General features: G+C 45.3%; 4 long non-coding RNA genes across 10 annotated transcripts; 2 read left to right on the forward strand and 2 right to left on the reverse strand.

Moving 5' to 3' along the window:
• Window positions 1-4,782: 4,782 nt before the first annotated feature.
• Window positions 4,783-5,519, forward strand: LOC311441867. The gene is made up of 2 exons (XR_014696304.1): window positions 4,783-4,944; window positions 5,076-5,519. It is a non-coding gene; the product is annotated as an uncharacterized lncRNA (long non-coding RNA).
• A 5,623-nt stretch (window positions 5,520-11,142) lies between these two features.
• Window positions 11,143-11,789, reverse strand: LOC311442216. The gene is made up of 2 exons (XR_014696523.1): window positions 11,659-11,789; window positions 11,143-11,527 (listed from the first exon to the last, which is right to left on the reverse strand). It is a non-coding gene; the product is annotated as an uncharacterized lncRNA (long non-coding RNA).
• A 3,239-nt stretch (window positions 11,790-15,028) lies between these two features.
• LOC311441855 lies at window positions 15,029-18,292 on the reverse strand. Of its 2 annotated transcripts, none has more exons than XR_014696283.1 (4): window positions 18,156-18,292; window positions 17,879-18,077; window positions 17,652-17,788; window positions 15,029-15,207 (listed from the first exon to the last, which is right to left on the reverse strand). It is a non-coding gene; the product is annotated as an uncharacterized lncRNA (long non-coding RNA). The 2 variants fall into 2 exon arrangements; XR_014696284.1 differs by having other exon boundaries at window positions 15,029-15,221.
• Window positions 18,293-26,539: 8,247 nt separating this feature from the next.
• LOC311441862 lies at window positions 26,540-53,755 on the forward strand. 6 transcript variants are annotated; one of them, XR_014696294.1, is made up of 4 exons: window positions 26,540-26,816; window positions 39,659-39,795; window positions 42,738-42,811; window positions 52,737-53,755. It is a non-coding gene; the product is annotated as an uncharacterized lncRNA (long non-coding RNA). The 6 variants fall into 6 exon arrangements; XR_014696295.1 differs by lacking the exon at window positions 52,737-53,755 and adding an exon at window positions 43,429-44,196 and having other exon boundaries at window positions 26,542-26,816; XR_014696296.1 differs by lacking the exon at window positions 52,737-53,755 and adding an exon at window positions 43,432-44,196 and having other exon boundaries at window positions 26,542-26,816.
• Window positions 53,756-72,089: the final 18,334 nt, after the last annotated feature.

Below are 72,089 nucleotides of genomic sequence, written 5' to 3' on the forward strand. Positions count from 1 at the left end.
AAACCCTTAAACCTACCTGATCTTCTCCAAATCCCAAAATCCACTCCCACCCACCATAAAACCCATTAGGAACTCAACAAAACGCAACGGAAACCCCAAAACACGTCAAAAACACCCCAAAAAAGAACTGGATCAGAAGAAAAAAAAAACAAAACTATGCATTTCCCTCCCAAATCACCCTAAACTCACCTGATCTTCTTCAAAACCCACAATCCACTCCCATTTAGCTTAACGACCAACGAGAACCCAACAAAACCCAACGGAGACCCCAAAAACGTCAAAAACACCCCAAAAAAGAACTGGTTCAACCCCAACAACGAAAGAAAACCCCAAAAGACATAGATCCACACCAAAAATCCCCCTAAACCAACCTGAAGTTCTCCAAAACCCACAATTTACACTTTTCCACATTGATGACCATGGAAAACCCAACGAAACCCAACGGAGACCACAAAACACGTCAAAAAAAAAAAAAAAAAAAAAGAAAGGGATCACCCCCAAAATTGGAAGAAAATCCTTCAAAATCATAGATCCACCCCAAAACCACCCTAAACCTACCTGATGATCTCCAAAACCCACAATTTACAATTTTCCAACATGATGACCATGGAAAACCCAACGAAACCCAACGGAGACCCCAAAAGAAGTCAAAAACACCCAAAACAAGAACGGGATAAACCCTAAAAACGAAAGAAAACCCCAAAAGCCATAGATCCACACCAAAAGTCCCCCTAAACCTACCTGATGTTCTCCAAAACCCACAATTTACACTTTTTCACCAGGATGACCAACATGAACCAAACGAAAACCCAAAACGAGACACCAAAACACATCAAGAACACCCCAAAAATAAAGGGATCACCCATAAACTGGAAGAAAATCCCCAAAAAGCACGGATCCAATCCCAAAACCACCCTAAACCTACCTGATGTTCTCCAAAACCCACAATTTACCATTTTCCGCCACGATGACCAACGAGTACACAACAAAACCCAACGGAGACCCCCAAACACCTCAAAAATTTCCCAAAAAAGAACGGGACCACCCCAAGAAACAGAAGAAAACACCAAAAAACATGACTCTGCCCCAAAAGTCCCCCTAAACCTACCTGATGTTCTCCAAAAGCCACAATTTACACTTTTTCACCATGATGACCAACAAGAACCCAACTAAAACCCAACGGAGACCCCAAAACAACACCTTATAAACACCCCAAAAAAGAACAGGATCACCCAAAAAAAAACAGAAGAAAAGACCAAATACCATGAATCCACCCCAAAATTCCCCTAAACCTACCTGAAGTTCTCCAAAACCCACAATTTACAATTTTCCACCACCATGACCACGGAAAACCCAAGGAATACCAACGGAGACCCCAAAACACGTCAAAAACACCCCAAAAAAGAACGGGATCACCCCCAAAACCGAAAGAAAACCCTAAAAGCCGTTGATCCACCCCAAAAGTCCCCCTAAACCTACCTGATGTTCTCCAAAACCAACAATTTACCCTTTTCCACCATGATGACCATTAAAACGCAATGAAACCCAATGGAGACCCCAAAACACGTCAAAAACACCCCAAAAATGAATTGGATCACCCCCCCCCCAAAAAAAAAAAAAAAAAAAAAAACAGAAGAAAACCCCATATATCATGAATCCACCCCAAAAGTCCCCCTAAACCTACCTGATGTTCTCCAAAACCCACAATTTACACTTTTCCACCATGATGACAACGGAAAACCCAACGAAACCCAACGAAGACCCCAAAACACGTCAGAAACACCCCAAAAATGAATTCGATCACCCCAAAACTGGAACAAAATCCCCCAAAACCATAGATCCACCCCAAAAACACCCTAAATCTACCTGATGTTCTCCAAAACCCACAATTTACACTTTTCCACCATGATGACCACGGAAAACCCAACGAAACCCAACGGAGACCACAAAACACGTCAAAAACACGCCGAAAACACACTGGATCACTAGAAAAAACAGAAGAAAACCCTAAAAACCATGAATCTGCCCAAAAAGTCCTCATAAACCTACCTGATGTTCTCCAAAACCCACAATTTACACTTTTCCACCATGATGACCACGGAAAACCCAACGAAACCCAACGGAGAACCCAAAACACGTCAAAAACACCCCAAACAAGAACAGGATCACCCCCAAAACCAAAGAAAACCCCAAAAAGCACGGATCCAATCCCAAAACCACTCTAAACGTACCTGATGTTCTCCAAATCCAAATGTCCACTCCCAACCACCATAAAACCCATTAGGAACTCAACGAAACCCAACGGAGACCCCAAAACACGTCAAAAACACCCCAAAAAAGAACTGAATCAGAAGAAAAAACACCAAAAACTATGAATTTCCCCGCAAAACCACCCTAAACTCACCTGATCTTCTTCAAAACCCACAATCCACTCCCATTTCCCTTAAGGACCAACGAGAATCCAACTAAAACCCAACGGAGACCCCAAAACAAGTCAAAAACACCCCAAACAAGAACAGGATAACCCCTAAAAATGAAAGAAAACCCCAAAAAAACATAGATCCACCCCAAAACCACACTAAACCTACCTGATGTTCTCCAAATCCCAAAGTCCACTCCCAACAAACTTAAAACACATTAGGAAATCAACAAAACGCAACGGAAACCCCAAAACACGTCAAAAACACCACAAAAAAAAAAAAAAAAGCGGGATCACCCCCAAAACCGAAAGAAAACCCTAAAAGCCGTTGATCCACCCCAAAGGTCCCCCTAAACCTACCTGATGTTCTCCAATACCCACAATATACCCGTTTTCACCATGATGAACAACAAGAACCCAACAAAAACCAACGGAGACCCCAAAACACGTCAAAAACACCCCAAAAAAGAACTGGATCAGAAGAAAAAACACCAAAAACGATGAATTTCCCCGCAAAACCACCCTAAACTCACCTGATCTTCTTCAAAACCCACAATCCACTCCCATTTCCCTTAAGGACCAACGAGAATCCAACTAAAACCCAACGGAGACCCCAAAACAAGTCAAAAACACCCCAAACAAGAACGGAATCACCCCCAAAACTGGAAGAAAATCCCCAAAAAACATAGATCCACCCCAAAACGACACTAAACCTACCTGATGTTCTCCAAAACCCACAATTTACACTTTTCCACCATGATGACCACGGAAAACCCAACGAAACCCAACGGTTTAAAGAAAATTAAGCAAAAGAATTTTCATAGTGTCTAGGCAAGCATTATGCAGCTCCTTACTTCAGCAGGGAGCTTTCGCAACTCCCGCTCCTCAAACAGAACTCCTTGTTTTTATAATACAAAAGACAATGAACAAACATTTATGGTGTATTACCCTAAGTTTTTGGGTTAGGGTTTTTTGCGTCTTAATGTTTTGGGATTAGGGTTTGGAGCGCCCTAAGTTTTTGGGCTAGGGCTTTGAGCATTCCTAACGTTTTGGGTTGGGTTTGGGTTTTGAGCATCCTAAGATTTTGGGTTGGGGGTTTTAGGCATAGGTCTTCAGGGGTTTAGTGTGGTAAATAGTTTGGGTTAGGTCTGTAGGAGTTTCGAGGTTTTTTGGATGTTAGGGCTTGAGGCTTTTTTTGTAAGGGCGGTGAGGGTTCCAGTGAGTGCTGGTAAATGCAGTTCTCGAGCACTCGGCCTGTGATTGGCCATGCTGGCTGTGCGGGGAATGCTGGTAGGTGTAGTTTTCCAGCACAGGGAGGCCATGTTTTGTGCCCAGAGCATGCCGGGAGATGTAGTTCTCGGGACTCTGGACTTCCGGGAGGCCATGTTGCGTACCCACAGTATGCCGGGAAATGTAGTTTTTGGATTCGGGACTTCCGGGAGGCCATGTTGAATGCCCAGAGCATACCGGGAGATGTAGTTCTCGGGAACTAGGGTTAGGGTTAGGGGCTAGGGCTGGGGCTAGAGTTAGGGTTTCGGGTGAGGGTTGGGGTTGGGGGTTATTGTTAGGGTTAGTGGTTTAGGGTTAGGCTTAGAGGGTTATGGTTAGGGATAGGTTAGGGGTAGGTTTAGAGGGTTAGGGTAAGGGTTAGAGGTTAGGGGTTGGGACTGTGGTTAGGCTTAGGGTAAGGGTTAGGGTGAGAGTATTAGGGTTAGGGTTCGGGTTCAGATTAGGGTAAGGGTAAGGGTTAGGGCAAAGGTAAGTGTTAGGGTAAGGCTAAGGGTAAGGCTTAGGGTGAGGATAAGGTTTAGGGAAAGGGTTAGGTTTAGGGTAAGGGTAGGGTAAGGATTAGGGTAAGGGTAAGGATTAGGGTTAGGTTTAGGGTAAGAATAAGGGTAAGCTAATGGTTAGGATAAGGGTAAGGGTTAGGGTAAAGGTTTTCATTTGTTAAAGCTGAAACGCAGTATGCAATCTGGGACGTCACAGCCAGAGCTGCCTATGGCAAGGTGAGAGAGGAAAAGATGGAGCAGATGTTCTACTCCTAGTTTTTTCTTTATACGTAAATAAAAGTTTGAGCTAATTCCAGTTGGAAGAGTTCCAATTACTTGCTTGGTCATAATGTCTTTTAATATTGAAAGCTGCAGCAAAAGCATGGGGATTTTTGCTTCTAGAAACACCCTAGTTCTCTTGTCTGCACTATGCATGCTTTTGAGCTAAAACTGATTAAAAAATAAAAAGAAAAATCACACACACACACAAAAAAAAAAACACACACCACAGCTGCTGCTGCTCTCTTCCTACTTCCTTGTGCTTTGCCCCTACCCTTCCCAGGTGATTGGGTTTGGGTGCTAGTCGGGGCCAAATGGTATGTGAGTCCCAGGCATCCCCTCAGAGAGCTCATTCTGCTTGGGCTGCTCTTTGGGGTGTTTGTTTTTCCTTCGGTCAGTTGCAGGCTTCTTCAGGTGGATGAGAGTTTATGGACTGATGCGTTTCCAAGTAGCGAGGGGTACGCACATCTTTTTGAGGTAACAGCTAGTAGGATCTGTTAGAATAAACTAATGTAGTATTGATGCCTTTATTGCATGCAGTTCTTTATCAGGTGAGTAACTGTTGCGAGTAACTGAAGTCAATGTTACTTGGTGTGTTTGCTATGCAGTGCCTGTGCGGACTATTGCACGAGACACAGCTTTCTGACATCTGGCCCAGCAACTACTAAATAAGGGGAGGGGAGAAGCTGAAGAACGACCAAAGGACAAAGCCTGGGAGGAAGACTACGAGCCTTCAGTACGAGCGGCCCCCAGAGGGACCACCGGAGACTGATAACGCCTGCACCAGTGGGAGGGTTTGGATTCTGGGAACTAATTAGAATAACCCTGCCTTTTGTAGAAGTAGTAATGAATATGTATTAGCGTAGCAGCATAAAAACCAGCCGCCTGATGTAACTTGTGTGCGTCTTGGTGGAGCAGAGACTCCTGGCGCACCCAGCGCTGCTTGCTTACCTCTATTCCTTTAATAAATCATAAACATTAATTGTAAGCCTATTTGGGACTCGGTCATTTATTACAAGTGGGACCTCCCGATGGGTGGAAGCTGTCGGGATAGCTCGGGATGCTGAGGCGTGGTGCTGCAAGGAGGTTGGTGGTCGGTGGCGCCCTGGGGCAGGCCGAATTGGGAGGGGGCGAGGCGGCGGGTGGTCGGTGGCTTCTGTGGAAAAGGCGCTTGTATGGGGGGCTGCGCATTCAGAGGAACCTTGACAGGCTGCAGATAGGGGCAGGCAGGAACCTTTTGAAGTTCAGGAGAGGGAAATGCCAAGCCCTACCCCTAGGGAGAAACACCTCTGTTTACCAGCACTGGCTAGCTCGATACTGAATAAGCATTTCTTCATGGAAGGGGTGCTTTGCTATTAGAACAGGCTGCCCGGGGAAGTGGTAAGAGACCGGATCCTTGAAAGTATTGAAGAGCCATGTGGACATAGCCCGGGAGTCCGGCCTCCGGCAGGGCGGGAGCTGGCTCTTCCGAGCCCCTGTGCTCCGGTCTTGTGCGACGCGTTTGCAAGCAGCACCGGGTGCCGGGTCCGACATCGGACGGTTCGGGGACGGCGATTCCGGGGCCGTCGGCTAGCGGGGGCCGGCTATGTCGTGTCCCGGGGATCCGACTTCAGGGGGCGTGGGGGCCGGCCGTGCAGTGAAGCGGGGGGCTGGCGTCCGCCGGCTTTCCAGAGAGCGGGCTTTCGGTGCCGTGCGGTTCGGTGGCCGGCCGTCCCGAAACGCTGGGCACCGGTCTTGTGCTAGACTCAGCGGGCTCCGGGGCCGAACTCGGCTTCTCGGGGCCGGCGGTCGCGGTGTCCAGGTGTCCCGCCTCGGGCGGCGCGGGGCCGGCTGTCCCTAGCAGCTGGGCTCCCAAGAGCTTCTGGGCTCCCAAGCGTCGCCCAAGACCGGATCCCAGAGAATCGGGACGGCCGGCCACACCGCTGCGACTAGCACAAGCGTCTCCCGACAACGGAGCCCAGGGGCTTGCGAGGGTCAGATTCCGCGCCCCGGGATAGAGAAACGGGGAGCGCGGGTCGGCCGGCCGCAGCTTCGCACGGGACCGAACCCCCTGTCTCCGGCACGGCCAGACCCCGAGCCGGCAGACAGCAGCCTCCCGCTTCACGGCACAGTCGGCCCCCAACCCGCCCGAGTTCTGATCGCCGGGACACGGGACAGCCGGCCGCGCCGCCCGAGGCCGGACACCTGGAGCCCGGGACCGCCGTCCCTGACAAAGCCAAAGTCGGACCCGGACCCCGCTGCGGCTAGCACACGCGTCGCCCAGGACCGCAGCCTAGGACCTCGGGACGGTCGCATCCCGCGCCTCCGGCAGGAGCTACCCGGGAGGGCAGGACGGCCTGCCGCAGCTCCGCAAGAGACCGAACCTGCTGGATTCCGGGACGGCCAGAGCCCGAGCCGGTGGGCAGCAGCCTCCCGCTTCACGGCTCGGCAGGCACCCACGTCGCCCGACTTCGGACCCACGGGACAGCCGGCACCCGCGCCGCCGGAGGCCGGACACACGGGCCTCGGCATCGCCGTCCCCGAACCGCACGAAGTCACACACGGTCTCCGGTGCGTCCAGCACACGCATCGCAAAGACCGGAGCCCAGATTATACGATCAGCCAGCCCCGCGCCGCCCGAGGAAGGACCGGGAACCCGGTGCGCTTGGCACATGCGTCGCCCAAGAACGGCGCCCAGGGCCGCGGGATGGTCGTGCGTCACGCAGCCCGAGTTCGGACCCCCGGAACACAGGACAGCCGGCACCCGTGCCTGGCTCTTAGGGACTTGGAAAGAGTCCTGATGCTGTGCCAGCACTATGCAGCAATAGGCACAACACTGGAGTGATTTCAGTGTTGTTCCAGCTACGAGTGCAGAGTACAGCACTGTGCGGGCTGCTGCAGGGAAACGGTGACTCCAGCTCAGACAGACGCAACACAACTTCCACCCCTTATTCCATAACATTTGTGTCACAATCAGGTACAGTTTAGTATATAGATGGTCTCATCACCATAGTTTTCTGTCCATTGAAGCATTTTTATGTCTGTACTTCTCTTTATTCTATAGGTCTTTTCCCAAAATGCTCATAAAAACTGTTGATGGTTTCACCATCATCTGTCAAAGTGGTCACTCAGGGCAGGCGAAGTTGGTTTTCTTGACACCAGCACCAGCTTAGCTCACATCACTGTTGCACTTGCCTGGTTCCTTGCAAAGTTGACCTTTCATTGGTTCTGCAGTGTCCTCCTACAACACATAACTTGGATGACAGATTAATTTTCTCCCAGTGTTAAATCTCCTTGAGGCATACACTTGATATCCCCATCTTTCTGCATCACCCACTAGGTATACCCTGGACCTTGGGCAAAGACAATCCCACGAGTGGGTTTGCCTTTTCCCATGGCAGGGGCAACCCACACCGCCTTCCCCATCCACTTCCCCACATGCACTACAATGACTTTAGCTTCTCCCACAGTGTGTAGGGGTTTTGTTTCAGCAGGACCAGCACGGCTTTCAGACCCCCTGTTGTTAACTAACCAAGTGGCCTCTGGTAGGTTTATATCCTAATGTTTCCATGTCGCAGCACCCAATGCTCGCAGCATAGTTTTTAACAGCCCATTGTACCTCTCAATCTTCCCAGAGGCTTGTGGGATCCCAGCTGCTTGGCTTCGTTGCCTTCTAGCTGTTGGGTATTGGCCCCACTATCCCAGTGTCAAAGCAGCCAACTGAGGATGTGCTCACCTGGACGGCGACTAAAGGCTTTTCGTATTTCTCGCAGCTCACTCAAGGATAGAGACCGAGTAGTTTCTGATTCATCTATGATTTCAGTCTCTTCTTCGTGATGTTGCCGTGATAACGCTGCTTTAGAGCCGCTTGCCTTTTCCTCTTCTCCCTCATCCATAGGAGGCGCTCCTTCCCTTATTAAACGACCTGATCTCCGTTTCCACTGTTTTGTCTTTACTACGGGGGCGACTGATACCAAAGATGGTCGGTCCTCTGGGGTGATCACAGTGTGTGCTGTCTCATCATCAAATTCAAGAACCTCCCTATCCCCTTGAGGGTGCTGGGCAATGTTAATTGACATCTGATAGGCGTAAGCCAGACCCCAGCAGAGTGCAGCCAGCTGGCGGAGTTCTCTAGTATTGCCAGGGTCAGGGCATACATCTTTCTACCAGCTTTCTTGGATTTTGTACTTGTTCAGGGGTGAAATTTAGAACCATTGGAGGAGAAAACCGTGATAGGTACCTGCCCAAATCCCCCCACACACCTTGCCACCCACAACTTTGTCTGGGGACAGGTCCTTGGATAATATTCTTAATAAACTGCTTTGCCTTGAGGAAGAAGACAAACACTACACCTAGTAAGAGGAGGATAATATCTCACCAGGGGTATCCAAGATACTGAAAGGCTGCTGTAATTAGCCCACAGGGAGAAAAGTAGAAGACACCACACCCGATATTATTCACTGATTGACTGCTGGGGGCAAAAAAGAAGGCACTGTAATTCTTAATATTGTCAATAAGATAATCTCCAGGAGACCAGGAGGATAACAATGCCGGGCTTGAATACCAAACCAAACTGAAGGCCAGTATGTTACAGCACAACATGTTAAAAAAACAAGCACAGACTTCAACATTTTCTCCGATCGGATGTAAAGGAAAAAAGAAAACAGAGAGTGGGCTACATACAACATATCCACAGAGAAAAGTATTACCAGAAAACCGAGCATTATGACAACCAATATGTTAGTTGTAAATACTTCAATCAATACTACTGTTATCTCAACCCTCGAGCCCCACGTTGGGCGCCAAAAAGGACAGTGGTGGTTTTACTCAGGTGGGCAGCCGAGCTCCACCACAACCGCTCCCTCACTCCCCCTCTCCTCAAAGAGGGAGGGGGAGAAAATACAACACAATCCCGGGGCACGGGATTCTGTCCTCCGGTGGCGCGGGTGCCAGTTGTCCTGTGTTCCGGGGGTCCGAACTCGGGCTGCGTGACGCACGACCATCCCGCGGCCCTGGGTGCCGTTCTTGGGCGACGCATGTGCCAAGCGCACCGGGTTCCCGGTCCTTCCTCGGGCGGCGCGGGGCTGGCTGATCCTATAATCTGGGCTCCGGTCTTTGCGATGCGTGTGCTGGACGCACCGGAGACCGTGTGTGACTTCGTGCGGTTCGGGGACGGCGATCCCGAGGCCCGTGTGTCCGGCCTCCGGCGGCGCGGGTGCCGGCTGTCCCGTGGGTCCGAAGTCGGGCGACGTGGGTGCCTGCCGAGCCGTGAAGCGGGAGGCTGCTGCCCACCGGCTCGGGCTCTGGCCGTCCCGGAATCCAGCAGGTTCGGTCTCTTGCGGAGCTGCGGCAGGCCGTCCTGCCCTCCCGGGTAGCTCCTGCCGGAGGCGCGGGATGCGACCGTCCCGAGGTCCTAGGCTGCGGTCCTGGGCGACGCGTGTGCTAGCCGCAGCGGGGTCCGGGTCCGACTTTGGCTTTGTCAGGGACGGCGGTCCCGGGCTCCAGGTGTCCGGCCTCGGGCGGCGCGGCCGGCTGTCCCGTGTCCCGGCGATCAGAACTCGGGCGGGTTGGGGGCCGACTGTGCCGTGAAGCGGGAGGCTGCTGTCTGCCGGCTCGGGGTCTGGCCGTGCCGGAGACAGGGGGTTCGGTCCCGTGCGAAGCTGCGGCCGGCCGACCCGCGCTCCCCGTTTCTCTATCCCGGGGCGCGGAATCTGACCCTCGCAAGCCCCTGGGCTCCGTTGTCGGGAGACGCTTGTGCTAGTCGCAGCGGTGTGGCCGGCCGTCCCGATTCTCTGGGATCCGGTCTTGGGCGACGCTTGGGAGCCCAGAAGCTCTTGGGAGCCCAGCTGCTAGGGACAGCCGGCCCCGCGCCGCCCGAGGCGGGACACCTGGACACCGCGACCGCCGGCCCCGAGAAGCCGAGTTCGGCCCCGGAGCCCGCTGAGTCTAGCACAAGACCGGTGCCCAGCGTTTCGGGACGGCCGGCCACCGAACCGCACGGCACCGAAAGCCCGCTCTCTGGAAAGCCGGCGGACGCCAGCCCCCCGCTTCACTGCACGGCCGGCCCCCACGCCCCCTGAAGTCGGATCCCCGGGACACGACATAGCCGGCCCCCGCTAGCCGACGGCCCCGGAATCGCCGTCCCCGAACCGTCCGATGTCGGACCCGGCACCCGGTGCTGCTTGCAAACGCGTCGCACAAGACCGGAGCACAGGGGCTCGGAAGAGCCAGCTCCCGCCCTGCCGGAGGCCGGACTCCCGGGCTATGTCCACATGGCTCTTCAATACTTTCAAGGATCCGGTCTCTTACCACTTCCCCGGGCAGCCTGTTCTAATAGCAAAGCACCCCTTCCATGAAGAAATGCTTATTCAGTATCGAGCTAGCCAGTGCTGGTAAACAGAGGTGTTTCTCCCTAGGGGTAGGGCTTGGCATTTCCCTCTCCTGAACTTCAAAAGGTTCCTGCCTGCCCCTATCTGCAGCCTGTCAAGGTTCCTCTGAATGCGCAGCCCCCCATACAAGCGCCTTTTCCACAGAAGCCACCGACCACCCGCCGCCTCGCCCCCTCCCAATTCGGCCTGCCCCAGGGCGCCACCGACCACCAACCTCCTTGCAGCACCACGCCTCAGCATCCCGAGCTATCCCGACAGCTTCCACCCATCGGGAGGTCCCACTTGTAATAAATGACCGAGTCCCAAATAGGCTTACAATTAATGTTTATGATTTATTAAAGGAATAGAGGTAAGCAAGCAGCGCTGGGTGCGCCAGGAGTCTCTGCTCCACCAAGACGCACACAAGTTACATCAGGCGGCTGGTTTTTATGCTGCTACGCTAATACATATTCATTACTACTTCTACAAAAGGCAGGGTTATTCTAATTAGTTCCCAGAATCCAAACCCTCCCACTGGTGCAGGCGTTATCAGTCTCCGGTGGTCCCTCTGGGGGCCGCTCGTACTGAAGGCTCGTAGTCTTCCTCCCAGGCTTTGTCCTTTGGTCGTTCTTCAGCTTCTCCCCTCCCCTTATTTAGTAGTTGCTGGGCCAGATGTCAGAAAGCTGTGTCTCGTGCAATAGTCCGCACAGGCACTGCATAGCAAACACACCAAGTAACATTGACTTCAGTTACTCGCAACAGTTACTCACCTGATAAAGAACTGCATGCAATAAAGGCATCAATACTACATTAGTTTATTCTAACAGATCCTACTAGCTGTTACCTCAAAAAGATGTGCGTACCCCTCGCTACTTGGAAACGCATCAGTCCATAAACTCTCATCCACCTGAAGAAGCCTGCAACTGACCGAAGGAAAAACAAACACCCCAAAGAGCAGCCCAAGCAGAATGAGCTCTCTGAGGGGATGCCTGGGACTCACATACCATTTGGCCCCGACTAGCACCCAAATCCAATCACCTGGGAAGGGTAGGGGCAAAGCACAAGGAAGTAGGAAGAGAGCAGCAGCAGCTGTGGTGTGTGTTTTTTTTTTTGTGTGTGTGTGTGATTTTTCTTTTTATTTTTTAATCAGTTTTAGCTCAAAAGCATGCATAGTGCAGACAAGAGAACTAGGGTGTTTCTAGAAGCAAAAATCCCCATGCTTTTGCTGCAGCTTTCAATATTAAAAGACATTATGACCAAGCAAGTAATTGGAACTCTTCCAACTGGAATTAGCTCAAACTTTTATTTACGTATAAAGAAAAAACTAGGAGTAGAACATCTGCTCCATCTTTTCCTCTCTCACCTTGCCATAGGCAGCTCTGGCTGTGACGTCCCAGATTGCATACTGCGTTTCAGCTTTAACAAATGAAAACCTTTACCCTAACCCTTACCCTTATCCTAACCATTAGCTTACCCTTATTCTTACCCTAAACCTAACCCTAATCCTTACCCTTACCCTAATCCTTACCCTACCCTTACCCTAAACCTAACCCTTTCCCTAAACCTTATCCTCACCCTAAGCCTTACCCTTAGCCTTACCCTAACACTTACCTTTGCCCTAACCCTTACCCTTACCCTAATCTGAACCCGAACCCTAACCCTAATACTCTCACCCTAACCCTTACCCTAAGCCTAACCACAGTCCCAACCCCTAACCTCTAACCCTTACCCTAACCCTCTAAACCTACCCCTAACCTATCCCTAACCATAACCCTCTAAGCCTAACCCTAAACCACTAACCCTAACAATAACCCCCAACCCCAACCCTCACCCGAAACCCTAACTCTAGCCCCAGCCCTAGCCCCTAACCCTAACCCTAGTTCCCGAGAACTACATCTCCCGGTATGCTCTGGGCATTCAACATGGCCTCCCGGAAGTCCCGAATCCGAAAACTACATTTCCCGGCATACTGTGGGTACGCAACATGGCCTCCCGGAAGTCCGGAGTCCCGAGAACTACATCTCCCGGCATGCTCTGGGCACACAACATGGCCTCCCAGTGCTGGAAAACTACACCTACCAGCATTCCCCGCACAGCCAGCATGGCCAATCACAGGCCGAGTGCTCGAGAACTGCATTTACCAGCACTCACTGGAACCCTCACCGCCCTTACAAAAAAAGCCTCAAGCCCTAACATCCAAAAAAACCTCGAAACCCCTACAGACCTAACCCAAACTATTTACCACACTAAACCCCTGAAGACCTATGCCTAAAACCCCCAACCCAAAATCTTAGGATGCTCAAAACCCAAACCCAACCCAAAACGTTAGGAATGCTCAAAGCCCTAGCCCAAAAACTTAGGGCGCTCCAAACCCTAACCCCAAAACATTAAGACGCAAAAAACCCTAACCCAAAAACTTAGGGTAATACACCATAAATGTTTGTTCATTGTCTTATCTGTAGCAAATAGCATAGGCTGAGTCGAGGATCTCAGTACAGTAGCATTATTATTCGAGATTACAATGGCGGGTGTCCCACAAGCAGGAGGGTGCCTACTAATTCCATACACAGTTTATACACTTTTTTTTTCTGCCGAGGACCGGGACCCTCCCCTGTTTCCCCTTTAACTGTGCTATTCAAGGTTCATAATCTAGCTGGTGCTTCACAGAAAATACACAGCTGCTGGCCTGTTACAAGTCACATTTCTTTTGAGGTTTTTACTCTTTGAGGTGGTAATGTTTCTTACGCCGTGATTTCCACCTAATTGCTGTAAGGATTCTGGTTGTCTGCGTTTTACAAGGTTGTCTGTTATAATAAATAAAAGTCCCAAATAGGATTACAATCAAAGTTTACAATTCACTGAATGAATAGAGGTAAGCAAACAGTGCTGGGTACGCCGGGAGTCTCTGCTCCACCAAGACGCGCACCAGTTATACACCAGTTACCTCCCTTAAGGGATATAGAGAAGCCCTCTCAGATACGTCCGTCCTACTTCTCCTGCATGCGGCCGGAGGTCGGTCTAATTCTGGTGCTGTTGGTGGTGGAAGCTGGGGCAACGGTGGTACTGGTGGCGATACCACAGCCACCGGAGGGGGAGCCGCCGGGAGTGGATTGTTAGGATATGGAGGTGGTAGCTTATCCAACGGCTCACGTTTATCTTCTTTTTCTTTTTCATGTTCTTCTTGTTCTTCAAATTTCTTACCTGCTTTTAGTGTAAATATTGAGGCTGGAAAAGGACCTGAAGTCCTCCTGATCCATAATCCTGCATAATCACTTTCTTCCTGGCTAAAAGCTTCCTTTGAATTAACATGGATATTTAAGGCCTGGCAAATCCAGTCTTTGAAGGATCCAAAAACAGGCCAAAAGACATGTAGTCTTAAAGGCTCCTTTGGCCATTCTGTCACATAATACTGGACCATTTTTAATTTACTTTTTCCTTTTCTGGGGTCCCTATCATTCCAATTTCGAATCGTTATTCCTAATGGACTTTCTGGTGGTATGACTGGTAATTTGCTCCCTTTCTTCCGGTCTCTGGTCTTCGATTTTGTCTGACCCATCTAGGAATTTTACTCTGGCAATTCCCACAGCCCTTGGTTACCTTAGTAAGAGTGTCTTGCAGGGGGTTGAGGACCTATCACACACCCACAAATCCTATAGGAATCCCTTCGGTCCTTCACCGGCCAAGTCCCTCACGGGAGATTGGAACCGCGGTTAGAAGACCTCCACAATCGCTTCGGAACTAAGTTCCATCTCAGTCACACTCTTACACACACAGGCAACCGAACCCCACCCAACCGAACGGTATACGCTTTAAATGCTTACGACTCCGTCATCTTCGTTCGGATCTTCACACACACAATTATGGGCAAAATATAGTGCTGCAGTTGGCAAGGGAGCTGAAAAAAAGAATCAGAAACTTTGCTTACCTTTATTCAGGTTCAAGATGCCATTAGTTCCGACCTGACTCAAACAGCAGCCACCAAATGGTGGGGGTGCCTCTCCTAGATCAAACCAGAAATCAGGAACCAAAGCCCTCCCGGACGAGCGCCCGCTTGTAATAAATGACTGGGTCCCAAATAGGATTGCAATTGAAATTTACAATTTATTAATTGAATAGAGGTAAGCAAGCAGCGCTGGGTGCGCCAGGAGTCTCTGCTCCACCAAGACGCACACAAGTTACATCAGGCGGCTGGTTTTTATGCTGCTACGCTAATACATATTCATTACTACTTCTACAAAAGGCAGGGTTATTCTAATTAGTTCCCAGAATCCAAACCCTCCCACTGGTGCAGGCGTTATCAGTCTCCGGTGGTCCCTCTGGGGGCCGCTCGTACTGAAGGCTCGTAGTCTTCCTCCCAGGCTTTTCTCTTGTCCATCTCCTTTGTCCATCTTGGCTGGATGGCAGACACTTGCATAGTGTCCCATGCAACAGTTGTAATAGTTAGCAGTTATTCTGAAACCCCTTTGTTCTCTTATCCCCTATTGACCCGAATTGCTGGACCATTCCTTTGCAAGATACAAGAACTATATATATTAACCACTCTGGTTTTCTCAGACTTTTCATCATATCATGCGGCCCTAGCATTGTTCCATATTGACACGAATCAGATGAACTCATTTCACACTGTTAAGCTGTCTTATCACTGCAAGCATATCTCAATACCACCTTCCTTCCCTCTACAGGATGTAACTGCGCAAAAACAACATTTTTATTCCCACAACCTTGATCCCCTTACCCTGAAATCCTTATTCCCCTTAAACCTAACAACTCTAACCACAACCCTAACCCTTATTATCAACCCCCTAACGCTAATGACACTGACCTTAATCCAAACCCCAAACTGCCCCTAACCCCAGACAACCAACAACGAAACACATACACACAAAGATGGAAACTACAAAAAAGGCAAAACCCACGATACAGGCCCCAAATCACAAATACACAACCAAAATGCTACAGAAAAGCCCCAGATGCAGGCCCCAAATGCTACTGCTAGGCCTCAAAAGCTCAAGATGCATCCCAAAGCAAAAATGCAGGCCCCAAACGTTACAGAAAAGCCCCCAAACCCAGGCTGCACAAGTCTACAAGCAGGCCCCAAACTGCCAACAGAAGCAGGCACCAACCACACCCAGATGCAGACCCCAACTGCCCACAAGCAGCTCCTACCCCACCACCCCCTCCCAAGAACTGGACTCCACCCAGACACTGGCCCAAGACCCGGACCCGACCCCCGCCAACCCCCCTACCCTCCCCCCGACACAGGTGTACAAGCAGCTCACAACCCGCCCCTTCAGAGACCGGCCCCACTCCCCCCACCCCCCCCAAGACACGGGATGCGGAGGTGTACAACCAACTCCCAACTCCCTCCCCCTCAAAGGGAGGCCCCAAAGACCCCCAAATGGAGGCTCCTAGAGTGAACAAACAGCTCCCAACTTCCCCAGGCACAGGCCCCCCCCCCCCCCCCCCCCCCCCAAACACAGGCCACAAAGGTGTATAAACAGCCCAGACCCCCCTCCAAGACCATGGCCCCTATAGTGTACAAGCAGCTCCCAACCACCCACAGATGCAGGCCCCAACCCTTCTCAAAAGGGAGGCACCTAGAATGCATGAGCAACTCCCAACCAGCCTAAACATAGGTCCAAAAGTGCACAAGCAGCTCCCAACCCCCCTCAAATACAGACCCCAAACCAGTTCCCAACACCCCTGAGACACAGGCCCCAACCGCCCCCCCAGACACAGCGACCCAAATTCTACAAGCAGCTCCCAACCCCTGCCAGGCAGGCCCCCTACCCTATACAAGCAGCTCCCAACCCTCCCCCCCCCCCCCGAGGGAGGCCCCCAAGGCCCCCACAAACACAGGCCCCTACAGTGTACAGGCAGCTCCCAGCCACCCCCAGATGCTGGCCCCAAAGTTGTACAAACATCTCCCAGCCACCCTGCAGAAACAGATTCCTACATTGTACAAGCAGTTCCCAGCCCGCTAGACACAGGCCCTGACCCCCCACACATGCAGGCCCCAAAGGTGTACAAGCAGCTCCCACCCCTCCCCCAGACGCAGGTCCCAAGCCCCCCCCCCCAAACACAGGCCCCTACAACCAGCACCCAAACCCCTACCCCCGATGCCAGGCCCAAAGGTGTAGAAGCAGCTCCAAACCTCCTCCCTCAACCCAGGCTCCAACAGTGTACAAGCACCTCCCAACCAACCCTCCCCTTCCCCCCCCCCCCCCCGCCCCCCGACATAGGCTCCAAAGGAATACAAAGAGCTCCCACCCCTCCCCCAGATGCTGGTCTCAACCCCCCCCCGCCCCCAGAAGCAGGCCCCAAAGGTGTAGTCAGCTCCCAACCCCCTCAATGCTGGCCCCAAGGGTCTACAAGCAGCTCCCCCCTTGCCCCCAGATACCGGCCCCCAGACACAGACCCCAAAAGCCTAATCACAGGCCCTGAACTCTAGAGGCAGGCTCCAAAACCCAGGACAAAGCCCCACTGGTTCGAGACAGGGCCCAAATCCCAGACACAGGCCCCAAACGCTAAACATATGCCAAAAAAAGTATTAGTGCTGGTGCCAAATGTTACAGACAGGCCCCAAAGCCCGAGATGCTCAAGGCTGAGACGTAACTTGGCTTTCTGAATTACTGGAAAGCAGCTTTCATTCTCAGATAATTGTGTGCAGGCTAGATAGGATGGGGCTTCAGGCACCTCTTCACCTGAGGAAACACACTGCCATCAGGCACCGCTGTGCCAGACAAGCTTGTTCTGCTAGAACACCCTACTCAGATGCACTGTGGCATTCAAGTGAACTGCTTTCATGCAAATATAACGACTGATGTTACAACCCACCTTGCCTGTGGCACCTGATGAACAGAAGAGTAAGCCACCGCAGCGCTTCAAAACCATCCCTGCACGTGCCGCTCCTTGTCGCTCTCTGGCCTTATCTCATATCCTTATCCACTTCTGTGGAGAGCCTGCCACGGCACCTGCAAAGCAAGACGGACACCTTTCATAGTCACCTTGTGCTACTTGGTCGTTCTGCTCCAACCCAGCTCATGACCAGCCCCTCTTCTTACACAGCTCTTCAGAGTGCAGTTTGCTCCTTTGAGCCTGTGCGAGACACCTGTGAAAGAAAAAGAAACGCATAGGCCGATGCAGCATCCAAAGACACAGCACAACTAGGTAAGTTACTCTCATCTGCTCCCTTACCTCTGCCGCTTACCAGCCCCCGAGGCAGATGCTTCAATCTACCCTCTTCAAACAGCTACAACACCTCTAAAAGACAAAGAGGGGATGCTTAGAGGAACAGTGAGACCTACAACACAACAACTGCTACATCTGTTCCTCACTCACCTTGCCAGAGGCAGCTCTGCGTGTGACGTCCCAGGTTGTACACTGCGTTACCTAACCCTTACCGTAACCCTTACCCTAACCCTTCTCACCCTTACCATTACCCAAATCCTTACCTTTACTTTTTCCTTACCCTTACTCTTTCCTTTAACCATAACCTTACCCTTACCCTATACCTTACTCCAACCCTTCCCCTTACCTTCCCCTTCCCCTTACACTTAACCTAACCCTTACCCTTCTGCTTCCCCTAAAACATATCCTAACACTTTCCCTTACCCTTAAACTTACCCTAACCCTTTCTATTACCCTTACACTTACTCTTGCCCTAATCCTTGCTTGCACCCTTACACTTATCCTAACCCTTACCCTTACCCTTACTCAAACCCTTACTCTAACCCTTACCCTGACCCGTACCCTTAACCTAACCCTAAACCTTAAACCTTACCGTAAACCTTACCCTTTCTGCTACACTTACCCTTAGCCTAAATCTAAACCTTACACTTACTCTTAGCATAACCCTCACCCTTACCATTACCCATACCCTTATCCTTACCCTAACCCTTACCTTTACACTTACGGTTACCATTAACCTTACACTTACCCTAACACTTATCCTGAACCTAACCCTTACCCTAAACCTTACCCCAACCCTTACCCTGACCCTTACATTAACCCTAACCCTTACCCTAAACCTTACACTTACTCTTAACATTAACCTTACCCTTAACCTTAAGCTAATACTTAACCTTACGTTTTTCTCACCCTAACCCTATAATTAACCATAACCATTACGCTAACACTTAACCTTACCCTTACAATAAGCCATACAACAACACTTAAATGTACACTTACGCTTAAACTTACCCTAACAATTACTCGTACAATTAAAATATTAATTAATTAAATTAAAAAATTTTAATTTAAAATTAATTGAATTAAAAAATTAAAATACTCTTATCCTTATACCTTATCCTTAACCCTCACCCTTATCATTACCAATACCCTTACTCTCACACTTATTCTTATACATACAACTTACCCTTTTCCTAACACTTAACCCTAACCTAACTCTAACCCTAAACCTTACCTGAACCCTTTCCAGGACGCTTACATTAACCCTTACCCTTAACCTAAACCTTACACTTGCTCTTAACCTTAACCTAATACTTACCTTTTCGTTTTCCTCACACTAACCCTAAAATTAACCCTAACCATTACCCTAACAGTTACCCCTAACATAACCCTTACTCTAACACTTACAGTGACCCGTACACTTACACATACCCTTACACTTACTCTTACCCTAACCCTTACCCTTACCCTTACCATAACCCCTACTCTAACACATACTTCTACCCGTACCCTTACCCTTACTGTTACCCTAACCCTTACCCTTACCTTACCCTATCCCTATCCCTTACCCTATCCCTTACCCTATCCCTTACCCTTAACCTAACCCTAAACCTTACCCTTATCCTAACACTTACCCTTACCGTAAACCATACCCTTTCTGCTACACTTACCCTTAGCCTAAATCTAAACCTTACACTTACCCTTAGTCTAACCCTCACCCTTACCATTACCCATACCCTTATTCTTACCCTTACCCTAACCCTTACCTTTACACTTACGGTTACCATTAACCTTACTCTTACCCTAACACTTACCCTTAACCTAACCCTTACCCTAAACCTTACCCCAACCCTTACCCTGACCCTTACATTAACCCTAACCCTTACCCTAAACCTTACACTTACTCTTAACCTTACCCTTAACCATTACACTAACACTTACCCTTACGTTTCCCTCACCCTAACCCTAAAATTAACCCTAACCATTACCCCAACACTTACCCTTACCCTAACCCTAACCGTAACTCTAACCCTTACTCTAACCCTTACCCTGACCCGTACCCTTACACTTACCCTTACCCTAACCCTTACCCTTACCATAACCCATACCCTAACACGTACTTGTAGCCTTAACCTTACCGTTACCCTTACCCTTACCTTTACTGTCTCCGTTACCCTTACACTTACACTTAACATAAACCTTAACCTTAACCTAAACCTTATCATAAGCCATACAACAACACTTACATGTACACTTACACTTGCACTTACCCTAGCAATTACTCGTACAATTACTCTTAACCTTACTATTAAGCTAACCCTAAACCTTACCCTTATCCTAACACTTACCCTTATCCTAAACCTTACCCTTTCTGCTACACTTACCCTTTGCCTAATTCTAAACCTTACCCTAACCCTCACCCTTACCTAAATCTAACCATTACCCTAACCTTCACTCTTACCCTTACCATTATACTTACTTTTACCCTTAACCTAAACCTTACCCCAACCCTTACCCTGACCCTTACATTAACCCTTACCCTTACCCTAACCCTAACCCTAACCCTAACCCTTACTCTAACCCTAACCCTTAACCTAAACCTTACACTTAATCTTAACTTTAACCTTACCCTTAAACTAATACATACCCTTACGTTTCCCTCACCATAACCCTAAAATTAACCGTAACCATTACCCTAACACTTATCCTTACCGAACCCTAACCCTAACCCTTACTCTAACTTTTACCCTGACCCGGACCCTTAGACTTCCCCTTCCCCTTCCCCTTACTCTTCCCCTTACCCTAACCCTTACCCTTACACTTACGGTTACCATTAACCTTACCCTTACCCTAACACTTACCCTTACCCTATCCCTTACACTTATCCTTATCCATACTACTTACGCTTACCCTAACACTTAACCTTAACCTAACCCTAACCCTAAACCTTACCTGAACCCTTACCCTGACCCTTACATTAACCCTTACCCTAAAACTTACACTTAACCTTAACCTTACCCTTAACCTTAACCTAATACTTACCCTTACTTTTCCCTCACCCTAACCCTAAAATTAACCCTAACCATTACCCCAACACTTACCCTTACCCTAACCCTTACCTTTACCATAACCCATACTCTAACACATACTTCTACCCGTACCCATACCCTTACCATAACCCTTACCCTTACCCTTACCCTTACCCGATCCCATACCCTTAACCTAACCCTAAACCTTACCCTTATCCTAACACTTACCCTTACCGTAAGCCTTACCCTTTCTGCTACACTTACCCTTAGCCTAAATCTAAACCTTACACTTACTCTTAGCCAACCCTCGCCCTTACCATTACCCATACCCTTATTCTTACCCTTACCGTAACCCTTACCTTTACACTTACGGTTACCATTAACCTTACCCTTACCCTAACACTTATCCTTAACCTAACCCTTACCCTAAACCTTACCCCAACCCTTACCCTGACCCTTACATTAACCCTAACCCTTACCCTAAACCTTACACTTACTCTTAACCTTAACCTTACCCTTAACATTAACCTAATATTTACGCATACGTTTTCCTGACTTTAACCCTAAAACTAACCCTAACCATTACCCTAACACTTAACCTTACCCTAACCCTAACCCTAACCCTTACTCTAACCCTTACCCTGACCTGTACCCTTACACTTACCCTTACCCTTATACTTACCCTAATTCTTACCCATACCATAACCCATAAACTAACACATATTTGTACCCTTAACCTTACCGTTACCCTTAACCTTACCCTTACCCTTACTCTATCCGTTACCCTTACGCTTACCCTTAACATAAACCTTACCCTTGACCTTACCCTTACCATAAGCCATACAACAACACTTACATGTACACTTACGCTTGCACTTACCCTAGCAATTACTCGTACAATTACCCTTAACCTTACTATTAAGCTAACCCTAAACCTTACCCTTATCCTAACACTTACCCTTATCCTAAACCTTACCCTTTCTGCTGCACTTACCGTTTGCCTAATTCTAAACCTTACCCGAACCCTCACCCTTACCTAAATCTAACCATTACCCTAACCTTCACTCTTACCCTTACCATTATACTTACTTTTACCCTTAAACTAAACCTTACCCCAACCCTTACCCTGACCCTTACATTATCCCTAACCCTTACCCTAACCCTAACCCTAACCCTAACCCTTACTCTAACCCTAACCCTTAACCTAAACCTTACACTTAATCTTAACTTTAACGTTACCCTTAAACTAATACATACCCTTACGTTTCCCTCACCATAACCCTAAAATTAACCGTAACCATTACCCTAACACTTATCCTTACCGAACCCTAACCCTAACCCTTACTCTAACTTTTACCCTGACCCGGACCCTTAGACTTCCCCTTCCCCTTACTCTTCCCCTTACCCTAACCCTTACCCTTACACTTACGGTTACCATTAACCTTACCCTTACCCTAACACTTATTCGTAACCTAACCCTTACCCTAAACCTTACCCCAACCCTTACCCTGACCCTTACATTAACCCTAACCCTTACCCTAAACCTTACACTTACTCTTAACCTTAACCTTACCCTTAACATTCACCTAATACTTACGCATACATTTTCCTGACTTTAACCCTAAAACTAACCCTAACCATTACCCTAACACTTAACCTTACCCTAACCCTAACCCTTACTCTTACCATTACCCTGACCCTTACCCTTACACTTACCCTAATTCTTACCCATACCATAACCCATACCCTAACACATATTTGTACCCTTAACCTTACCGTTACCCTTAACCTTACACTTACCCTTACTCTATCCCTTACCCTTACGCTTACCCTTAACATAAACCTTACCCTTGACCTTACCCTTACCATAAGCCATACAACAACACTTACATGTACACTTACGCTTACACTTACCCTAGCAATTACTCGTACAATTACCCTTAACCTTACCCTTACCAAACCATTACTCTTTTTCTTAACCTAACCATAAACATTAAGGATAAGCTAGAGGGTCACCCTTAAGGTTAACGTTATCCTAACTCTTACACTTAAGTGGGTAAGTGAAAGTGTAAGGGTACAGTTCAGGGTAAGCGTTAGAGTAAGGGTAAGTGTTAGGGTAATGGTTAGGCTAATTTTAGGTTTAGGGTGAGGGAAACGGAAGGGTAAGTATTAGGTTAAGTTTAAGGATAAGGTTAAGAGTTATGGTAAGGGTTAGGTTTAATGTAAGGGTAAGGGTTTGGGAAACGTTTAGGATAAGGGTAAGAGAAGGGATAATGGTAAGGGTAAGGATGATGTTTAGTGTAAGGGTTAGATTTAGTTAAGGGTAAGGGTTAGTGTAAGTTTAAGAGTAAGGGTAAGTGTAAGGGTATGTGTAAAAGTACGGGTAATTGTAAGGGTTAGAGTAAGGGTTAGGGTAAGGGTAAGAGTAAGGGTATTGGTAATGATAAGGGTGAGGGTTACAGTAAGGGTAAGTGTAAGGTTTAGATTTAGGCTAAGGGTAAGTGTAGCAGAAAGGGTAAGGTTTACTGTAAGGTTTAAAGTTTCGGCTTAGGTTAAGGGTAAGGGTAATTGTATGAGTAATTGCTAGGGTAAGTGTAAGCGTAAGTGTACATGTAAGTGTTGTTGTATGGCTTATGGTAAGGGTAAGGTCAAGGGTAAGGTTTATGTTAAGGGAAAGCGTAAGGGTAACGGATAGAATAAGGGTAAGTGTAACGGTTAAGTGTTAGTGTAATGGTTAGGGTTAATTTTAGGATTAGGGTGAGAAAAATGTAAGGTTAAGTACTAGCTTAAGGTTAAAGGTAAGGTTAAGGGTAAGGTTAAGGTTAAGAGTAAGTGTAAGGTTTAGGTTAAGGGTTATGGTTAATGTAAGGTTCAGGGTAAGGTTTAGGGTTAGGTTCAGCTTAAGGGTAAGGGTTGGGGTAAGGTTAAGGGTATGGATAAGGAAAAGTGTAAGGGATAGGGTAAGGGTTAGCGTAAGGGTAAGATTAATGGTAATGTTTATGTTAAGGGTAAGCGTAAGGGTAACGGATAGAGTAAGGGTAAGGGTAAGGGTAACGGTAAGGTTAAGGGTACAAATATGTGTTAGGGTATGGGTTATGGTGTGGGTAAGAGTTATGGTAATGTAAGGGTAAGGGTGAGTGTAAGGGTATGGGTGAGGGTAAGGGTTAGAATAATGGTTAGGGTTAATTTTAGGGTTAGGGTGAGGGAAACGTAAGGGTAAGTATGCGGTTCAAGTAAGGGTAAGTGTAAGATTTAGATTTAGGCTAATGGTAAGTGTAGCAGAAAGGGTAAGGTTTACGATAAGGGTAAGTGTTAGGGTAAGGGTAAGGTTTAGGGTAAGAGTAAGTGTAAGTGTATGTGTAAGGGTATGGGTCATTGTAAGGGTTAGAGTAAGGGTTAGGGTAAGGGTGTTAGGGTAATGGTTAGGGTAAATTTTAGGCTTATGGTGAGGGAAACGTAAGGGTAAGGATTAGGTTAAGGTTACGGGTAAGGTTAAGGTTAAGAGTAAGGTTTAGGATAAGGGTTAGGGTTAATGTAAGGGTCAGGGTAAGGTTTCAGGTAAGGTTTAGGTGTAGAGTTAGGTTAAGGGTAAGTGTTAGGGTAAGGGTAAGTTGTATGGACAAGGATAATTGTAAGGGATAGGGTAAGGTTAAGGTTAATGATAACGGTAAAAGGAAGAGTAAGGATATGGGTAATGGTAAGGGTGAGGGAAAGGGTAAGGGTAAGTGTAAGGTTTAGATTTAGGCTAAGGGTAAGTGTAGCAGAAAGGTGTAGGATTAGGGTAAGGGTGTTAGGATAAAGGTTAGGTTAATGGTAAGGGTAATGGTAAGGATAAGGGTAAGGGTAAGGGTAAGGGTATCGGTAATGGTAAGGGAAAGGGTTAGGGTAAGTGTAAGGGTAAGGGTAAGTGTAAGGGTACAGGTCAGGGTAAGGGTTAGAGTAAGGGTTAGGGTTAGGTAAGGATAAGTGTTAGGGTAATGGGTACTGTTAAAATTAGGGTTATGGTGAGGGAAATGTACGGGTATGTATTAGTTTAAGGGTAAGGTTAAGGTTAAGAGTAAGTGTAAGGTTTAGGTTAAGGGTTAGGGTTAATGTAAGGGTTAGGGTAAGGGTTGGGGTAAGGTTTAGGGTAAGGAGAAGAGTAAGGGTATGGTTAATGGTAAGGGTGAGGGTTAGGGTAAGGATAAGGGTAAGTGTAAGGTTTAGGGTAAGGGTAATGGTATGGAGAAGGGTAAGGGTAAGGGTAAGTGTAAGGGTAAGGGTAGGAGTCATTGAACGAGTAATTCCTAGGGTAACTGTAAGCGTAAGTGTACATTTAAGTGTTGTTGTATGGCTTATTGTAAGGGTAAGGTTAAGTGTTAGCGTAATGGTTATGGTTAATTATAGGGTTAGGGTGAGAAAAACGTAAGGTTAAGTATTAGCTAAAGGTTAAGGGTAAGGTTAATGTTAAGAGTAAGTGTAAGGTTTAGGGTAAGGGTTAGGGTTAATGTAAGGGTTGGCATAAGGTTTAGGGTAAGGGTTAGGTTCAGGATAAGTGTTAGGGTAAGTGTAAGGTTAATGGTAACCGTCAGCGTAAAGGTAAGGGTTAGGGTAAGGATAAGGGTATGGGTAATGGTAAGGGTGAGGGTTAGGCTAAGGGTAAACGTAAGGTTTAGATTTAGGCTAAGGGTAAGTGTAGCAGAAAGGGTAAGCTTTACGGTAAGGTTTGAGGTTTAGGCTTAGGTTAAGGGTAAGGGTAAGGGTAAGGTTTAGGTTTAGGAAAAGGGTAAGTGTAGCAGAAAGGTTAAGGGTTAGGGTAAGTGTTAGGGTAAGGGTAAGGTTAAGGGTAAGGGTAATGGTATGAATAAGGGTAAGGGTAAGGGAAATGGTACGGGTCAGGGTAAGGGTTAGAGTAAGGGTTTGAGTAAGGGTAAGGGTAAGGGTTAGGGTAAGTGTAAGGGTGCAAGCAAGGATTAGGGCAAGAGTAAGTGTAAGGGTAATAGAAAGGGTTAGGGTAAGTTTAAGGGTAAGGGAAAGTGTTAGGATATGTTTTAGGGGAAGCAGAAGGGTAAGGGTTAGGTTAAGTGTAAGGGGAAGGGGAAGGTAAGGGGAAGGGTTGGAGTAAGGTATAGGGTAAGGGTAAGGTTATGGTTAAAGGAAAGAGTAAGGGTAAGGAAAAAGTAAAGGTAAGGATTTGGGTAATGGTAAGGGTGAGAAGGGTTAGGGTAAGGGTTACGGTAAGGGTTAGGTAACGCAGTGTACAACCTGGGACGTCACACGCAGAGCTGCCTCTGGCAAGGTGAGTGAGGAACAGATGTAGCAGTTGTTGTGTTGTAGGTCTCACTGTTCCTCTAAGCATCCCCTCTCTGTCTTTTAGAGGTGTTGTAGCTGTTTGAAGAGGGTAGATTGAAGCATCTGCCTTGGGGGCTGGTAAGCGGCAGAGGTAAGGGAGCAGATGAGAGTAACTTACCTAGTTGTGCTGTGTCTTTGGATGCTGCATCGGCCTATGCGTTTCTTTTTCTTTCACAGGTGTCTCGCACAGGCTCAAAGGAGCAAACTGCACTCTGAAGAGCTGTGTAAGAAGAGGGGCTGGTCATGAGCTGGGTTGGAGCAGAACGACCAAGTAGCACAAGGTGACTATGAAAGGTGTCCGTCTTGCTTTGCAGGTGCCGTGGCAGGCTCTCCACAGAAGTGGATAAGGATATGAGATAAGGCCAGAGAGCGACAAGGAGCGGCACGTGCAGGGATGGTTTTGAAGCGCTGCGGTGGCTTACTCTTCTGTTCATCAGGTGCCACAGGCAAGGTGGGTTGTAACATCAGTCGTTATATTTGCATGAAAGCAGTTCACTTGAATGCCACAGTGCATCTGAGTAGGGTGTTCTAGCAGAACAAGCTTGTCTGGCACAGCGGTGCCTGATGGCAGTGTGTTTCCTCAGGTGAAGAGGTGCCTGAAGCCCCATCCTATCTAGCCTTGATTCAAAGATCGAAGCCGAAATTCCTTTAAGTGGTATATTCTTTATTGCAGCGCTGGATGCACGGGGGATCTCTCCACCTATCGTGCATACCCAAAGCAAAAAGCACTCTTGAATTTATACAATCAATCTATCAATATTCTACAAGCACCTATACATATGCATTACCTATCCCCGCCTTCCCTCGCTTCTCATGCTAATTAGCCTTTTGTCACCTTGCTCCTGCGCAGAGCCTTCCAAGAATTGTGGGCAGGGGTCTTTGGGACGTGGGCAGGGGTCTTTGGGAGGAAGACCCCGAGTCTTCCTCACAGTGTACTTTTCACCTTTGGTCAGGAATCTGCTGAATTGGCATGTTTCTTAATTGCAAGAGCTGGTTGTTGCCAATTCTCCCGTTTGTTGTATCTTTATAATGAATTCCAATGTCCAGTTTCGAGAGTTATAGTCCTTACATTCGTTTCTCTGTCCGCCTGCCGCTTCCTTATCATGAGTTCCAGTGTCTTGTTTCGAGATATACAGTCCTTGTCTGGGGATTGTCCTTGCCTCCCCAATACCTCCTTAATCAATCCCCCCTTTTCTTTTCCCATGCAAATTCTTCTGCATCAGATACTTTCATTATTTACAGTAACACAACAAAGCAGGCATCTAAACAACATGCACACAAATATTCCTAACACTACTAATACGATTAGAGCAATGAATACTTGTTTCAACCATTGGAAATTGGGCAACCAGGAGGTTAACTTATTCCATAGTTCACTAAAACTCCATGAAAGATCATCTTTACTGATCTCATGTAGGATCCTGGTCTGCTTCCATATTTCTTCCAGGTCGGTAGAGATCCTTCCACTCTGATCTACATACATACAACAACTTGTGTTTATTACTGTACAGACTCCCCCTTGAGTGGCCAGTAACAAGTCTAGGGCCATCCGATTTTGTAACACTACCTGTGATAAACTAGATATCTCTTCTTGTTGAGCCTTTATAGCATCCAGAATTTTGTTTTCTAACTTCTCTATAATTGCAGAAATATTAACTATTGCCTTTTCCAATTCACTCACTCCTAACCATGGGATAAACCATCGCACAAAACTATGAAAAGGGGTGTGTCTCTCTACCAATGGATTGTTAATTTTTCATCTGATTCTCCGGATATGATTTCTCAAGTAACCTCGAGGCACTACATCATGTACTGTCATATTGGGGACTACCGCTCCAAGAGTGCAAGTTCCCTTCCAATTCTCAGGCAAGACCTTACGGGCTGTATCATTGCATAGCCAATACCACCCTTTTCCTTCTGGAACCGTCCAGCTGGTTGAATTTGCCCAGCCGCTAGTCGTACTAATATCAATTGTTCAATTACAAGATGTCTGATTTCCCACATAAGTAGTATCCGTATTTATACAATGCTGTTTTCCTATACCCTTAGGCGGGTTACACCTTTGTACACATACATAATAGGATTCTAACGGCATGAAGCTACTCACTTCTAGTTCCAAAACTGCTTAATATTTTCGACCCCAAGACGTGTTTTCCCACAAATTAGTCCAAGATAAGTTTGCAGGCAAGGGAATCCCAATTAACGATACACCCTTATTCCCATGCTGTGGCAGATGGGTGCATACCCAACAGTTCGTCTTATTAGTTACTTGAGAAATTGTTTGTATTAAGGTCAGGTGTAAGTTCTCATCCCAAGTTGCCCACCCCAAATCCGAGAACCGCACCCCTGCAATCATTAGGATCTGGAAAACCGTAATTTTGTTGGTCCAATTGGAGTGGTGGTCCATATCCTCGCCGGGGCCTTCTTCACCCTTGAATTGTGGATCCAAGCTGCTTGCTTCTTAATCTTAACGGCGGTGTGTGTTGTCAGTAATACTTGGTATGCTCCCATCCACTTTCCTTCCATTTTTCCTGCACGGGTTGTCCTGAAAAAGTCTTTATATATATATAATCCCCGAGCTTAAAGGGGTGGATTGGTTGATCCAACCCTCTAGCCCTGGTCCCTAAAACAAATGTATGTACTTTATTTAATTGTTTCTGAAGTTCAGTTATATAAGCATATAAATATTCTGATCCTAACTGCGTTAGGTCCTCTCCACTAAATAGAAATTGCTATGGCCTTCCATATAAGATTTTGAAGGGACTCAAATTTCCTTTTATTCTAGGTTTAACTCTAATTCCAAGTAATGCTAAAGGGAGGGATTGAGGCCATGACAAATTAGCTTCTTATCCAATTTTAGCTATTTATTGTTTAATTAAATGGTTCATTTTTTCTACCTGTCCACTTGCCTGTGGTCTATAAGGAGTATGCAGTTGCCAATCTATCTTTAGAATCTTACTTATCTGTTCTACCACTTGTGCACAAAAATGTGAACCTCTATCAGAAGACATTGCTACTAGAATCCCAAAGCATGGTATTATTTCATTTAACAAGACTTTAACCACTTCTCTTGCTTTGTTTGTTCGACAGGGAAAGGCTTCAGGCCTTCCTGAAAACGTGTCAGTCAGAACCAGTAAATAATGATACCCCCCTTTTCTAGGGAGTTCTGAAAAATCAATTTGCCACTGTTGCCCCGAATAATTTCCTTTACTGGTTATTCCAAATTTTATTCTATCCTTGGTATTGGGGTTATTGTGTAAGCAAATGCTACATTTTTGAGTTACTTGTTTTATCATATCGTCCCACTAATGTCTGACTCAGGCTCTTATGCAGTGTGCCAGCTCCCCAGTGCGTTTTATTGTGTTCTGTAAGAACTATGGGCCATGTCAAACTAGAGGGTATTACTATGGGGTTATCTTTTAAATATACTCATCCATCTGGTTTCATTTTACCTTTCAAATCTTCAATTAATTTTAAGTCTTCTTTTGTATAATTTGGATATAGTTTGGATTTTACCGTCTGGTATCAAAGACAATGCCTTCACCTCAGTTATTTCAGCTGCCTGCTTAGCCTCTGCCAATCGATTTTCCAATTTCAAAATCGGTGTTCCCCTTTTGGTGTCCCTGACAATGCATGATAGCTACCTTTTCTGGTTGTTTTACAGCCTCTAACAATTTTAAAATTTCTTCAGCATACTTTGTGTTTTCACTGAGCGGTCAGCAATCCATGTTCTTTCCAAATTGCTCCATGAGCATGTACCACGCCGAATGTATATTTAGAATCTGTCCAAATATTTACCCTTTTTCCCGCTGCCAGTTCCAATGCTCTCGTGAGAGCAACTATCTCCGCCTTTTGAGCTGATGTTCCAGGGGGTAAAGGCTTAGACTCGATTACCTGCTGAGTAGTTGTTATAGCATATCCAGCTTTACGTTGTCTTTGCGTAACAAAACTGCTCCCATCCGTGAACCAAGTTTCTTCCGCATCTTCCATGGGCTCCTCCTTAAGGTCTGGTCGGCTGGAATACACAGTCTCTAGAGTTTCTAAACAATCGTGAATCACAGCTTGTGCCGGAGCATCACTAAGAAAAGAGGCTAGATTCACAATATGAATTATCACAATTTCCACGTCGTCCTGTTCTACCAATATTGCTTGATATTTCAAAATCATCAATTCTTGTTTAAGTTGTTTAAAGACTTTTTGTGCTTCTCCAGTCCAGACTAACTTTGACTGGTTAATCTTTATCAATTCACATAGAGGCTTTACCAATAGTCCATAATTATAAATCCAAAGGCGACACCAACCTGTCATTCCTAAAAAGGTTTGTAGCTCCTTTACCATTTGAGGTTCTGGAGTCCGGCAAATGACTTCCTGATGTTCAGTTCCTAGTTCTCGTTGTCCTTCCGAAATGTCAAATCCCAGATAGGTCACACTTTGTTGAGCCAGCTGGACTTTCTGTCAAGAGACTTGATATCCATTTAAACCCAGAAAATTAAGACGACTTATAGTCCATTGAATACAACTCCCTTTAGTCTCGGTAGCTATTAAGAGATCATCTACATACTACATATTGTAACAAAGCACCTTCAGTGTCCGGAGGTATCCATGTTTCGAGTTCCCTTGCTAATTGGTTTCCAAAAATAGTGGGGCTATTCTTGAATCCTTGAGGTAGTAATGTCCACGTAAGCTGCGTCTTTCTGCCCGAATCGGGATTTTCCCATTCAAAGGCGAATAGGTTTTGGCTTTCTGTGGCTAAGCCTAGGCAGAAGAAGGCGTCTTTTAAATCCAGTACGGTAAACCAGACTTGACTATTCTTTAATTTAGTCAGCAAAGTATAAGGGTTTGCCACTACTGGATGTATATCCTCAGTGATTTTATTTATGGCCCTCAAATCCTGAACTAGCCTATAGCTTTTTCATCTGCCTTTTTAATTGGCAATATGGGTGCATTGGATTCTGATTCGCATTCAATCAATAATCCATACTGTAAAAACTGATCAATTATCTCTTTAATTCCTTTCCTATCTTCTATCCTCAAAGGATATTACTTAACCTTAACGGGTTTCTCTCCTGGCTTTAATTTAATAATTATTAAGGTCACATTTTTAGCTCTTCCAGGGACTTCGGTAGCCCAAACTCCTGGACATACTTGATCTGTGATCTCTAAAGGTATTTCACTTTTAGGGTCAGTTTGTATTAGTGCCAAGCTTAACACATTTATTAGTTGTTCTTCTCCTGTTCTTAATTCCATTTTCCCTTTTTCAAAGACAATTTCTGCTCCTACTTGCTCTAATAAATCTCTACCTAAGAGTGCCCATGAGGAGCTAGGCATAGATAAAAATCTGTGTATGCCCCATTGTTTCCCTAACTTGTACTTCAAAGGTTCACAAAAATAAGCCTTTTCGGTTACACCTTGCCCTGGTTTCAGTTAGAACAGAGTTAATTTTCTTCCTAGTAGCTGGGAGAATGCTATGTTTTGGCTTAGGATGAGAAGAGTGCTGATAACACCCCGATGTTTCAATTGTTGCAGAGCAATGCTTATACCAAGCCAAGGACATCTCAGCTTCTTGCTCTGTCCTGCCAACAGGCAGGCTGGGGGTGCAGTAAGAGCTGGGAGGGGACAGACCCAGGACAGGTGACCCAAACTAGCCAAAGGGGTATTCCATAGCATCTGACGTCAGGCTAAACAATACATAGGGGTGGCTAGCCAGGGGGAGGGGGCCAGACTGCTCGGGGTTAGGCTGGGCATCGGTCAGCGGGTGGTGAGCAATTGCATTGTGCATCACTTGTTTGTACACATTATTAGTAGTGGTACTATTATCATCATTGTATTATTATTATTATTATTATTATTATTATTATTATTATTATTATTATTATTATTATTATTTTGTCGTATTAAACTGTCTTTATCTCAACTCACGGGCTTCACTTTCCATTTCTCTCCCCCGTCCCAGAGAGGGAGGGGGAGGGGGAGCGAACAGCTGCGTGGTGTTTAGCTGCCGGCCGGGTTAAACCACGACACACCTTTTACCCTAACATAATAATTCTGTGAAGGCATTAATGCTTGATTTAGAACTGAATACGTTGCCCCATAGCAATAAGAAATTTCACTTCCATTCCTCCCCTAGCTTCATTATAACCAGTGGAGGATCCGCTAGGGTAGATTCCCCAGGTCCCCGTTATTCCTGTTGAAATCAGGGGTTGATTACCCTAGGAAAAGGCTAGTCAATTTGTCCTCCAAAGCCAGGTCCAAACCGTTTTGTTTTATTTATTTATTTATTTATTTATTTTCATTACATTTCAGAGTTGGTCCAAAAATTCCATAGGGCTTTCTTTTAGACCTTGTTGGAAGCATATTCTCAATTCCCAATTCATCCAGGTTTTAGTATTTACTTAACCGTTCATGATTTTCAGGATGATTCGGGTCTTAGTGGGGGTCGGTCAGGGGAATGCAATTGTCCACAGTTCCCTGAACGGTCCCATCAGCAATCTGAGCTCGCACATGAACTCAGGTTGTTTTAAGAGTTGACCTCTTTTCTGTTTCTGTGACAACTCTCTCAGACCAATCATGGTCCCTTTGCCCTAAAGGGCTAACACCCATGATTTTAAGATCTCTGCCTCGGGCAGAGGCAGAACTATTAACATTCCTACATCCTCTTTCCCTGCTCATTCAACTTCAAACACCTTTAACACTTTCAACAACCCTTTTAACACTTCCTTTATCTTTCTCCAGCCTGTACTTCTCTAATGCCAACATCAAAGGTTCAGTCAGGGGCCAACTTAATTCCCTACCTTTTCCCACCAAGATGCTGAAACATCAGTATACAACATTTCATCCTGTTCTGCTTCTCAAAAAACAACATTAACTGTAGCAAAATATTATAGTTTAAAGTTCCATTTAGGGGCCACTTTTCTCCACATTCCAGCTTATAAAGCGGCCACCACTGATTACGATATTTTATCAATGTTTTCCTGTTCACACTTCCACCGGCAGATCCTCCAATATCCTTCCAGTGACTTAAAACACATCCTAACACACTTTTCTTTAAAATTTCACTGCTTGTTTGCCCCCCCAGTTTCCAGTTTACACTTTCAGAATACACATGTTACTTACAAAAGCGTATCACAAAACGTATCACTCACAAAAATACGGGCACGCAATATCTTTCAGTAGCGATGTCACAAAACTACTATTACCAGCAATATTGCCAAAATCACAGTAACAATAGTCAGAGTCAAATTCCACATGCGATAAGTCAGAAAACCGAACTGTGTAACACCGTAACGATATCTTTCTTATAACAATGCCACGAACCTACTATTACCACCAGGAAAATAGCCAAAATCGCAGTAACAATAACCAGAGTTAAATACCATACTCCATGAGTCAGAAAACCGAAATAGACAGCACAATTCCAGACGGACCTTAAAGCGAGCTCCTTCCTTAAGGTCCCCAAACATGTACTTATGGTGCTAACCACAAAGTATATACCAAACACTGCCTCGCAGAAGATCACCTTCTGACTTACAGACAGTTCCAGATGACCGGTCTACCAGAAAACCAAACCAGAATAGAGAATATACTCACTTACAATGATGGGGTCCTTGTCTGCCTCCGCAGTGATCCGGTGAGTCGAGGAGTCCCTCCGGGAAATCCCGGGGGTACCCTAGGGAGTCCTGTTCCCAGCGGGTCCTGCGGTCCGGCAGAGAGGTTGTCCCATCTGGGTCGCCAAATTGATTCAAAGATCGAAGCCGAAATTCCTTTAAGTGGTATATTCTTTATTGCAGCGCTGGATGCACGGGGGATCTCTCCACCTATCGTGCATACCCAAAGCAGAAAGCAGTCTTGAATTTATACAATCAATCTATCAATATTCTACAAGCACCTATACATACGCATTACCTATCCCCGCCTTCCCTCGCTTCTCATGCTAATTAGCCTTTTGGCACCTTGCGCCTGTGCAGAGCCTTCCAAGAATTGTGGGCAGGGGTCTTTGGGACGTGGGCAGGGGTCTTTGGGAGGAAGACCCCGAGTCTTCCTCACAGTGTACTTTTCACCTTTGGTCAGGAATCTGCTGAATTGGCATGTTTCTTAATTGCAAGAGCTGGTTGTTGCTAATTCTCCCGTTTGTTGTATCTTTATAATGAATTCCAATGTCCAGTTTCGAGAGTTATAGTCCTTACATTCGTTTCTCTGTCCGCCTGCCGCTTCCTTATCATGAGTTCCAGTGTCTTGTTTCGAGATATACAGTCCTTGTCTGGGGATTGTCCTTGCCTCCCCAATACCTCCTTAATCAGCCTGCACACAATTATCTGAGAATGAAAGCTGCTTTCCAGTAATTCAGAAAGTCAAGTTTCGTCTCAGCCTTTAGCATCTCGGGCTTTTGGGCCTGTCTGTAACATTTGGCACCAGCACTAATACTTTTTTTGGCATATGTTTAGCGTTTGGGGCCTGTGTCTGGGATTTGGGCCCTGTCTCGAACCAGTGGGGCTTTGTCCTGGGTTTTGGAGCCTGTTTCTAGAGTTCAGGGCCTGTGATTAGGCTTTTGGGGTCTGTGTCTGGGGGCCGGTATCTGGGGGCAAGGGGGGAGCTGCTTGTAGACCCTCGGGGCCGGCATTGAGGGGGTTGGGAGCTGACTCTACACCTTTGGTGCCTGCTTCTGGGGGCGGGGGGGGGGGGTTGAGACCTGCATTTGGGGGAGGGGTGGGAGCTCTTTGTATTCCTTTGGAGCCTGTGTCGGGGGGCGGGGGGGGGGGGGGGGGGAAGGGGAGGGTTGGTTGGGAGGTGCTTGTACACTGTTGGAGCCTGGGTTGAGGGAGGAGGTTTGGAGCTGCTTTTACACCTTTGGGCCTGGCATCGGGGGTAGGGGGTTGGGTGCTGGTTGCAGGGGCCTGTGTTTGGGGGGGGGCCTTGGGACCTGCGTCTGGGGGAGGGGTGGGAGCTGCTTGTACACCTTTGGGGCCTGCATGTGTGGGGGGTCAGGGCCTGTGTCTAGCGGGCTGGGAACTGCTTGTACAATGTAGGAATCTGTTTCTGCAGGGTGGCTGGGAGCTGTTTGTACAACTTTGGGGCCAGCATCTGGGGGTGGCTGGGAGCTGCCTGTACACTGTAGGGGCCTGTGTTTGTGGGGGCCTTGGGGGCCTCCGTCGGGGGGGGGGGGGGAGGGTTGGGAGCTGCTTGTATAGGGTAGGGGGCCTGCCTGGCAGGGGTTGGGAGCTGCTTGTAGAATTTGGGTCGCTGTGTCTGGGGGGGGGGTTGGGGCCTGTGTCTCAGGGGTGTTGGGAACTGGTTGTACACCTTTGGGTCCTGTCTCTGGGGGGGGAGCTTCTTGTACCCTTACCATAAGCCGTACTCTAACACATACTTCTACCAGTACCCTTACCCTTACCGTAACCCTTACCTTTACCCTTACTCTTACCCTTACCAAAGCATTACCCTTACCCTTAACGTAAGCCTAAACCTTAACCTTATCCTTACACTTACACTTACCGTAAACCTTACCCTTTCTGCTACACTTACCCTTAGCCTAAATCTAAACCTTACACTTACCCTAACCCTAACACTTACCCTTACCATTACCCATATACTTACTCTTACCCTAACCCTAAATCTTACTCAAACACTTACCCTGACCCTTACATTAACCCTAAACCGTACCCTAAAACTTACACTTACTCTTAACCTTAACCTTACGCTTAACCTTAACCTGCTACTTACCCTTTCTTATCCGTCACCATACACCTAAAATTAACCCTAACCATTACCCTAACACTTACCCTTACCCTAACCCAAACCCTAATCCTAACTCTAAACCTTACCCTGACTTGTACACTTATCCTTATCCTTACACTTACCCTAACACTTACCCTTACACTTATCCTTATACATATAACTTACCCTTAGCTAAAACTTAACCTTAACCTAACTCTAACCCTAAACCTTACCTTAACCCTTACCCTGACCCTTACATTAACCCTTACCCTTACCCTAAAACTTACACTTACTCTTAACCTTAACCTTACCCTTAACCTTAACCTAATACTTACCCTTCCGTTTCCCTCAACCTAACCCTAAAATTAACCCTAACTATTACCCTAACACCTACCCTTACCCTAACCCTTACTCTAACCCTTACAATGACCCGTACCCTTACACATACACTTACCCTTACTCTTACCCTAAACCTTACCCTTACCATAAGCCATATTCTAACAAATTCTACCCGTACCCTTACCCTTACCGTAATCCTTACCCTTTATGTTACCCTAAACCTTACCCTTACCCTAACACTTACCCTTATCGTAAACCTTACCCTTTCTGCTACATTTACCATTAGCCTAAATCTAAACCTTACACTTACCCTTACCTTAACCCAATACTTACCCTTACGTTTCCCTCACCCTAACCCTAAAATTAACCCTAACGATTATTCTAACACTTACCCTTACCCTAACCCTAACCCTTACTCTAACCCTTACCCTGACCCATACCCTTACACTCACCCTTACCCTTACATTACCCTAACTCTTACCCATACCATAACCCATACCCTAACACATATTTGTACCCTTAACCTTACCGTTACCCTTACCCTTACTCTATCCATTACCCTTACGCTTACCCTTAACATAAACCTTACCATTAATCTTACCCTTACGCTAACCCTTACCCTTACCCTATCCCTTACACTTATCCTTATCCATACCCTTAACCTTACCCCAACCCTTACCCTTAAGCTGAACCTAACCCTAAACCTTACCCCAAACCTTTCCCTGAACCTTACATTAACCATAACCCTTAACCTAAACCTTACACTTACTCTTAACCTTAACCTTACCCTTAACCTTAAGCTAGTACTTAACCTTACATTTTTCTCACCCTAATCCTAAAATTAACCCTAACCATTACCCTAACACTTAACCGTTACACTTACCCTTATTCTATCCGTTACTCTTACACTTTCCCTTAACATAAACCTTACCCTTTACCTTACCCTTACCATAAGCCATACATCAACACTTACATGTACAATTACGCTTACACTTATCCTAGTAATTACTCGTACAATTACCCTTAACCTAACCATAAACATTAAGGATCAGCTTAAGGGTCACCCTTAAGGTTAACGTTATCCTAACACTTACACTTAAGTTCAGGGTAAGGGTTAGAGTAAGGGTAAGTGTTAGGGTAATGGTTAGGCTAATTTTAGATTAAGGGTGAGGGAAACGGAAGGGTAAGTATTAGGTTAAGTTTAAGGATAAGGTTAAGAGTTATGGTAAGGGTTAGGTTTAATGTAAGGGTAAGGGTTTGGGAAATGTTTAGGATAAGGGTAAGAGAAGGGATAATGGTAAGGGTAAGGATGATGTTTAGTGTAAGGGTTAGATTTAGTTAAGGGTAAGGGTTAGTGTAAGTTTAAGAGTAAGGGTAAGTGTAAGGGTATGTGTAAAAGTACGGGTCATTGTAAGGGTTAGAGTAAGGGTTAGGGTAAGGGTAAGTGTTAGGGTAATGGTTAGGGTTAATTTTAGGGTTAGGGTGAGGGAAACGTAAGAGTAAGTATTAGGTTACAGCTAAGGTTAAGGTTAAGAGTAAGTGTAAGGTTTAGTGTAAGGATTAGGGTTAATGTAAGGGTCAAGGTAAGGGTTGGGGTAAAGGTTTAGGTAAAGGGTAAAAATATGTATATTGTAAGGGTGAGGGGTTAGGGTAATGGTTAGATTTTAGTTAGATTTAGGTAAGGGTGAGGGTTCGGGTAAGGTTTAGAATTAGGCAAAGGGTAATTGTAGCAGAAAGGGTAAGGTTTAGGATAAGGGTAAGTGTTAGGATAAGGGTAAGGTTTAGGGTTAGCTTAATAGTAAGGTTAAGGGTAATTGTACGAGTAATTGCTAGGGTAAGTGCAAGCGTAAGTGTACATGTAAGTGTTGTTGTATGGCTTATGGTAAGGGTAAGGTCAAGGGTAAGGTTTATGTTAAGGGTAAGCGTAAGGGTAACGGATAGAGTAAGAGTAAGGGTAAGGTTAAGGGTAACGGTAAGGTTAAGGGTACAAATATGTGTTAGGTTATGGGTTATGGTATGGGTAAGAATTAGGGTGAGGATAAGGGTAAGGGTAAGTGTAAGGGTACAGGTCAGGGTAAGGTTTAGAGTAAGGGTTAGGGTTAGGGTAAGGTTAAATGTTAGGGTAATGGTTAGAGTTAGTTTTAGGGTTAAAGTCAGGAAAATGTATGCGTAAGTATTAGGTGAATGTTAAGGGTAAGGTTAAGGTTAAGAGTAAGGGTAAGGTTTAGGGTAAGGGTTAGGTTAAGGATAAATGTTAGGGTAAGGGTAAGGTTAATGGTAACCGTAAGTGTAAAGGTAAGGGTTACGGTAAGGGTAAGAATAAGGGTATGGGTAATGGTAAGGGTGAGGGTTAGGCTAAGGGTAAGTGTAAGGTTTAGATTTAGGCTAAGGGTAAGTGTAGCAGAAAGGGTAAGCTTTAAAGTAAGGTTTAAGGTTTAGGGTTAGGTTAAGGGTAAGGGTAAGGGTACGGGTCAGGGTAAGGGTTAGAGTAAGGGTTTGAGTATGGGTAAGGGTAAGGGTTAGGATAAGTGTAAGGGTGCAAGCAAGGATTAGGGCAAGAGTAAGTGTAAGGGTAATAGAAAGGGTTAGGGTTAAGTTTAAGGGTAAGGGAATGTGTTAGGATATGTTTTAGGGGAAGCAGAAGGGTAAGGGTTAGGTTAAGTGTAAGGGGAAGGGGAAGGTAAGGGGAAGGGTTGGAGTAAGGTATAGGGTAAGGGTAAGGTTATGGTTAAAGGAAAGAGTAAGGGTAAGGAAAAAGTAAAGGTAAGGATTTGGGTAATGGTAAGGGTGAGAAGGTTTAGGGTAAGGGTTACAGTAAGGGTTAGGTAACGCAGTGTACAACCTGGGATGTCACACGCAGAGCTGCCTCTGGCAAGGTGAGTGAGGAACAGATGTAGCAGTTGTTGTGTTGTAGGTCTCACTGTTCCTCTAAGCATCCCCTCTTTGTCTTTTAGAGGTGTTGTAGCTGTTTGAAGAGGGTAGATTGAAGCATCTGCCTCGGGGGCTGGTAAGCGGCAGAGGTAAGGGAGCAGATGAGAGTAACTTACCTAGTTGTGCTGTGTCTTTGGATGCTGCATCGGCCTATGCGTTTCTTTTTCTTTCACAGGTGTCTCGCACAGGCTCAAAGGAGCAAACTGCACTCTGAAGAGCTGTGTAAGAAGAGGGGCTGGTCATGAGCTGGGTTGGAGCAGAACGACCAAGTAGCACAAGGTGACTATGAAAGGTGTCCGTCTTGCTTTGCAGGTGCCGTGGCAGGCTCTCCACAGAAGTGGATAAGGATATGAGATAAGGCCAGAGAGCGACAAGGAGCGGCATGTGCAGGGATGGTTTTGAAGCGCTGCGGTGGCTTACTCTTCTGTTCATCAGGTGCCACAGGCAAGGTGGGTTGTAACATCAGTCGTTATATTTGCATGAAAGCAGTTCACTTGAATGCCACAGTGCATCTGAGTAGGGTGTTCTAGCAGAACAAGCTTGTCTGGCACAGCGGTGCCTGATGGCAGTGTGTTTCCTCAGGTGAAGAGGTGCCTGAAGCCCCATCCTATCTAGCCTGCACACAATTATCTGAGAATGAAAGCTGCTTTCCAGTAATTCAGAAAGCCAAGTTACATCTCAGCCTTGAGCATCTCGGGCTCTGGGGCCTGTCTGTAACATTTGGCACCAGCACTAATACTTTTTTTGGCATATGTTTAGCGTTTGGGGCCTGTGTCTGGGATTTGGGCCCTGTCTCGAACCAGTGGGGCTTTGTCCTGGGTTTTGGAGCCTGCCTCTAGAGTTCAGGGCCTGTGATTAGGCTTTTGGGGTCTGTGTCTGGGGGCCGGTATCTGGGGGCAAGGGGGGAGCTGCTTGTAGACCCTTGGGGCCGGCATTGAGGGGGTTGGGAGCTGACTCTACACCTTTGGGGCCTGCTTCTGGGGGCGGGGTGGGGTTGAGACCAGCATCTGGGGGAGGGGTGGGAGCTCTTTGTATTCCTTTGGAGCCTGTGTCGGGGGGCGGGGGGGGGGGGGGGGGAAGGGGAGGGTTGGTTGGGAGGTGCTTGTACACTGTTGGAGCCTGGGTTGAGGGAGGAGGTTTGGAGCTGCTTCTACACCTTTGGGCCTGGCATCGGGGGTAGGGGGTTGGGTGCTGGTTGTAGGGGCCTGTGTTTGGGGGGGGGGGCTTGGGACCTGCGTCTGGGGGAGGGGTGGGAGCTGCTTGTACACCTTTGGGGCCTGCATGTGTGGGGGGTCAGGGCCTGTGTCTAGCGGGCTGGGAACTGCTTGTACAATGTAGGAATCTGTTTCTGCAGGGTGGCTGGGAGCTGTTTGTACAACTTTGGGGCCAGCATCTGGGGGTGGCTGGGAGCTGCCTGTACACTGTAGGGGCCTGTGTTTGTGGGGGCCTTGGGGGCCTCCCTCGGGGGGGGGGGGGGAGGGTTGGGAGCTGCTTGTATAGGGTAGGGGGCCTGCCTGGCAGGGGTTGGGAGCTGCTTGTAGAATTTGGGTCGCTGTGTCTGGGGGGGCGGTTGGGGCCTGTGTCTCAGGGGTGTTGGGAACTGGTTTGGGGTCTGTATTTGAGGGGGGTTGGGAGCTGCTTGTGCACTTTTGGACCTATGTTTAGGCTGGTTGGGAGTTGCTCATGCATTCTAGGTGCCTCCCTTTTGAGAAGGGTTGGGGCCTGCATCTGTGGGTGGTTGGGAGCTGCTTGTACACTATAGGGGCCATGGTCTTGGAGGGGGGTCTGGGCTGTTTATACACCTTTGTGGCCTGTGTTTGGGGGGGGGGGGGGGGGGGCCTGTGCCTGGGGAAGTTGGGAGCTGTTTGTTCACTCTAGGAGCCTCCATTTGGGGGTCTTTGGGGCCTCCCTTTGAGGGGGAGGGAGTTGGGAGTTGGTTGTACACCTCCGCATCCCGTGTCTTGGGGGGGGTGGGGGGAGTGGGGCCGGTCTCTGAAGGGGCGGGTTGTGAGCTGCTTGTACACCTGTGTCGGGGGGAGGGTAGGGGGGTTGGCGGGGGTCGGGTCCGGGTCTTGGGCCAGTGTCTGGGTGGAGTCCAGTTCTTGGGAGGGGGTGGTGGGGTAGGAGCTGCTTGTGGGCAGTTGGGGTCTGCATCTGGGTGTGGTTGGTGCCTGCTTCTGTTGGCAGTTTGGGGCCTGCTTGTAGACTTGTGCAGCCTGGGTTTGGGGGCTTTTCTGTAACGTTTGGGGCCTGCATTTTTGCTTTGGGATGCATCTTGAGCTTTTGAGGCCTAGCAGTAGCATTTGGGGCCTGCATCTGGGGCTTTTCTGTAGCATTTTGGTTGTGTATTTGTGATTTGGGGCCTGTATCGTGGGTTTTGCCTTTTTTGTAGTTTCCATCTTTGTGTGTGTGTGTTTCGTTGTTGGTTGTCTGGGGTTAGGGGCAGTTTGGGGTTTGGATTAAGGTCAGTGTCATTAGCGTTAGGGGGTTGATAATAAGGGTTAGGGTTGTGGTTAGAGTTGTTAGGTTTAAGGGGAATAAGGATTTCAGGGTAAGGGGATCAAGGTTGTGGGAATAAAAATGTTGTTTTTGCGCAGTTACATCCTGTAGAGGGAAGGAAGGTGGTATTGAGATATGCTTGCAGTGATAAGACAGCTTAACAGTGTGAAATGAGTTCATCTGATTCGTGTCAATATGGAACAATGCTAGGGCCGCATGATATGATGAAAAGTCTGAGAAAACCAGAGTGGTTAATATATATAGTTCTTGTATCTTGCAAAGGAATGGTCCAGCAATTCGGGTCAATAGGGGATAAGAGAACAAAGGGGTTTCAGAATAACTGCTAACTATTACAACTGTTGCATGGGACACTATGCAAGTGTCTGCCATCCAGCCAAGATGGACAAAGGAGATGGACAAGAGAAAAGCCTGGGAGGAAGACTACGAGCCTTCAGTACGAGCGGCCCCCAGAGGGACCACCGGAGACTGATAACGCCTGCACCAGTGGGAGGGTTTGGATTCTGGGAACTAATTAGAATAACCCTGCCTTTTGTAGAAGTAGTAATGAATATGTATTAGCGTAGCAGCATAAAAACCAGCCGCCTGATGTAACTTGTGTGCGTCTTGGTGGAGCAGAGACTCCTGGCGCACCCAGCGCTGCTTGCTTACCTCTATTCAATTAATAAATTGTAAATTTCAATTGCAATCCTATTTGGGACCCAGTCATTTATTACAAGCGGGCGCTCGTCCGGGAGGGCTTTGGTTCCTGATTTCTGGTTTGATCTAGGAGAGGCACCCCCACCATTTGGTGGCTGCTGTTTGAGTCAGGTCGGAACTAATGGCATCTTGAACCTGAATAAAGGTAAGCAAAGTTTCTGATTCTTTTTTTCAGCTCCCTTGCCAGCTGCAGCACTATATTTTGCCCATAATTGTGTGTGTGAAGATCCGAACGAAGATGACGGAGTCGTAAGCATTTAAAGCGTATACTGTTCGGTTGGGTGGGGTTCGGTTGCCTGTGTGTGTAAGAGTGTGACTGAGATGGAACTTAGTTCCGAAGCGATTGTGGAGGTCTTCTAACCGCGGTTCCAATCTCCCGTGAGGGACTTGGCCGGTGAAGGACCGAAGGGATTCCTATAGGATTTGTGGGTGTGTGATAGGTCCTCGACCCCCTGCAAGACACTCTTACTAAGGTAACCAAGGGCTGTGGGAATTGCCAGAGTAAAATTCCTAGATGGGTCAGACAAAATCGAAGACCAGAGACCGGAAGAAAGGGAGCAAATTACCAGTCATACCACCAGAAAGTCCATTAGGAATAACGATTCGAAATTGGAATGATAGGGACCCCAGAAAAGGAAAAAGTAAATTAAAAATGGTCCAGTATTATGTGACAGAATGGCCAAAGGAGCCTTTAAGACTACATGTCTTTTGGCCTGTTTTTGGATCCTTCAAAGACTGGATTTGCCAGGCCTTAAATATCCATGTTAATTCAAAGGAAGCTTTTAGCCAGGAAGAAAGTGATTATGCAGGATTATGGATCAGGAGGACTTCAGGTCCTTTTCCAGCCTCAATATTTACACTAAAAGCAGGTAAGAAATTTGAAGAACAAGAAGAACATGAAAAAGAAAAAGAAGATAAACGTGAGCCGTTGGATAAGCTACCACCTCCATATCCTAACAATCCACTCCCGGCGGCTCCCCCTCCGGTGGCTGTGGTATCGCCACCAGTACCACCGTTGCCCCAGCTTCCACCACCAACAGCACCAGAATTAGACCGACCTCCGGCCGCATGCAGGAGAAGTAGGACGGATGTATCTGAGAGGGCTTCTCTATATCCCTTAAGGGAGGTAACTGGTGTATAACTGGTGCGCGTCTTGGTGGAGCAGAGACTCCCGGCGTACCCAGCACTGTTTGCTTACCTCTATTCATTCAGTGAATTGTAAACTTTGATTGTAATCCTATTTGGGACTTTTATTTATTATAACAGACAACCTTGTAAAACGCAGACAACCAGAATCCTTACAGCAATTAGGTGGAAATCACGGCGTAAGAAACATTACCACCTCAAAGAGTAAAAACCTCAAAAGAAATGTGACTTGTAACAGGCCAGCAGCTGTGTATTTTCTGTGAAGCACCAGCTAGATTATGAACCTTGAATAGCACAGTTAAAGGGGAAACAGGGGAGGGTCCCGGTCCTCGGCAGAAAAAAAAAGTGTATAAACTGTGTATGGAATTAGTAGGCACCCTCCTGCTTGTGGGACACCCGCCATTGTAATCTCGAATAATAATGCTACTGTACTGAGATCCTCGACTCAGCCTATGCTATTTGCTACAGATTGATTCAGGGTTTTAAGGTTTCAGGGATTGGGCACTAGGGTTGGGTTTCAGGGTAAGGGGTTTCAGGGTTTATGTTTAGGATTTTAAGGTTTTTAGGGTTGGAGTTTTAACGGTTAGGGTTTTAAGGATTTGGGGGTTAGGGTTTTAAGGGTTTCAGGGTTAGCGTGTTAGGGTATTAGAGTTTTTTGGGTTGTAGTGTTGATATGTTTTTTAGGGTTAGAGTCTTAAGGTTTTATTTTTGGTCAGTTATTTACGGTTAGGGTTTTAAGATCTTTTTTTTGTTTTGTTTTGTTTTGTTTTTTTCAGGTTAGTTTCTCCAGGTCCAGGGTTTTGAGTATCCTAATTTTGGGGGTTTGGATTTTGAGCATCTTAATTTTTGGGGTTTGGCTTTTGTGTGCCCTAATTTTTTGGGATCGGCTTTCAAGCATCCTAAGTAGTTGGGTTAGGGTTTTGAGCATCTTAATATTTTGGGTCTGGGTAATGAGCATCCTCAGTTTTCAGGATAGGGTTTTGAGCATCTTAATGTTTCCAGGATAGGGTTTGGAGCGTCCTAATGTTTTGGGTTGGGGCTTTGAGCGTCCTAATGTTTTTGGGTTAGGGTTTGGAGCGTCCTAAATTTTGAGGATAGGGTTCTGAGCATCTCAGTGTTTCCAGGATAGGGTTTTGAGCGTCCTAAGTATTTGGGATAGGTCTTTGAGCTTCCTAATGTTTATCGGATAGGGTTTGGAGCATCTTAATGTTTTGGGTTTGGGTTTTGAGCGTCCGAATGTTTTTGGGTTAGGGCTTGGAGCATCCTAATGTTTTTGGGTTAGGGTTTGGAGTGTCCTAAGTTTTTGGGATAGGGTTTGGAGCATCTTAATGTTTCCAGGATAGGGTTTGGAGCGTCCTAAATTTTCAGGATAGGGTTTTGAGCATCTTAATGTTTCCAGGATAGGGTTTGGAGCATCCTAAGTTTTTGGGATAGGTCTTTGAGCTTCCTAATGTTTTCCGGATAGGGTTTGGAGCGTCATAATGTTTTTGGTTTGGGTTTTGCACATCCAAAGTTATTGGGTTTGGGTTTTGAGCGTCCTAATGTTTTTGGGTTAGGGCTTTGAGCGCCCTAATGTTTTTGGGTTAGGGCTTGGAGCGTCCTAATGTTTTTGGGTTAGGGCTTTGAGCGTCCTGTTTTCGGGATAGGGTTTTGAGCGTCCAAAGTTTTTGGGTTTGGGTTTTGAGCGTCCAAAGTGTTATAAGTTGCCCCCTTAATTAATTTTCAGAGAGCATTGTATTAATCATAGAAAGGAATTTATTGAGTAAGCAAACATCAAGCAAAACAGCACTGGGCAGCCGGGGAGTCTCAGCTCCGCCAACGGCACGCACCTCACCCCTGCCAGGGTCCCTTTTTATACCTTGCTAATTCTGGGATTACTCAGCACATCCTGGTATATTCTGCGACTGCGCGCACTGTTGCTATGTTCCCTCAACATAACCCTAAAATTAACCGTAACCATTACCCTAACACTTATCCTTACCTAACCCTAACCCTAACCCTTACTCTAACTTTTAACCCTGACCCATAACCTTAGACTTCCCCTACCCTTACCCTTCCCCTTCCCCTTACCCTAACCCTTACCCTTACACTTACGGTTACCATTAATCTTACCCTTACCCGAACACTTACCCTTACCCTATCCCTTACACTAATCCTTATCCATACAACTTCCGCTTACCCTAATACTTAACCTTAACCTAACCCTAACCCTAAACCTTACCTGAACCCTTACCCTGACCCTTACATTAACCCTAACCCTAAAACTTAACCTTAACCTTACCCTTAACCTTAACCTAATACTTACCCTTACTTTTCCCTCACCCTAACCCTAAAATTAACCCTAACCATTACCCCAACACTTACCCTTACCCTAACCCTTACCCTTACCATAACCCATACTCTAACACATACTTCTACCCGTACCCGTACCCTTACCGTAACCCTTACCCTTACCGTTACCGTAACCCTTACCCTTACCCTATCCCTTACCCTTAACCTAACCCTAAACCTTACCCTTATCCTAACACTTACCCTTACCGTAAACCTTACCCTTTCTGCTACACTTACCCTTAGCCTAAATCTAAACCTTACACTTACCCTTAGCCTAACCCTCGCCCTTACCATTACCCATACCCTTATTCTTACCCTTACCGTAACCCTACGGTTACCATTAACCTTACCCTTACCCTAACACTTATCCTTAACCTAACCCTTACCCTAAACCTTACCCCAACCCTTACCCTGACCCTTACATTAACCCTAACCTCTACCCTAAACCTTACACTTACTTTTAACCTTAACCTTACCCTTAACATTAACTTAATACTTACGCATAAGTTTTCCTGACTTTAACCCTAAAACTAACCCTTACCCTAACCCTTACACTTACCCTAACCCTAACCCTAACCCTAACCCTTACTCTAACCCTTACCCTGACCTGTACCCTTACACTTACCCTTACCCTTATACTTACCCTAATTCTTACCCATACCATAACCCATACCCTAACACATATTTGTACCCTTAACCTTACCCTTACCCTTACTCTATCCGTTACCCTTACGCTTACCCTTAACATAAACCTTACCCTTGACCTTACCCTTACCATAAGCCCTACAACAACACTTACATGTACACTTACGCTTACACTTACCCTAGCAATTACTCGTACAATTACCCTTACCCTTACCCTTACCCTTAACCGAAGCCGAAACCTTAAACCTTACAGTAAACCTTACCCTTTCTGCTACACTTACCCTTAGCCTAAATCTAAACCTTACACTTACCCTTACTGTAACCCTCACCCTTACTGTTGCCAATACCCTTACTCTTACCCTTACCCTAACCCTTCTCCTTACACTTACTGTTACCTTTAACATTACCCTTACCCTAACACTTACACTTATCCTTATCCATACCCTTACCCTTACCCTAATCCTTACCCTTAACCTAACCCTAACCCTAAACCTTACCCCAGCCCTTACCCTGACCCTTACATTAACCCTAACCCTTACCCTAAAAGTTACACTTACTCTTAACCTTAACCTTACCCTTAACTATTACCCTAACACTTACCCTTATGTTTCCCTCACCCTAACCCTAAAATTAACCCTAACCATTACCCTAACACTTACCCTTACCCTAACCCTTACCCTTACCATAACCCATATCCTAACACGTACTTGTAGCCTTAACTTTACCATTCCCCTTACCCTTACCTTTACTGTCTCCGTTACCCTTACACTTACACTTAACATAAACCTTAAAGTTAACCTAACCCTTGTTATAAATGGCTCAGGATTCAAATTAGGATTAAATAAAAAAATAGGATTTATTGAAAGAATATAAAGGAATAGAGGTAAGCAAACAGCGCTGGGTGCACCGGGAGTCTCCGCTCCACCAGGACGCACACCAGTTACATCAAGCAGCTGATTTTTATGCTCCTAGACTAATACATATTCATTACTACTTCTAAAAAAAATAGATTATTAAAATTAGCTTCCGGGGTGCAGTCCCTCCTACTGGAGCATGCGCAGTCTCCTCTGGGGTCTCTTCTGGGGGTCTCTAGGGGTCTTTCATGCTGAAGGCTCGTAGTCTTCCTCTCCCCCTTTGTACTTACTTGGCACCATACCAAGTTTATAGAACATTCTCTTCAAGACTTGTCTCCCAGCCGTCCTTCAGCTTCTTTTTCCTTCCTCTTAATCTCTCGGCCCCCCTAACCAGATACCAAAGATCCGCATAGTATCCCATAACAGTCACTAGTTGTTATCAGTTGTTCTGAAACTCCCAGACATCAAACACAAACAGCTTCACGAGTAATTAAAACATTCTTCCCCAGCCATTCACAGACACATCTATAGCAGTGTTAGAAATAGAAGTCCGGAATAACAAAAGCAAACAGGTTCATAAATTTAAGGAGTGATAAATTGACTAGAATGAGGGGGAGACTGGGACACACTGCAGCTGAGGTTCAAGAATTAAATTGCCAGTGCAGGGCCCAGAGGCAGACAGGATTCAAACAGAATTGTTCTTTATGGACACGAATTGTTAAAACATTCCTCACAATCCCTTATCTTCTTTTTAACATCCCCAATTCGTGTCTCTTCTGTTATTAATAATTGGATTTCATCAGTTTGTTCTTGGAGGGTCCAATTCTTAAGCATCATAATTGACATATTCCCTTCTTTTTTTAATGAAGTTATTACAAATGTACTATTTATCACCCGGTGTATTAATAATGTAAGACAAGGTATCATACAAGGTACAAATAATAACGTAATTACACCACATAACAATAAAAATAACACTCTTTTGACCCATGGTCCACCAGGCAGCCATGAAAATAAATCCCATTCCATATCCTTCCAGGTTTGTGTTTGCTCGCTCACCTCCCCCCTCCTTCTCTGGGATGGGAGAGAGAAATGGGAAAGTGAAGCCTGTGAGTTGAGATAAAAACAAGAAGATAATAACAATAATGATGATAATAGTACTACTAGTAATAATGTGTACGAAACAAGTGATGCACAATGCAATTGCTCACCACCTGCTGTCTGATGCCCAACCTAACCCCGAGCAGTCCGGCCCTCCTCCCAGCCTGCCTGCTGGCAGGACAGTGAGAAGCTGAATTTGGCTTGGTCCTTGGCTTGGTGTAAGCACTGCTCTGTAACAATTAAAAACAATTAAAACATCAGCATATTATTAACATTCTTCTCATCCTAAACCAGAACATAACATTCTATCAGTTACTAGGAAGAAACACCTTTTCATCAATCTTTAAACAGTAATTACTAAAGTTAAATTTTCCACAGACTTCTCCTTCTTGTGCTAGCAAACAATCCAAAGCTAGGCAATTTTGATACAAAGCAGTTCTCATCTTTATAACTCATTTAGATCAGTTCTCATCATTTATAACTATTTCTATTACAGCTAATAACCTAATTATTCTATTAAGTATATATACTGAGGTCCTATAGCCCCAGGATCTGTCTTCTGCCCATGTAGCTGGATCATAATAGGCAAACGCCTTCAGGGTCGATTCAGGCTTGTGTTACCGTTCGGCCTGTCAGGGTGATCCAGCTCCTGTAAAACGAATCACAATTTTATATAGGTTTAAAAAAGAGGTTTTTTATGTTATTTTCTCGGGACAACCTGATCTTAGTGTGGGAGAAGTCCGGTCGAGGCCCTCTCATTTGGCAGTCAATACCGATAGGGGTTGCCTCCCTCGGTAGACCATACACACCACAGTGGAGGGTCCTGCCCCAGTCTTGCCTTCTCCCTTTTCTCCCTTTAGGCTTGTCCTTTTTATTTGGCATCCTTAATTCATGCAGAGCCTCGTTGCCAGAATATTAGTTCTCCCTTAGCTTGAGTTTCAGTTTCCCAGGAGCGGACTCAACCCTCCAAGTTTCAGTAGTTACTGGTCCTTTTATTCTGGATGCGTGGGTCCCTTTCTGCAGTTCTCACAGCTGTTTCAGTAGTCAGTAAAACAAGGTACAGTCCCTCACATCGAGGGTTCAGTGATTCTTCCCTCCCGTGACTGCTTGTTGAAACACTTTATTTTTTATCTTCTGACAAGTTAAATAACAGTTATTTAATTTGCTTTGCCATATGGCCCTTTCCAGGTTCCTGTAGCAGGATTCATCTGATAGCCTTTCAGGTTGATACAGATTTGACTACAGGGTTTTGGCATTCATCACTATCTCCACAGTTTCACAGCTGGACAGTCACATTCATTTATGTTGCATTCCTTCAGGGGCTCATCACCCCAGTCCTTGCAGTCTCTCTGCTGGTTACACACTTTATTGATATCTATGCATTCTCCACTTCTGCACTTGAATTTGCCAGGTCCAGAGCACTGAATAACATTGTTACAGTTTGCTTCATCAGTGCCATCCAGACAGTCTCTCACACCACTGCACTGCCTACTCCCATGGACACAGTTCACATCTGAACTGGTCTGGCCTACAGGTCCAGGAAGGGCAGTTAATTTCATCTCTTCCATCCTTACAGTAAGGATCTCTATCACATCGCCACAATTCTCTTCATCTTCTCCACTGTCACAGTCTTTTTCACCATCACATTCCCATGACACTGTTCTCATATGACACAGCTCAGCACTTTCATCAGACCCATCTTCACAATCCAGATCCCCATCACACTGCCATCTGTTTGGCACACACTGACCACCGTTGCACACAAAGTCAGATTCAGCACACATCTTCTTCACACATCTTCTTCACACAAACACTCTCATCACTGCCATCTGAGCAGTCTTCACATTTTACTCTAGCACCGTCGGCAGCAGTGCACAGTCAGGCGAAGGCGAGCAGCAGGCAGAGCGCCTCGCCTCGCACCGTCACCTGTGTCACTTATACTACTCCTATTACCCATGCTGTTAGTGTCAGTGGCATCCTCCTTTTCTTTTTGCCACTGACCATTCACCACAAATGGATGAGACACATGATTACTAGTTAGGAAAGAGAGTGTAACGTCTGCTATATGGCTGCAGGCAGTGCCAGCTGCAACCTTAGGTTTGTGAAAGAGCCTGCTGGTGGTCATTTGGCAGTGTAATCTGCGTCTCTGCACTCCTGCCCTGCAATAGAGCTTAGTCGTCATTAGTAACAGTTATAACACCGATCTGGGGACTAATAGTCTTTTTTGCATTGCAAGATAAACCTTTTATAAAAAGAATGCTAGAGTGAAGCAGCACAGCCGCTGCTGCCACTGCCTCCATGGTTACGTCAGACAGGCTGCAGGGTCCTGATGTCCGCCCCTCTGCTCTGTGCCGACTGGCCACACGGTGAGGGTCGGCTACCGGTGTCCACTGACGCCTCTGGTCTCCCGTAGCAACTCGATCTTGGATGTCCCGCAATTACTTCAATTCCCCGCGTTTTCCGGCTTCTGTCCGGTCTATTCTGTGTCTCAGAGCCGTCCGTGGCTCTGCAGCGTCTCTCAGGGCTCTCTCCGTCCAGTGGTAGTCCCTCCGTAGTGTCTCGGGTCTCCCAGCGCCACTCCAGTCTCTCGGCACCGCTCCGGTCTCTCGGCCTGTTCAGGTCTCAGCGAGTCCAGGTCTCGGCCTGTGCAGGCCTCATATGTTGCAGAAAGCATGTCATATCATGCTCCTGCCTTTTTCTTGTCACAGTCAAAACATTTAAGAGCAAAAATAGGATACACAAGATACACAAGATACACTGGGCACCACCACTCAAAACTTGGATAAAACAGCACTTCTTTTCAGTCTGTCAAGCACTTCGTTCGTCTCTGCCCACTCCCCTTGTGGAGAGTACGGAACAACGGATCGGAACTCTGCACTCGCTTTGCAGCAACGCTGCGTCTCACTCACACAGCACAATCGCACACGGAGGCCTCCAGCACATCTCATTCATACCACAGGAATATAATTTAGAATGATAACCAACCAAACAAGTATTGTCTCTGACTGTGTTCTTCGTGAAGTGACTTGTAACACTTTGTTTCAAACCCTTACATTTACACAAATACTTTCAACACAAAATACATACAATATGCAAATATTACAATATACAAAATGTCAACACAAAATACATACATAAAAACACATACAATTATTAACACTCCAGTTAGTATCCCTCCAGCAGCTGAAAACATACCGTTTGTCTGCAGTTTCAGGAGATCTTTGCTCCTGCGGTGAGCAGCTGAGAGTGGAGTCCCCTCCGAGCAAAAACGCTCAGGGTGCACCTAGGGGCGTCTGCGCTGCAGCCGATCCCGCAGCCGAGCAGAGTGTCTCCTGCCTGGCTCACCAAAATGACTCACAGAAAGCTGACTCCACAATCAGTAAGATTGTAAAGTAGGTATGTTTACTCAGTTCCATGCAGCACGGGGCGGGTAGTCCCACCAAAGTCGTGCACGCCTAACGTGGCAAATTGCTCTAGTAAAGAGTTACATATACATGAACATTCCTATACATATACATATTCCTAAGCTGTCCCTTTGTGAGCAGTCCTCCTTATCTCAGACCCCTTGATTAAAGTCCGAACCATGAGGTTGTTTTTGATCTGGTTCTCGGGGTCCGAGAGGCTCCTGTTATCTGGTGGTATAAGTGCAGCACAGGCACAAATGTAGCACATATTCATTCTTAATCAATTGCTCTCAAATTTCTAATTCCAATGTTTCAGCTTGCTCTTTTCTGGATCCATGGGTATTCTACTATTAATGTTCAAAGCCTGACAGACCCCGTCCTCCTTGGATCAAAATACATGGGGTCTTAAGAGTTCTTTTGGTCATTCTATCATATAATACAGGATCATTTTTAATTTACTCTTTAATTTTCTGGGGCCCCTATTGTTCCAATTTCTAATCATTATTCGTAATGGACTTTTTGGTCATATATCTGGTAATTTGCTCCCTTTCTGGTCCTTGGTCTTCGATTTTATCTGACCCATCCGGGAATTTTACTAGTGGCAATTCCCACAGTCCTTGGTTGCCCCTAGTGAGAGTGTCTTGCAGGGGGTTTAGGACCTATCACCCACCCACGTATCCCTCTCTTCACCAGCCCAGCACCCCCGACAGGAGATTAGAACTGGTGAGAAAACAAAAAGACCTCCACACGGACTTTAGAAGTCTCAGTTACACTCTCACACACAAACACTAGCAACCGCACCTTTACCCAACCGGACGGTATCTTACGAATCAGTCGAATTCATCCAGAATCCAACTGGACGGTATCCACAAGCATCTCTGCTGTCTTCTATGAAAGAATATAAAGGAATAGAGGTAAGCAAACAGCGCTGGGTGCACCGGGAGTCTCCGCTCCACCAGGACGCACACCAGTTACATCAAGCAGCTGATTTTTATGCTCCTAGACTAATACATATTCATTACTACTTCTAAAAAAAATAGATTATTAAAATTAGCTTCCGGGGTGCAGTCCCTCCTACTGGAGCATGCGCAGTCTCCTCTGGGGTCTCTTCTGGGGGTCTCTAGGGGTCTTTCATGCTGAAGGCTCGTAGTCTTCCTCTCCCCCTTTGTACTTACTTGGCACCATACCAAGTTTATAGAACATTCTCTTCAAGACTTGTCTCCCAGCCGTCCTTCAGCTTCTTTTTCCTTCCTCTTAATCTCTCGGCCCCCCTAACCAGATACCAAAGATCCGCATAGTATCCCATAACAGTCACTAGTTGTTATCAGTTGTTCTGAAACTCCCAGACATCAAACACAAACAGCTTCACGAGTAATTAAAACATTCTTCCCCAGCCATTCACAGACACATCTATAGCAGTGTTAGAAATAGAAGTCCGGAATAACAAAAGCAAACAGGTTCATAAATTTAAGGAGTGATAAATTGACTAGAATGAGGGGGAGACTGGGACACACTGCAGCTGAGGTTCAAGAATTAAATTGCCAGTGCAGGGCCCAGAGGCAGACAGGATTCAAACAGAATTGTTCTTTATGGACACGAATTGTTAAAACATTCCTCACACCCTTATCATAAGCCATACAACAACACTTACATGTACACTTACGCTTGCACTTACCCTAGCAATTACTCGTACAATTACCCTTAACCTTACTATTAAGCTAACCCTAAACCTTACCCTTATGCTAACACTTACCCTTATCCTAAACCTTACCCTTTTTGCTACACTTACCCTTTGCCTAATTCTAAACCTTACCCTAACCCTCACCCTTACCCTTACCATTATACTTACTTTTACCCTTGACCTAAACCTTACCCCAACCCTTACCCTGACCCTTACATTAACCCTAACCCTTAACCTAACCCTAACTCTAATCCTAACCCTTAACCTAAACCTTACACTTAATCTTACCTTTAACCTTACCCTTAAACTAATACATACCCTTACCTTTCCCTCACCATAACCCTAAAATTAACCGTAACCATTACCTGAACACTTATCCTTACCTAACCCTAACCCTTACTCTAACTTTTACCCGGACCCGGACCCTTAGACTTCCCCTTCCCCTTCCCCTTACTCTTCCCCTTACCCTAACCCTTACCCTTACACTTACGGTTACTATTTACCTTACCCTTACCCTAACACTTAACCTTAACCTAACCCTTACCCTAAACCTTACCCCAACCCTTACCCTGACCCTTACATTAACCCTAACCCTTACCCTAAACCTTACCCTTACTCTTAACCTTAACCTTACCCTTAACATTCACCTAATACTTACGCATACATTTTCCTGACTTTAACCCTAAAACTAACCCTAACCATTACCCTAACACTTAACCTTACCCCAACCCTAACCCTTACTCTAACCCTTACCCTGACCTGTACCCTTACACTTACCCTTACCCTTATACTTACCCTAATTCTTACCCATACCATAAACCATAACCTAACACATATTTGTACCCTTAACCTTACCGTTACCCTTAACCTTACCCTTACCCTTACTCTATCCCTTACCCTTACCCTTACGCTTACCCTTAACATAAACCTTACCCTTGACCTTACCCTTACCATAAGCCATACAACAACACTTACATGTACACTTACGCTTGCACTTACCCTAGCAATTACTCGTACAATTACCCTTAACCTTACTATTAAGCTAACCCTAAACCTTACCCTTATCCTAACACTTACCCTTACCGTAAACCTTACCCTTTCTGCTACACTTACCCTTTGCCTAATTCTAAACCTTACCCGAACCCTCACCCTTACCTAAATCTAACTAAAATCTAACCATTACCCTAACCCCTCACCCTTACAATATACATATTTTTACCCTTTACCTAAACCTTTACCCCAACCCTTACCTTGACCCTTACATTAACCCTAATCCTTACACTAAACCTTACACTTACTCTTAACCTTAACCTTAGCTGTAACCTAATACTTACTCTTACGTTTCCCTCACCCTAAACCTAAAATTAGCCTAACCATTACCCTAACACTTACCCTTACTCTAACCCTTACCATGAACTTAAGTGTAAGTGTTAGGATAACGTTAACCTTAAGGGTGACCCTTAAGCTTATCCTTAATGTTTATGGTTAGGTTAAGGGTAATTGTACGAGTAATTACTAGGATAAGTGTAAGCGTAATTGTACATGTAAGTGTTGATGTATGGCTTATGGTAAGGGTAAGGTAAAGGGTAAGGTTTATGTTAAGGGAAAGTGTAAGAGTAACGGATAGAATAAGGGTAAGTGTAACGGTTAAGTGTTAGGGTAATGGTTAGGGTTAATTTTAGGATTAGGGTGAGAAAAATGTAAGGTTAAGTACTAGCTTAAGGTTAAGGGTAAGGTTAAGGTTAAGAGTAAGTGTAAGGTTTAGGTTAAGGGTTATGGTTAATGTAAGGTTCAGGGAAAGGTTTGGGGTAAGGTTTAGGGTTAGGTTCAGCTTAAGGGTAAGGGTTAGGGTAAGGTTAAGGGTATGGATAAGGATAAGTGTAAGGGATAGGGTAAGGGTAAGGGTTAGCGTAAGGGTAAGATTAATGGTAAGGTTTATGTTAAGGGTAAGCGTAAGGGTAACGGATAGAGTAAGGGTAAGGGTAACGGTAAGGTTAAGGGTAAAAATATGTGTTAGGGTATGGGTTATGGTATGGGTAAGAGTTAGGGTAATGTAAGGGTAAGGGTGAGTGTAAGGGTATGGGTCAGGGTAAGGGTTAGAGTAAGGGTTAGGGTTAGGGTAAGGGTAAGTGTTAGAATAATCGTTAGGGTTAATTTTAGGGTTAGGGTGAGGGAAACGTAAGGGTAAGTATTGGGTTAAGGTAAGGGTAAGTGTAAGGTTTAGATTTAGGCTAATGGTAAATGTAGCAGAAAGGGTAAGGTTTACGATAAGGGTAAGTGTTAGGGTAAGGGTAAGGTTTAGGGTAACATAAAGGGTAAGGATTACGGTAAGGGTAAGGGTACGGGTAGAATTTGTTAGAATATGGCTTATGGTAAGGGTAAGGTTTAGGGTAAGAGTAAGGGTAAGTGTATGTGTAAGGGTACGGGTCATTGTAAGGGTTAGAGTAAGGGTTAGGGTAAGGGTAGGTGTTAGGGTAATGGTTAGGGTTAATTTTAGGGTTAGGTTGAGGGAAACGGAAGGGTAAGTATTAGGTTATGGTTAAGGGTAAGGTTAAGGTTAAGAGTAAGTTTTAGGGTAAGGGTAAGGGTTAATGTAAGGGTCAGAGTAAGGGTTAAGGTAAGGTTTAGGGTTAGAGTTAGGTTAAGGTTAAGTTTTAGGGTAAGGGTAAGTTATATGTATAAGGATAAGTGTAAGGGTAAGTGTTAGGGTAAGTGTAAGGATAAGGATAAGTGTACAAGTCAGGGTAAGGTTTAGAGTTAGGATTAGGGTTTGGGTTAGGGTAAGGGTAAGTGTTAGGGTAATGGTTAGGGTTAATTTTAGGTGTAGGGTGACGGATAAGAAAGGGTAAGTAGCAGGTTAAGGTTAAGCGTAAGGTTAAGGTTAAGAGTAAGTGTAAGTTTTAGGGTACGGTTTAGGGTTAATGTAAGGGTCAGGGTAAGTGTTTGAGTAAGATTTAGGGTTAGGGTAAGAGTAAGTATATGGGTAATGGTAAGGGTAAGTGTTAGGGTTAGGGTAAGTGTAAGGTTTAGATTTAGGCTAAGGGTAAGTGTAGCAGAAAGGGTAAGGTTTACGGTAAGTGTAAGTGTAAGGATAAGGTTAAGGTTTAGGCTTACGTTAAGGGTAAGGGTAATGCTTTGGTAAGGGTAAGAGTAAGGGTAAAGGTAAGGGTTACGGTAAGGGTAAGGGTACTGGTAGAAGTATGTGTTAGAGTACGGCTTATGGTAAGGGTACAAGTAGCTCCCCCCCCAGAGACAGGACCCAAAGGTGTACAACCAGTTCCCAACACCCCTGAGACACAGGCCCCAACCCCCCCCCCCCAGACACAGGGCCCCAAATTCTACAAGCAGCTTTCAACCCCTGCCAGGCAGGCCCCGTACCCTATACAAGCAGCTCCCAACCTTCCCCCCCCCCCCAAGGGAGGCCCCCAAGGCCCCCACAAACACAGGCCCCTACAGTGTACAGGCAGCTCCCAACCACTCCCAGATGCTGGCCCCAAAGTTGTACAAACAGCTCCCAGCCACCCTGCAGAAACAGATTCCTACATTGTACAAGCAGTTCCCAGCCTGCTAGACACAGGCCCTGACCCCCCACACATGCAGGCCCCCAAAGGTGTACAAGCAGCTCCCACCCCTCCCCCAGACGCAGGTCCCAAACCCCCCCCCCCCAAACACAGGCCCCTACAACCAGCACCCAACCCCCTACCCCCGATGCCAGGCCCAAAGGTGTAGAAGCAGCTCCAAACCTCCTCCCTCAACCCAGGCTCCAACAGTGTACAAGCACCTCCCAACCAACCCTCCCCTTCCCCCCCCCCCCGACACAGGCTCCAAAGGAATACAAAGAGCTCCCACCCCTCCCCCAGATGCAGGTCTCAACCCCCCCCCCCCCAGAAGCAGGCCCCAAAGGTGTAGAGTCAGCTCCCAACCCCCTCAATGCCGGCCCCAAGGGTCTACAAGCAGCTCCCCCCTTGCCCTCAGATACCGGCCCCCAGACACAGACCCCAAAAGCCTAATCACAGGCCCTGAACTCTAGAGGCAGGCTCCAAAACCCAGGACAAAGCCCCAGTGGTTCGAGACAGGGCCCAAATCCCAGACACAGGCCCCAAACGCTAAACATATGCCAAAAAAAGTATTAGTGCTGGTGCCAAATGTTACAGACAGGCCCCAAAGCCTGAGATGCTCAAGGCTGAGACGTAACTTGGCTTTCTGAATTACTGGAAAGCAGCTTTCATTCTCAGATAATTGTGTGCAGGCTGATTAAGGAGCTATTGGGGAGGCAAGGACAATCCCCAGACAAGGACTGTATATCTCGAAACAAGACACTGGAACTCATGATAAGGAAGCGGCAGGCGGACAGAGAAACGAATGTAATGACTATAACTCTCGAAACTGGACATTGGAATTCATTATAAAGATACAACAAACGGGAGAATTGGCAACAACCAGCTCTTGCAATTAAGAAACATGCCAATTCAGCAGATTCCTGACCAAAGGTGAAAAGTACACTGTGAGGAAGACTCGGGATCTTCCTCCCAAAGACCCCTGCCCACGTCCCAAAGACCCCTGCCCACAATTCTTGGAAGGCTCTGCGCAGGCGCAAGGTGCCAAAAGGCTAATTAGCATGAGAAGCGAGGGAAGGCGGGGATAGGTAATGCATATGTATAGGTGCTTGTAGAATATTGATAGATTGATTGTATAAATTCAAGAGTGCTTTTTGCTTTGGGTATGCACGATAGGTGGAGAGATCCCCCGTGCATCCAGCACTGCAATAAAGAATATACCACTTAAAGGAATTTCGGCTTCGATCTTTGAATCAATTTGGCGACCCAGATGGGACAACCTCTCTGCCGGACTGCAGGACCTGCTGGGAACAGGACTCCCTAGGGTACCCCCGGGATTTCCCGGAGGGACTCCTCGACTCACCGGATCACTGCGGAGGCAGACAAGGACCCCATCATTGTAAGTGAGTATATTCTCTATTCTGGTTTGGTTTTCTGGTAGACCGGTCATCTGGAACTGTCTGTAAGTCAGAAGGTGATCTTCTGCGAGGCAGTGTTTGGTATATACTTTGTGGTTAGCACCATAAGTACATGTTTGGGGACCTTAAGGAAGGAGCTCGCTTTAAGGTCCGTCTGGAATTGTGTTGTCTATTTCGGTTTTCTGACTCATGGAGTATGGTATTTAACTCTGGTTATTGTTACTGCGATTTTGGCTATTTTCCTGGTGGTAATAGTAGGTTCGTGGCATTGTTATAAGAAAGATATCGTTACGGTGTTACACAGTTCGGTTTTCTGACTTATCGCATGTGGAATTTGACTCTGACTATTGTTACTGTGATTTTGGCAATATTGCTGGTAATAGTAGTTTTGTGGCATCGCTACTGAAAGATATTGCGTGCCCGTATTTTTGTGAGTGATACGTTTTGTGATACGCTTTTGTAAGTAACGTGTGTATTCTGAAAGTGTAAACTGGAAACTGGGGGGGCAAACAAGCAGTGAAATTTTAAAGAAAAGTGTGTTAGGATGTGTTTTAAGTCACTGGAAGGATATTGGAGGATCTGCCGGTGGAAGTGTGAACAGGAAAACATTGATAAAATATCGTAATCAGTGGTGGCCGCTTTATAAGCTGGAATGTGGAGAAAAGTGGCCCCTAAATGGAACTTTAAACTATAATATTTTGCTACAGTTAATGTTGTTTTTTGAGAAGCAGAACAGGATGAAATGTTGTATACTGATGTTTCAGCATCTTGGTGGGAAAAGGTAGGGAATTAAGTTGGCCCCTGACTGAACCTTTGATGTTGGCATTAGAGAAGTACAGGCTGGAGAAAGATAAAGGAAGTGTTAAAAGGGTTGTTGAAAGTGTTAAAGGTGTTTGAAGTTGAATGAGCAGGGAAAGAGGATGTAGGAATGTTAATAGTTCTGCCTCTGCCCGAGGCAGAGATCTTAAAATCATGGGTGTTAGCCCTTTAGGGCAAAGGGACCATGATCGGTCCGAGAGAGTTGTCACAGAAACAGAAAAGAGGTCAACTCTTAAAACAACCTGAGTTCATGTGCGAGCTCAGATTGCTGATGGGACCGTTCAGGGAACTGTGGACAATTGCATTCCCCTGACCGACCCCCACTAAGACCCGAATCATCCTGAAAATCATGAACGGTTAAGTAAATACTAAAACCTGGATGAATTGGGAATTGAGAATATGCTTCCAACAAGGTCTAAAAGAAAGCCCTATGGAATTTTTGGACCAACTCTGAAATGTAATGAAAAATAATAAATAAATAAATAAATAAAACAAAACGGTTTGGACCTGGCTTTGGAGGACAAATTGACTAGCCTTTTCCTAGGGTAATCAACCCCTGATTTCAACAGGAATAACGGGGACCTGGGGAATCTACCCTAGCGGATCCTCCACTGGTTATAATGAAGCTAGGGGAGGAATGGAAGTGAAATTTCTTATTGCTATGGGGCAACGTATTCAGTTCTAAATCAAGCATTAATGCCTTCACAGAATTATTATGTTAGGGTAAAAGGTGTGTCGTGGTTTAACCCGGCCGGCAGCTAAACACCACGCAGCTGTTCGCTCCCCCTCCCCCTCCCTCTCTGGGACGGGGGAGAGAAATGGAAAGTGAAGCCTGTGATTTGAGATAAAGACAGTTTAATAAGACAAAATAATAATAATAACAATAATAATAATAATAATAATACAATGATGATAATAGTACCACTACTAATAATGTGTACAAACAAGTGATGCACAATGCAATTGCTCACCACCCGCTGACCGATGCCCAGCCTAACCCCGAGCAGTCCGGCCCCCTCCCCCTGGCTAGCCACCCCTATGTATTGTTTAGCCTGACGTCAGATGCTATGGAATACCCCTTTGGCTAGTTTGGGTCACCTGTCCTGGGTCTGTCCCCTCCCAGCTCTTACTGCACCCCCAGCCTGCCTGTTGGCAGGACAGAGCAAGAAGCTGAGATGTCCTTGGCTTGGTATAAGCATTGCTCTGCAACAATTAAAACATTGGGGTGTTACCAGCACTCTTCTCACCCTAAGCCAAAACATAGCATTCTCCCAGCTACTAGGAAGAAAATTAACTCTGTTCTAACTGAAACCAGGACAAGGTGTAACCGAAAAGGCTTATTTTTGTGAACCTTTGAAGTACAAGTTAGGGAAACAATGGGGCATACACAGATTTTTATCTATGCCTAGCTCCTCATGGGCACTCTTAGGTAGAGATTTATTAGAGCAAGTAGGAGCAGAAATTGTCTTTGAAAAAGGGAAAATGGAATTAAGAACAGGAGAAGAACAACTAATAAATGTGTTAAGCTTGGCACTAATACAAACTGACCCTAAAAGTGAAATACCTTTAGAGATCACAGATCAAGTATGTCCAGGAGTTTGGGCTACCGAAGTCCCTGGAAGAGCTAAAAATGTGACCTTAATAATTATTAAATTAAAGCCAGGAGAGAAACCCGTTAAGGTTAAGTAATATCCTTTGAGGATAGAAGATAGGAAAGGAATTAAAGAGATAATTGATCAATTTTTACAGTATGGATTATTGATTGAATGCGAATCAGAATCCAATGCACCCATATTGCCAATTAAAACGGCAGATGAAAAAGCTATAGGCTAGTTCAGGATTTGAGGGCCATAAATAAAATCACTGAGGATATACATCCAGTAGTGGCAAACCCTTATACTTTGCTGACTAAATTAAAGAATAGTCAAGTCTGGTTTACCGTACTGGATTTAAAAGACGCCTTCTTCTGCCTAGGCTTAGCCACAGAAAGCCAAAACCTATTCGCCTTTGAATGGGAAAATCCCGATTCGGGCAGAAAGACGCAGCTTACGTGGACATTACTACCTCAAGGATTCAAGAATAGCCCCACTATTTTTGGAAACCAATTAGCAAGGGAACTCGAAACATGGATACCTCCGGACACTGAAGGTGCTTTGTTACAATATGTAGATGATCTCTTAATAGCTACCGAGACTAAAGGGAGTTGTATTCAATGGACTATAAGTCGTCTTAATTTTCTGGGTTTAAATGGATATCAAGTCTCTTGACAGAAAGTCCAGCTGGCTCAACAAAGTGTGACCTATCTGGGATTTGACATTTCGGAAGGACAACGAGAACTAGGAACTGAACATCAGGAAGTCATTTGCCGGACTCCAGAACCTCAAATGGTAAAGGAGCTACAAACCTTTTTAGGAATGACAGGTTGGTGTCGCCTTTGGATTTATAATTATGGACTATTGGTAAAGCCTCTATGTGAATTGATAAAGATTAACCAGTCAAAGTTAGTCTGGACTGGAGAAGCACAAAAAGTCTTTAAACAACTTAAACAAGAATTGATGATTTTGAAATATCAAGCAATATTGGTAGAACAGGACGACGTGGAAATTGTGATAATTCATATTGTGAATCTAGCCTCTTTTCTTAGTGATGCTCCGGCACAAGCTGTGATTCACGATTGTTTAGAAACTCTAGAGACTGTGTATTCCAGCCGACCAGACCTTAAGGAGGAGCCCATGGAAGATGCGGAAGAAACTTGGTTCACGGATGGGAGCAGTTTTGTTACGCAAAGACAACGTAAAGCTGGATATGCTATAACAACTACTCAGCAGGTAATCGAGTCTAAGCCTTTACCCCCTGGAACATCAGCTCAAAAGGCGGAGATAGTTGCTCTCACGAGAGCATTGGAACTGGCAGCGGGAAAAAGGGTAAATATTTGGACAGATTCTAAATATACATTCGGCGTGGTACATGCTCATGGAGCAATTTGGAAAGAACATGGATTGCTGACCGCTCAGTGAAAACACAAAGTATGCTGAAGAAATTTTAAAATTGTTAGAGGCTGTAAAACAACCAGAAAAGGTAGCTATCATGCATTGTCAGGGACACCAAAAGGGGAACACCGATTTTGAAATTGGAAAATCGATTGGCAGAGGCTAAGCAGGCAGCTGAAATAACTGAGGTGAAGGCATTGTCTTTGATACCAGACGGTAAAATCCAAACTATATCCAAATTATACGAAAGAAGACTTAAAATTAATTGAAGATTTGAAAGGTAAAATGAAACCAGATGGATGAGTATATTTAAAAGATAACCACATAGTAATACCCTCTAGTTTGACATGGCCCATAGTTCTTACAGAACACAATAAAACGCACTGGGGAGCTGGCACACTGCATAAGAGCCTGAGTCAGACATTAGTGGGACGATATGATAAAACAAGTAACTCAACAATGTAGCATTTGCTTACACAATAACCCCAATACCAAGGATAGAATAAAATTTGGAATAATCGGTAAAGGAAATTATTCGGGGCAACAGTGGCAAATTGATTTTTCAGAACTCCCTAGAAAAGGGGGGTATCATTATTTACTGGTTCTGACTGACACGTTTTCAGGAAGGCCTGAAGCCTTTCCCTGTCGAACAAACAAAGCAAGAGAAGTGGTTAAAGTCTTGTTAAATGAAATAATACCATGCTTTGGGATTCTAGTAGCAATGTCTTCTGATAGAGGTTCACATTTTTGTGCACAAGTGGTAGAACAGATAAGTAAGATTCTAAAGATAGATTGGCAACTGCATACTCCTTATAGACCACAGGCAAGTGGACAAGTAGAAAAAATGAACCATTTAATTAAACAATAAATAGCTAAAATTGGATAAGAAGCTAATTTGTCATGGCCTCAATCCCTCCCTTTAGCATTACTTGGAATTAGAGTTAAACCTAGAATAAAAGGAAATTTGAGTCCCTTCAAAATCTTATATGGAAGGCCATAGCAATTTCTATTTAGTGGAGAGGACCTAACGCAGTTAGGATCAGAATATTTATATGCTTATATAACTGAACTTCAGAAACAATTAAATAAAGTACATACATTTGTTTTAGGGACCAGGGCTAGAGGGTTGGATCAACCAATCCACCCCTTTAAGCTCGGGGATTATATATATATAAAGACTTTTTCAGGACAACCCGTGCAGGAAAAATGGAAGGAAAGTGGATGGGAGCATACCAAGTATTACTGACAACACACACCGCCATTAAGATTAAGAAGCAAGCAGCTTGGATCCACAATTCAAGGGTGAAGAAGGCCCCGGCGAGGATATGGACCACCACTCCAATTGGACCAACAAAATTACGGTTTTCCAGATCCTAATGATTGCAGGGGTGCGGTTCTCGGATTTGGGGTGGGCAACTTGGGATGAGAACTTACACCTGACCTTAATACAAACAATTTCTCAAGTAACTAATAAGACGAACTGTTGGGTATGCACCCATCTGCCACAGCATGGGAATAAGGGTGTATCGTTAATTGGGATTCCCTTGCCTGCAAACTTATCTTGGACTAATTTGTGGGAAAACACGTCTTGGGGTCGAAAATATTAAGCAGTTTTGGAACTAGAAGTGAGTAGCTTCATGCCGTTAGAATCCTATTATGTATGTGTACAAAGGTGTAACCCGCCTAAGGGTATAGGAAAACAGCATTGTATAAATACGGATACTACTTATGTGGGAAATCAGACATCTTGTAATTGAACAATTGATATTAGTACGACTAGCGGCTGGGCAAATTCAACCAGCTGGACGGTTCCAGAAGGAAAAGGGTGGTATTGGCTATGCAATGATACAGCCCGTAAGGTCTTGCCTGAGAATTGGAAGGGAACTTGCACTCTTGGAGCGGTAGTCCCCAATATGACAGTACATGATGTAGTGCCTCGAGGTTACTTGAGAAATCATATCCGGAGAATCAGATGAAAAATTAACAATCCATTGGTAGAGAGACACACCCCTTTTCATAGTTTTGTGCGATGGTTTATCCCATGGTTAGGAGTGAGTGAATTGGAAAAGGCAATAGTTAATATTTCTGCAATTATAGAGAAGTTAGAAAACAAAATTCTGGATGCTATAAAGGCTCAACAAGAAGAGATATCTAGTTTATCACAGGTAGTGTTACAAAATCGGATGGCCCTAGACTTGTTACTGGCCACTCAAGGGGGAGTCTGTACAGTAATAAACACAAGTTGTTGTATGTATGTAGATCAGAGTGGAAGGATCTCTACCGACCTGGAAGAAATATGGAAGCAGACCAGGATCCTACATGAGATCAGTAAAGATGATCTTTCATGGAGTTTTAGTGAACTATGGAATAAGTTAACCTCCTGGTTGCCCAATTTCCAATGGTTGAAACAAGTATTCATTGCTCTAATCGTATTAGTAGTGTTAGGAATATTTGTGTGCATGTTGTTTAGATGCCTGCTTTGTTGTGTTACTGTAAATAAAGAAAGTATCTGATGCAAAAGAATTTGCATGGGAAAAGAAAAGGGGGGATTGATTAAGGAGGTATTGGGGAGGCAAGGACAATCCCCAGACAAGGACTGTATATCTCGAAACAAGACACTGGAACTCATGATAAGGAAGCGGCAGGCGGACAGAGAAACGAATGTAAGGACTATAACTCTCGAAACTGGACATTGGAATTCATTATAAAGATACAACAAACGGGAGAATTGGCAACAACCAGCTCTTGCAATTAAGAAACATGCCAATTCAGCAGATTCCTGACCAAAGGTGAAAAGTACACTGTGAGGAAGACTCGGGGTCTTCCTCCCAAAGACCCCTGCCCACGTCCCAAAGACCCCTGCCCACAATTCTTGGAAGGCTCTGCGCAGGCGCAAGGTGCCAAAAGGCTAATTAGCATGAGAAGCGAGGGAAGGCGGGGATAGGTAATGCATATGTATAGGTGCTTGTAGAATATTGATAGATTGATTGTATAAATTCAAGACTGCTTTCTGCTTTGGGTATGCACGATAGGTGGAGAGATCCCCCGTGCATCCAGCGCTGCAATAAAGAATATACCACTTAAAGGAATTTCGGCTTCGATCTTTGAATCAATTTGGCGACCCAGATGGGACAACCTCTCTGCCGGACTGCAGGACCTGCTGGGAACAGGACTCCCTAGGGTACCCCCGGGATTTCCCGGAGGGACTCCTCGACTCACCGGATCACTGCGGAGGCAGACAAGGACCCCATCATTGTAAGTGAGTATATTCTCTATTCTGGTTTGGTTTTCTGGTAGACCGGTCATCTGGAACTGTCTGTAAGTCAGAAGGTGATCTTCTGCGAGGCAGTGTTTGGTATATACTTTGTGGTTAGCACCATAAGTACATGTTTGGGGACCTTAAGGAAGGAGCTCGCTTTAAGGTCCATCTGGAATTGTGTTGTCTATTTCGGTTTTCTGACTCATGGAGTATGGTATTTAACTCTGGTTATTGTTACTGCAATTTTGGCTATTTTCCTGGTGGTAATAGTAGGTTCGTGGCATTGTTATAAGAAAGATATCGTTACGGTGTTACACAGTTCGGTTTTCTGACTTATCGCATGTGGAATTTGACTCTGACTATTGTTACTGTGATTTTGGCAATATTGCTGGTAATAGTAGTTTTGTGACATCGCTACTGAAAGATATTGCGTGCCCGTATTTTTGTGAGTGATACGTTTTGTGATACGCTTTTGTAAGTAACATGTGTATTCTGAAAGTGTAAACTGGAAACTGGGGGAGCAAACAAGCAGTGAAATTTTAAAGAAAAGTGTGTTAGGATGTGTTTTAAGTCACTGGAAGGATATTGGAGGATCTGCCGGTGGAAGTGTGAACAGGAAAACATTGATAAAATATCGTAATCAGTGGTGGCTGCTTTATAAGCTGGAATGTGGAGAAAAGTGGCCCCTAAATGGAACTTTAAACTATAATATTTTGCTACAGTTAATGTTGTTTTTTGAGAAGCAGAACAGGATGAAATGTTGTATACTGATGTTTCAGCATCTTGGTGGGAAAAGGTAGGGAATTAAGTTGGCCCCTGACTGAACCTTTGATGTTGGCATTAGAGAAGTACAGGCTGGAGAAAGATAAAGGAAGTGTTAAAAGGGTTGTTGAAAGTGTTAAAGGTGTTTGAAGTTGAATGAGCAGGGAAAGAGGATGTAGGAATGTTAATAGTTCTGCCTCTGCCCGAGGCAGAGATCTTAAAATCATGGGTGTTAGCCCTTTAGGGCAAAGGGACCATGATCGGTCCGAGAGAGTTGTCACAGAAACAGAAAAGAGGTCAACTCTTAAAACAACCTGAGTTCATGTGCGAGCTCAGATTGCTGATGGGACCGTTCAGGGAACTGTGGACAATTGCATTCCCCTGACCGACCCCCACTAAGACCCGAATCATCCTGAAAATCATGAACGGTTAAGTAAATACTAAAACCTGGATGAATTGGGAATTGAGAATATGCTTCCAACAAGGTCTAAAAGAAAGCCCTATGGAATTTTTGGACCAACTCTGAAATGTAATGAAAAATAATAAATAAATAAATAAATAAAACAAAACGGTTTGGACCTGGCTTTGGAGGACAAATTGACTAGCCTTTTCCTAGGGTAATCAACCCCTGATTTCAACAGGAATAACGGGGACCTGGGGAATCTACCCTAGCGGATCCTCCACTGGTTATAATGAAGCTAGGGGAGGAATGGAAGTGAAATTTCTTATTGCTATGGGGCAACGTATTCAGTTCTAAATCAAGCATTAATGCCTTCACAGAATTATTATGTTAGGGTAAAAGGTGTGTCGTGGTTTAACCCGGCCGGCAGCTAAACACCACGCAGATGTTCGCTCCCCCTCCCCCTCCCTCTCTGGGACGGGGGAGAGAAATGGAAAGTGAAGCCTGTGAGTTGAGATAAAGACACTTTAATAAGACAAAATAATAATAATAATAATAATAATAATAATAATAATACAATGATGATAATAGTACCACTACTAATAATGTGTACAAACAAGTGATGCACAATGCAATTGCTCACCACCCGCTGACCGATGCCCAGCCTAACCCCGAGCAGTCCGGCCCCCTCCCCCTGGCTAGCCACCCCTATGTATTGTTTAGCCTGACGTCAGATGCTATGGAATACCCCTTTGGCTAGTTTGGGTCACCTGTCCTGGGTCTGTCCCCTCCCAGCTCTTACTGCACCCCCAGCCTGCCTGTTGGCAGGACAGAGCAAGAAGCTGAGATGTCCTTGGCTTGGTATAAGCATTGCTCTGCAACAATTGAAACATCGGGGTGTTATCAGCACTCTTCTCATCCTAAGCCAAAACATAGCATTCTCCCAGCTACTAGGAAGAAAATTAACTCTGTTCTAACTGAAACCAGGACAAGGTGTAACCGAAAAGGCTTATTTTTGTGAACCTTTGAAGTACAAGTTAGGGAAACAATGGGGCATACACAGATTTTTATCTATGCCTAGCTCCTCATGGGCACTCTTAGGTAGAGATTTATTAGAGCAAGTAGGAGCAGAAATTGTCTTTGAAAAAGGGAAAATGGAATTAAGAACAGGAGAAGAACAACTAATAAATGTGTTAAGCTTGGCACTAATACAAACTGACCCTAAAAGTGAAATACCTTTAGAGATCACAGATCAAGTATGTCCAGGAGTTTGGGCTACCGAAGTCCCTGGAAGAGCTAAAAATGTGACCTTAATAATTATTAAATTAAAGCCAGGAGAGAAACCCGTTAAGGTTAAGTAATATCCTTTGAGGATAGAAGATAGGAAAGGAATTAAAGAGATAATTGATCAATTTTTACAGTATGGATTATTGATTGAATGCGAATCAGAATCCAATGCACCCATATTGCCAATTAAAACGGCAGATGAAAAGGCTATAGGCTAGTTCAGGATTTGAGGGCCATAAATAAAATCACTGAGGATATACATCCAGTAGTGGCAAACCCTTATACTTTGCTGACTAAATTAAAGAATAGTCAAGTCTGGTTTACCGTACTGGATTTAAAAGACGCCTTCTTCTGCCTAGGCTTAGCCACAGAAAGCCAAAACCTATTCGCCTTTGAATGGGAAAATCCCGATTCGGGCAGAAAGACGCAGCTTACGTGGACATTACTACCTCAAGGATTCAAGAATAGCCCCACTATTTTTGGAAACCAATTAGCAAGGGAACTCGAAACATGGATACCTCCGGACACTGAAGGTGCTTTGTTACAATATGTAGATGATCTCTTAATAGCTACCGAGACTAAAGGGAGTTGTATTCAATGGACTATAAGTCGTCTTAATTTTCTGGGTTTAAATGGATATCAAGTCTCTTGACAGAAAGTCCAGCTGGCTCAACAAAGTGTGACCTATCTGGGATTTGACATTTCGGAAGGACAACGAGAACTAGGAACTGAACATCAGGAAGTCATTTGCCGGACTCCAGAACCTCAAATGGTAAAGGAGCTACAAACCTTTTTAGGAATGACAGGTTGGTGTCGCCTTTGGATTTATAATTATGGACTATTGGTAAAGCCTCTATGTGAATTGATAAAGATTAACCAGTCAAAGTTAGTCTGGACTGGAGAAGCACAAAAAGTCTTTAAACAACTTAAACAAGAATTGATGATTTTGAAATATCAAGCAATATTGGTAGAACAGGACGACGTGGAAATTGTGATAATTCATATTGTGAATCTAGCCTCTTTTCTTAGTGATGCTCCGGCACAAGCTGTGATTCACGATTGTTTAGAAACTCTAGAGACTGTGTATTCCAGCCGACCAGACCTTAAGGAGGAGCCCATGGAAGATGCGGAAGAAACTTGGTTCACGGATGGGAGCAGTTTTGTTACGCAAAGACAACGTAAAGCTGGATATGCTATAACAACTACTCAGCAGGTAATCGAGTCTAAGCCTTTACCCCCTGGAACATCAGCTCAAAAGGCGGAGATAGTTGCTCTCACGAGAGCATTGGAACTGGCAGCGGGAAAAAGGGTAAATATTTGGACAGATTCTAAATATACATTCGGCGTGGTACATGCTCATGGAGCAATTTGGAAAGAACATGGATTGCTGACCGCTCAGTGAAAACACAAAGTATGCTGAAGAAATTTTAAAATTGTTAGAGGCTGTAAAACAACCAGAAAAGGTAGCTATCATGCATTGTCAGGGACACCAAAAGGGGAACACCGATTTTGAAATTGGAAAATCGATTGGCAGAGGCTAAGCAGGCAGCTGAAATAACTGAGGTGAAGGCATTGTCTTTGATACCAGACGGTAAAATCCAAACTATATCCAAATTATACGAAAGAAGACTTAAAATTAATTGAAGATTTGAAAGGTAAAATGAAACCAGATGGATGAGTATATTTAAAAGATAACCACATAGTAATACCCTCTAGTTTGACATGGCCCATAGTTCTTACAGAACACAATAAAACGCACTGGGGAGCTGGCACACTGCATAAGAGCCTGAGTCAGACATTAGTGGGACGATATGATAAAACAAGTAACTCAACAATGTAGCATTTGCTTACACAATAACCCCAATACCAAGGATAGAATAAAATTTGGAATAATCGGTAAAGGAAATTATTCGGGGCAACAGTGGCAAATTGATTTTTCAGAACTCCCTAGAAAAGGGGGGTATCATTATTTACTGGTTCTGACTGACACGTTTTCAGGAAGGCCTGAAGCCTTTCCCTGTCGAACAAACAAAGCAAGAGAAGTGGTTAAAGTCTTGTTAAATGAAATAATACCATGCTTTGGGATTCTAGTAGCAATGTCTTCTGATAGAGGTTCACATTTTTGTGCACAAGTGGTAGAACAGATAAGTAAGATTCTAAAGATAGATTGGCAACTGCATACTCCTTATAGACCACAGGCAAGTGGACAAGTAGAAAAAATGAACCATTTAATTAAACAATAAATAGCTAAAATTGGATAAGAAGCTAATTTGTCATGGCCTCAATCCCTCCCTTTAGCATTACTTGGAATTAGAGTTAAACCTAGAATAAAAGGAAATTTGAGTCCCTTCAAAATCTTATATGGAAGGCCATAGCAATTTCTATTTAGTGGAGAGGACCTAACGCAGTTAGGATCAGAATATTTATATGCTTATATAACTGAACTTCAGAAACAATTAAATAAAGTACATACATTTGTTTTAGGGACCAGGGCTAGAGGGTTGGATCAACCAATCCACCCCTTTAAGCTCGGGGATTATATATATATAAAGACTTTTTCAGGACAACCCGTGCAGGAAAAATGGAAGGAAAGTGGATGGGAGCATACCAAGTATTACTGACAACACACACCGCCATTAAGATTAAGAAGCAAGCAGCTTGGATCCACAATTCAAGGGTGAAGAAGGCCCCGGCGAGGATATGGACCACCACTCCAATTGGACCAACAAAATTACGGTTTTCCAGATCCTAATGATTGCAGGGGTGCGGTTCTCGGATTTGGGGTGGGCAACTTGGGATGAGAACTTACACCTGACCTTAATACAAACAATTTCTCAAGTAACTAATAAGATGAACTGTTGGGTATGCACCCATCTGCCACAGCATGGGAATAAGGGTGTATCGTTAATTGGGATTCCCTTGCCTGCAAACTTATCTTGGACTAATTTGTGGGAAAACACGTCTTGGGGTCGAAAATATTAAGCAGTTTTGGAACTAGAAGTGAGTAGCTTCATGCCGTTAGAATCCTATTATGTATGTGTACAAAGGTGTAACCCGCCTAAGGGTATAGGAAAACAGCATTGTATAAATACGGATACTACTTATGTGGGAAATCAGACATCTTGTAATTGAACAATTGATATTAGTACGACTAGCGGCTGGGCAAATTCAACCAGCTGGACGGTTCCAGAAGGAAAAGGGTGGTATTGGCTATGCAATGATACAGCCCGTAAGGTCTTGCCTGAGAATTGGAAGGGAACTTGCACTCTTGGAGCGGTAGTCCCCAATATGACAGTACATGATGTAGTGCCTCGAGGTTACTTGAGAAATCATATCCGGAGAATCAGATGAAAAATTAACAATCCATTGGTAGAGAGACACACCCCTTTTCATAGTTTTGTGCGATGGTTTATCCCATGGTTAGGAGTGAGTGAATTGGAAAAGGCAATAGTTAATATTTCTGCAATTATAGAGAAGTTAGAAAACAAAATTCTGGATGCTATAAAGGCTCAACAAGAAGAGATATCTAGTTTATCACAGGTAGTGTTACAAAATCGGATGGCCCTAGACTTGTTACTGGCCACTCAAGGGGGAGTCTGTACAGTAATAAACACAAGTTGTTGTATGTATGTAGATCAGAGTGGAAGGATCTCTACCGACCTGGAAGAAATATGGAAGCAGACCAGGATCCTACATGAGATCGGTAAAGATGATCTTTCATGGAGTTTTAGTGAACTATGGAATAAGTTAACCTCCTGGTTGCCCAATTTCCAATGGTTGAAACAAGTATTCATTGCTCTAATCGTATTAGTAGTGTTAGGAATATTTGTGTGCATGTTGTTTAGATGCCTGCTTTGTTGTGTTACTGTAAAT

This window comes from Aythya ferina (assembly GCF_964211825.1).
Source record: "Aythya ferina genome assembly, chromosome: 10".
Taxonomy (NCBI): Eukaryota; Metazoa; Chordata; class Aves; order Anseriformes; family Anatidae; genus Aythya; species Aythya ferina.